Raw genomic sequence first — 61,814 nt, 5'->3', positions numbered from 1 at the left:
AAACAATGTCCCTGATTAACATTGAAGGCTTAATTACCACAACACAGCGTATGAATATTCAAGTCTTTTATCTTCAATTTCTCATTTGGTGTTGTGATCTGTATGTGGTATGATGCTCTGTGGGTGGGTGGTTACATACACTATACAATGTACATGAAGAGCAAACATCATGAAATGGATCAATCTATCATTTCAGTTGAAAATATACATACACATGTTTTATTTATCTATGTGATATCTATATATATATGTATATATATGTGATGAATGTATGTTGTTACGTGTTAATGATTGACAATGTCCACGTATGTAGCGTAATTAATATACATAGGATGAATGTAGGTTTTAAAAAGAAACTTGACATAGGACAAATTTGAATTAAAGGAAAATATTTGGCACAAACCAATCCATGCTGAATCCCAACATGTGGGGGAATGGTTGCCGACGACAAAATGTTTGAAAAAAGGAACGTTTAACAAAAACGTAACGTGACACTCACGTCTGTTGTGAATCGCTTAAACGCACCTACATGAAATGCACGAGCATCATTAAATTGTGTATCACCCTGAGCTGAAGCCTATGACTGTAGGCTTTAAAAAGCCACATCAATGGTACTCCACATGCATTGCTTTAATCCACTATAGACGACAAGAGAATGAAAAGACTGACAGAAGCTCAACGACACAACGCCATCGGCCGGGCGGACATCGTAGCATGATGTGGCAAGGCACTTCAGTGTGTCCAGACAGACCTCCAACCCATGGACCCGATACAAAAATACTGGGAGTGTTAATGACAGACCCAGGTCAGGTCGACCTGGAGTTACCACCGACGCCCAGGATCGCTACATTCGGTTGAGGCATTTTCGTTCAAACACCACGGCCGCATCATCCACAACAATCCAAATCCCTGGACTGCTCCGAATCTCCGACCAGACGGTGCGCATTTGGCTATGGAAAGCCAGACGTTTTGCCAGAAGACTAGTTCAACGTCACGTCGTTTCCTACATCAACGTGATCATTGGAGCATGACAATGCTCGACCTTACGTTGCACATGTTTGACAGGGCTTCCTCCAGCAAAACAATGTTCAGTTGTTACCTTGGCCTTCTCGATCACCGGATTTGTCCCCCATTGAACATCTATGGGATACTCTTGATCGACGATTGCGCCAGCGTAATCCGCCACCTCAGACACTACAAGAACTGCACACAGCACTTCAGCAAGTGTATCAAAACATTCCTCAAGACAGCATTCGGCATCTACTTTCTTCTATTGGTCACCGCTGCCAAGCTGTTATCGATGCTCATGGTGGTCACACCAGATAATGACATTTTACTCTGACCAAGTGGCTTTAGTAGCCCTCTGTGGTTTTACCAAACACTTTCTGGATAATCATGTTTTGGAAATTTGTAAAGGGATGATTTTACTGTATCTGAGCGATGATGTCATGTTTGAATCAGTTATATGCACTCAGTAAGTAAACTCCAAAACAGCATGTCAAGTTTCTTTTTTTGAAGAGTATATATTCACTTCTAGGAAGATATGCAGCACAGATTCTCATAAAAATATTATTCGTAATAACAAGAAGGTATGGGAAACACATATGGTAAACAGTGCAGTGAATACATTACAGCGAGGACCTTTGTAAATAAACTCTCAAGGAATCCTTATATTAGTAATGGCTGTCCTCCTGTGTGCACAAGCATATTGTACGTGGTATAAGATTGGCATTTTACAAATCTGAAGCGATATATTTGTCCTGAAGAAATACATTTGGATATTCACAGCCGTTGGACACTAAACTTATACTCCCTAGGCATATTGGTAATTAACTCACCCTCATAAAAGTGACAAAAAGTTGGACGTAATGCTTCATTGTGTGTGTAATATGTAGAATATCGGTACAAATGTGTGATGAAAATGACATGTTTTGCTCCATTTCGACGCGCAGTGATATGTTATTGATGTTGTTCAGTGCTATGACGTCAGTGTATTGTAATTTCGTTGCGTGACGTCATGTATTAAGAACGTCCCCACGCTATTCTCATTCACAAACTTTAGAAACAGGAGTTATTTCATTTGACGCTTGAGACAAAACCCTGTGCCTTTCAAGATGTCTCTCGTTTGTCTGATCGTCGACTGCACAACATTACATCCATCAGTACACACGAAACTTCGTGTTGTGCAGTGATTACAAAATAATAACATTCTTAAAGCCTAATATTACAGTCCTCTTCATTTGTTTCTCCATATGATGATTCAGAATTCGGCATTTCTTGAATTCCCGTATGTACTATACTCATGGGACGAATCTGAAAGTCAGAGTGATTAGCTCATATTAAGAAAGACATACGAGGAAATTTCTTGTGTAGAAACTCTTGCATACTTGCGCTACAAACATCTTAGTGAAACTGAGTTCTCGTAGAGTGGACGTTACTGTCACAGGGGTAAGACAGGGATGGAATACTCCGTACTCTACAGGATGTATATTTGTTCATACTCACTGAATATCGGGCACGTCTGTCATAGTTAAGACCCGATACACTGAGGTCACCATCACTGCTGCTGCCTGAAATGAAGACGGATAACCAGACGTCTCATAACATTCATCACTGAATGATAATTATGCATTATCAAAATATTGAAGGAAACGAAAACTTGTGCAGAGAACAGGACGTGACTGTGACATTGTACAGCACTTTATGAGGTTTACGTCTTGGTGAAACCAACGAGAAGAGGTTTGGTGGTTACAGCTCAAAGATCATATTCGAGGCAAATGTGGGATTCGAACCCACGACCCAAAGATGACAATTACTTGCACAGCTAATCCCGCTAACTCAGCGCAGTCACTTGACAATACAATACGATACAATCCAATACAATACAATACAACGTCTTACAAGTGATGGTTATGTGTTCAATTGAGTAATAAACCACTCTCACCTTTCAGTCTCACCAAATCTCGTTGAATCTCCCTCTGTGTGTCTTTGATCTCCCTTATCTCCTTCAGCAGCGTGTCTGTCGTAACAGAGAATGACATCATGTCAACAATATTAGGTTGCAACTAAATCATATGACTTATCAAGACATGCACACATAGACGTGCATATGTATTATGTAATGGACATACCGTGTCTTGCTTAAAGCTTACATTAAACTCGTTGAATGTCCGAAGGAAGATTGTCTAAGAAATGACATAAAAAGGCAATGATGACATGTATAAAAATACCAGGCACATTTTGCTAATATTGGCACATAAACATTGGAACTGTGTCTTTACAGGTGCAAGGGTATACAAATGTATCATTCATTCATTCGTTCGTTCGTTTATTCATTCACCATGAACACGCCATTTCCTTGCAACACCAGTATACACATCCAACACCTCTTGCCAACTAAGTAGGAATAATCATAATTTGTCTCTCTTCGAGATGCAGCCACACAGTATTTCCAAATGTGACAAGCCAGACTTTCACACTCTTTGTTTGGCAAACATAATAATAAAATAATTATGATACATGTATATGAAGATAACACTATTCGACATAACTCTGAGGTCCACTTTCAAACAAAGAAAACAATGGACTAGGCGTAATTTGGCAGACCTTTGTGAACCAAAAATATTATTTGTCAGTGAAATATTAAACATAATGCAAATATTCATTATGGTTTTGATGGTTCACGTTCTGCAAAAACAACATGTTCAATTATTCTTTCATATTCTTGTCATTGTCAAATATCTTCGCTTTTTACTTTTTAACCTTTGACAACTTTCCACCTTCTCCTCATTTGATCTCACCTTGTTGTGTTTGAATATTCATCAAAATACTCATCAGATCCTTCTGATCATAACTGGAAGGTAGCTGCTGGGGCTCAGCACGAACTAGTTCCTCTATGTAAACATAATTAACCAGCATAGTTTATCGTGACTAATGCATACTTGTACATGACATACCTACTCTTTATCTTACCAATTCATCATACAGTTTGTGTCCACTTTGATGTTGGGGACATATCATATTCGTAGTTAAAACAATACCATTTGTACCATTAGAATTCGTGTTTCGTGAATGTCAACGTCTGTATTGTGGATAGTGAGTGAGTATGGTTTTACGTCGCTTTTCTCAGTAATCCTGCAATATCACGGCGGCGGACACCAGAAATGGGCTTCACACATGGTACTATGTGGGGAATCGAACCAGAGCCTTCGGCGTGACGAGCCAACACTTTAACCACTGTAGCTACGCCACCGGATTATGGATAGACACCACGGAGGTATTAGACGATACTGTGAAGCGTATCATATTAATGTAGAGGAACAGGAAACTACTTTGAAATGTATAAACTCTGCAAAAAAAGAAACGCAAAAGTATAAAATTTGACACATTTGACGGGGTTTGCAGATATTCATACAAAATGAATACCAAACATGATTTCCTAATGTCTGCACGTGTTGGGAGTGATTTGTGCAGGTGGAATACATGATGAACCTAAGTCACTGACAATGCCTTATATCAATTTGTAATTTATTCAGTACATTGAGTATACATCTTCAAACCACTGTTGCGTTTCTTTCAGAGTATATATGAAGACATTAGCATCAACGAAACTCTTAAGTAAATTTCTATTCAGTGCCTTAAACGTTTGTATCGTCAACTTTAAGTAATGGCACCCATTGATAACACATTTTCACACAATACATATTCATCTCATCTGGTTGATAAATGAGAGTAGTTAGAACTGATGATACCTCGGAACTGTTTTGTAAGTTTTCTCTGTAAACATTGTTTGGTTTAAAACGTATTCTATTGACATAGAAAATGAATTGAAATACAAGAGTTAGTTCTCCAACTTATATTACTACACCTTCTTCCAAATATGTACATAAATGAACTGCAATTTGCACTGTACATGAACAGAAAATGACAGAAAGGAAAAACATAAGAAAGGTAAGAAGAGTAATAAATATAGTTTACATAAATTTCTTTGTATTATACATATAGATATGTATATAATCGAAATTATATATATTCCTTTGTTCTGGCAAATCCGTAGTTGCATTTGACATCACATGGAGAATAATAGTACCTGTTAATGATATGAAACACCAGACATTAACAATAGAAATTTAGTATCACGTGGACACAAATATATTTGATAGGAAATACAGAATACATACAAGTGAATGTTACATGGTGACTCCAGTGTTGAAAGTACCATGTGATATTTTAGACACCATTTATCCCCGACAATGAAATGAACCATCTCACCTGGGACTAGACGTTTTCTGCGTCTGGTGATGGTGGCCGATTCTTCAAAATAATCATCGGATCCTGCTTGTATGGGCTTGTTGTTTGGGTTGTCCAGTGTTTCATCATTGCTATCACTGCTATCGTCACGTTTTTTATTGTAGGCACAAACCATTCCTTTATGAAGGTTGTCTAAGGTGCCGTCTGAGAGACTCGAACGAGTCGCATCTGAACTTGATGTCATTTCCATATTGATTCTGACCAAGACTAAATTAAGATTCTGCTTTAGTTTTCCTGTTTTTGTCTTGGTCTTTAGATCGATACTGAGCTGGATGTTTCGACTTTCTAGTGGATTTGATGGCAAGCTTCTTAACTTCACAAGGTTCTTGCTTACTATGGAGATGAATCACCTTTGAGATCATCAAAGGTTTTTGTTACTCTGCTTAACCAGTCGTCCGGGCTAATTCTTTCAACTTCCCCTTCTATTAAGTGATACGCCACTGGACCTTTTTCGTCATAGAACACTATCCCGCTCGTATAACCAACTGCAATCTCCAGAACATACCTGTTGCTTCCAGAAGTACTTCGTTGCAAACGATGAAATTCAAATTTTACAAGATCTGGTGACAAGTTTTTGAGGGCAGTATCAACGTGTAGTATCCTGACATGAGATTGAATCAAACGCAGAAGACTGTTCTTTATTTCATCTTCACTACAGGGCAATACAAATCCCTCAATCTCTGGAACCAAACTTCTGTAGGTCCGTGGGCTCCCCGGTGATGCACTCTGATATTCCGTTTCTTTTTCTGTAATTCCTAAATAAAAGGACCCTCCGTCTTCATCTTTGGTCATACAGCTGAGGTATTCCCGGAAGCGAAGTTTGTCCCAAACATAAAAAGCAAATTTATCTGGGTGACTTTCAATGTTGCTTTTTTCTTGGTCTTTAGGTCGATATGTTTTGAGCTGGATGGTTCGACATTCTTGTGGATTTGGTGGCAGGCCTCTTAATGTTGCTGCTTTTTCGGAGGAACTCTTCCTGTGACACAAGATAGACACGATGTTAAGAGTTGATGGCCTTTCGACTTTTAAGTCCGAGCAAATTTTAGTTTTAAAATCCACAGTAGCAACTCCTTTTGTTTTCTCAACCGATATGAGGATGCAATCTGTGAATTTCTCAAATGTGCCTATTTCACTTAGCCATCTCCGTGTGTATGTGTCAACAAACAAGGTTCCATCACATATGAAATTATTCAAACTTTCTTCCAGGAACTCATCAACGCATCCAAGGAAACGATCAGCACAAGCTGTCCCATTGACATGAAGAATAATGTTGCCCCCTGCTGTATTTCTGAGGGCAGACACCTGGATTTCTATTTCTCTCAGTCTTAACTGCTTTTGCGTTTTATGCTTCCGTTTGCCTTTTAAATCGCATATGTCAATGTGATCAACGAACAAATTTGGCGCCCTTTCCTGTGTCTTTACGTACTGGCTTTCAACCTTCTCGCAGGTACTGCACGTGCATGACATACTTTTCTGAAAGAAAAAATCATTTGTTAAAAATGTGGAAATCTTGTGTATGACCTATTTAGCAGACATGCGAGCGCGCACTTACGCACAAACGCACTTAGGCACACAAACAAACAGTTACGCATTTGCACACATAGAGACACCTTCCTACCAATCTTCACAAACACATACACACATACACTAAACGCCAAAATAAACGTGACCCTCCTACCTTTATGAATTACTTAAAAACTATCAAAGATATGTTGGAAGGTATTCGTTACAAGAAAGCTTAATAACACAGCTTTATGGAAAATAAAGAAAAACAATTCTCAAATGCATTCATATTTAGGTGAAATGCATCGTTTTCAGAATGGTTAAATTGTCCTATTTTCGTCCATGCCGAAATAAACCAATAACAGTGATTTAGATGTCCAAAAGAAAGGTTGAAATAAACTTCTGCTTTGGGACAATGATAAACCATTTTAAGTCACCATTTTCAACTATTAAAATTAAAACAAGAAACAACTGTTGTAGAGTGTGCAAAACTGTAAAATAATCATTCCTATGATTTCAGTTTTTCAAAACATTTTCTGCTGATTTGCATGAGTGAAAACCCGTAAACGTGTCTTTGATATTGTGAAAAAATGTTTAGGAACATCTAAAATTATCTTTATTAACATTTTTGCTTGCAAAGTAACATTGTTCCATTTTCTGTTTACACATAGCAATACCAATCGCCAAAACGCAGCAATATTCAAGCAGTATTTGCATCCATTTCACATGTAGAATGATTCTATAGGGTATGAATATAGCCTAGAAAAGATGATATGATACACAAGTACGAAAATATGCCACGATTAACAGCTGAAGAGAAAGAAAGAGCTATTGGGATGGTGCAGATGGGGTCGACATACAATGCTGTTGCCAACGTCCTCGGATGCCACCGCATCACGGTTATAAGACCTATCCAGGGCTTCAGACAAACTTGGGTCACAGTAGACAGACCAAGAAGTGGACGTCCACTCATCACAACGCCAGTTGAAGGTAGGTACCTCTATCAGTAAGGAAGGAGGGTAACATTACATGCGTTCAGAAACGTACATAAATTATATTTCCTACGTTTGAAGGATGAATTAGTAGGAAATTGTTTTCTCCTAGCGGTGTGTAACGAGAGTTACTTGCCCGTGGGGTGGCGCTGTTAAGGATATATAAGGGTTACTTAATTTGAATTGGTCATTCTCGCTGAAAGTACACCACGGCCGCTTTATGATGGACTCTAACGTATTGCTTACTGTAAAGATATATATATATATATATATATTTTTCTTTAATTCCCAATAGTTATGTATTCATAATGAAACTATGTTCATATGTTGCAGGTGTTGGTTACTGTCAGGAGACATATTAGGTGTGCAGGTTATATGGCTGCATCCCGGCTGGAGAGCCATGATAATACTCACAAGTTTGTATACTGGAGTGAACTGATTTGTACATTGATGTAGTGTAGAATTGTTGGGCTGAGGAGCCGTTATAATACATCTATTCATAATTTGAAATGACGCAGTTACAATATATTTGTATATATGTTAGGCTGAAGAGCCGTTATAATACTTCTATTCATATATTGAAATGAAGCAAATACAATGTTTGTATATACTGTTAGGCTGAAGAGCCGTTATAATACTTCTATTCATGCATCTAAGCGTATGGTGTTTTATATATGTTGCTGGCTGAAGAGCCTTTATAATAACTGACGTCAGATATAATGACCGATATATTCATCTCTATTTGTATATCCCTTTGAGGCTGAAGAGCCATTATAATACAGTTACTTTAAGGATTGGTGTTTAACTGTTGGTTGAAGAGTCATTATACTGCTGTAACAGAGAGGAGTATTTATTAAACACGGACTCTAATTATAAGTAATGGTGATGTTATCACATTGTCCTGTTTATTTACATTATCAAAATATGAATGTTTTCTAAGGTTTATTCCAACACATGTAAGGTACCTTATATCTAAGGTGAACATAGTCTGCTGTAGACCCTCCAGTACAGGTTGCTATTGCATACGTTGAGGGAACACGGTTCCAGAGTTTTTCTTCATGAAGGTTTATCTCTGGTTTTACGTGTCGGGCTTCAGCAACGGACTGCTAAGTTTAACATGTATTGTACCTAGTCTGGGTGAAATATTTGTCAGTGTAAACTGAATTTGAATGTGACATGGAAATAAAATCGGCCGTGCACACCTAGCAGCGTGTCCCAATGTTGATCATGAATTTGTTTTGTTGTTACTGAGTGTAACAGTGTTATGTAGGAGAAATGTATATATTCACACATAACATATGCATAATAATTAAAACATACGTATATACATGAGAAAAAAACATTCACACACGCATATATACACAAACGTGTATACATGACTGTACAAACACACACACACACACACACACGTGCATGTACACATCCACGTGAACACATGAGTACACAAATCTACATCTGAACATATATTCATTCACATTGTTACATAAACACACATGCATACTTCGGGTTACCCAACCACCCCACCTACCTACCTGCCTGCCTGTTTGCCTGCCTGCAGACTGATAATAATAAAAAGTAAGTATCAATAAGAACAGTTAAAAAGTCAGGGGCGGTGAGGTAGCCGAGTGGTTAAAGCGTTCTGTCGTAGTGTATTTTACTTAAAAAAATAATATATATATATATATATATATATATATATATATATATATATATATATATATATATATATATATATATATATATATAGAGAGAGAGAGAGAGAGAGAGAGGGGAGAGAGAGAGGGAGAGAGAGAAAGTAAGAGAGAGAGAGAGGGAGGGAGAGAGAGAGAGAGAGAGAGGGAGGCTTACAGACATACATACAGACAGACAGACAGGCAGACATACTCTGTTTCTACATGTTAATGTGACGTAACAGGGAAGGTTACATTGCGCGACAGTGTTAATACTGACCCGTTAATCCCACCACTATGGAAATATTCTTCTTCATGTATATGTGAATCTCAAGCTACTTGCAGCACATGAAACAATACGATGTACGAAACGATATGAGGTGTCGTTATAAGTAACAGATATCTGTCTACTAGAAAGATCGATATGTAAGTTATACAAAAAACATACGTCAGTATGGATTGAATATGTTGTATACTCGACCAGGCAGCCAACCCGTCGAACAGGATTTAAAACGAAATTCAGCGTTATTACTGAGTGATATTTTCCCTATATATACATTAGAAACGGCGTATAGTTAACAAGCATACTCACTTTTTCATCGTGTGTGTTGAGGGTGTTAATGGCGTCACAAAAGACACTGTTATTACCGTGGTCCTGTGTATCACTCAGGTTTTATCAGGTTTCAACTGTCTCTGACCTGGAAAGCTGCCAGGGTAGGTCAATAAGCTTACCATACCACATGTGTGGTGTTGATAACAAGGAGGAAGTTAAACCACGGTTGTACTTATTTTATACATTTGCGCTACGCCGAATCACCACGAAACTCCTACATGAAGTCCTATGCAGTTTCACCCAACACTACATAGGATATAAATAGTTGTTTATATTGACGTTCAAACGAAAGGAAATATTTAACGTAGCTTTCTATCCACACTGCACCATGACGGCCCTGTTTACGCTAGTGTACTCCATGACAACGGAGTCAATGTAGTGCAATGTCTATTTTTTGTCTCGTTTTAGCACGGCACACAACCACAAAGTATTTATTGATACGACAAAGCTGTGCTCGAGTAGTATACACAATGAAGAAACTGGACCACTGACACTCATCCATCTTTTTCGCCCAGCCCCCACTAAACACTGTCCCGCTCGTATTAAAGGTTGAAGCCTTAGGATCAATAAAATTTTTTTATTCTTAGTGGGTAATACCGTGTCGTTGGGTACGATGAGTAAATTTTCTCGCATGAATCCTATGGCTGGCCCATCATTCAGGTAATACAAAAACGGTTCACCTTCTTTCGTATCCACCAGAATGATGTTGTACGTTTTGAGGGGCCAAACAGAGTTGGTGGCGCGTTGAAGACTATCTCCCTCGAGTTCGCCAGGCTGGTATAACCACTCTTAAGCTGATTTTCCGCTCTTTGTCCCTGCACGGTACAGACGATTCGGAAGTGACGGATTTCATTTTAACGTCAACAGATGGTTTCTTACCGATTAATCGAATCACTTCATTATTTATCGCAGACACCACTCTGGGTAAACGTGTCATCCATTCCGTCAATGTTTATCGGGCGTGACCATCTCCTATGTGAACTGATACCTGAACAAGCATTCTGCTAATGTTCGATTAAATCTCTCAACAAATGCTTGGCTGCATGAACCTGCTAAACCTTGCTTGACATCGACCTTGTACTTCAGTATGAGGTGCATCCGGAGTTGACTTATAATTCTGTAGGCCACTTCAAAGGACTCTGTTTGTATATACGCTACAGCACATTGGCAACTTGAGTCGAATCTTTTGTGGTTAATAGCTGGGCTTCTTTGTATTGACTAGCCACATCGACGATGGTTAAAGCATATTTGTACATTTTATGCTCTACCCTATCGTGGGGGGAGAAACAAGAGGTTGTGAATATCAAACTTCCTCCTCTGTATATATCGTGGAGCTCACAAATATATTTGCCATAGGGCCTGTTACTTCAACCAATCCTTAGCAACATCTTCGGACACCTTAGCCACAGCTGCTAGTTCATGTATCATTCTGTTACCTTTTCAATATCTCTGTGGGCTGTACTAATGTTACATATACTGATATTTTCCCTTTGATCCTACTGTACCCGTATGCATAAGTCGTTACACCATCGTCAGCAATCCATCTTTTTGAATCCATGAGCGTCAACGATGTTTTGTTTAAACTTATCCTGTATATCCTATGCTTGTCACTTCTCAAAGCATTCATTTCGTGTTTGAGCGTTCGACCATGGAATAGGGCCTCTTTGAATTGTTCGTGTTTTATTTGTTTTTTTCACGACATACTTCTTCACTCTACACACCTTTAGCCTTTCTTATCTCACCGCCGTCAGCATTCTTTATGGAATACATTTTAGGTCTTAATCCGATGTACTCCATAATAGGAGTCCCTACACATTTATCTTTCATTTTTCCGAGTGCCTTATTTGCAATGGTGTGTAGGGCGTGGTCTTGAGGGTTATCGCTCACATGGTACAGGTTTAAGTTTTTTGCCATGTCCTTGTACACGTCCTCATTTTGAATTTCCATCAAGAACAAGTCGGTGTCGGTGTACAACACCTCGCATCCACCACCATACTGCTTCTTGAGTTGTAAAAGTCGTACATCAAGTGTTTGGAGAGATCAAGAATACTCATACCAACCTATACTGGGCTGCTGATTCTTATGTTACTCTTGTTCATGTGCAATGCCACCAAGTCCTTGTCGAATATTTTACTTCTGTTGAAGCCCGGGCTCCCTATCAGTTTCCTAAGTCTTTCTTCCTCTTTAGATCTAACTAACTTCTTAAATTGTCAATGGCTTTGCCAAATACCGAGTTGTTCATGAGCTTAAATAGATTCTTGAGTACCACTTGTATTTTTACTTCAGCTTCATTCCTAATTACAGATACAACTGCACTTCTATGGTGAACGATGTACTTTTTCTTATCCCTTAAGTCTGGTACGAGTTTTTCAACGTTGGTTCGCTTATTATTTCCCCAACAAGAATAAATCCTTCCTTAGAGTCTTTAGGTATACTTTACATTAATGATGTCATTATCAACTGACAAAATAAAGAGAGAGAAATGTACTGTACTCATAAAGATGGAGGAATTAAAGTACCACATATGTTTAAAACAATCCAGTCACAAAAAACTGTCTTGGATAAAAAGAAGCTTTATAAAAGACTCAAACCTACAAAATCTTTTTTTCGTAAATCTACGTCCACTACCAGTAAGTTTCTTTGAAATTGGCCCAAGTCGAATAAAAGAATATGCCGACAACATAAATAATCCTTTTTGGAGCGATGTACTTATGGCTTGGGCAGATTACATTGAAACCTTATTGGAACTATCACCATGTGTAGAGGAATTTCTGACATTTCCTCTGTGGTTCAACAACAAACTAATTATTGATAATGAAACACCTTTTTACTCAGATTGGTACAAGAAAGAAGTAAGGTCGGTTAAAGATCTACTGGATAATGATGGAAAATATTTAGATTTTAATGAATTTGTAGCTAAATTTCATTGCAATGCCAATTTCTTATCTTATCAAAGTCTTATCAGTTGTGTGAAACACCTACCTAAAATTATAATTATGCTACCCTTAACTCAGACCACATATTATTAGAATTGCCAATAGTTCCTTACTACATTCATAAACTGTTAGATTCCGATAAGGGTAGCAAGTTGTTTTATATCACTCTTCTCCCGTCAATATTCAAGAAATCAGCCTCAAATTTAAAATGGGAAACCATACTTGAATCTAACATTGATGAATGAGAGTGGAGAACTTACAACATTATTCCATTTAGATGTACACAGAGTACAGAATTAAGATGGTTCCAAATGAAAATTATTAACAATATCTATAGGCACAAAATATTATTTACATAAAATAAAAGACTTTGGAAGAAAAGTGAGTGGCTCATCACTGATGCTGAATAGTATTATACTTCTAATGATAACTATTTTCCACCTTTTGAGCGGAGGATTAGTTTTAATTTGATAAAATAGACTTTGGAAGAAAATTGAAGAGTGATCAACAGCATGAGCTGATGCTGGAATAAGGATTAAACTTACAAGTCACAAATCGATCCCGTTATATCTGGATTAAAGGAAAATTCTCGGAAATGATCCTTTGGATATAATTTTGCTTCTTATTAAACAGTCAAACGAAAGTATGGAATAGTACCAGATCAAAAGAATATTTTTAGAATCTGCTGCCAATACTATTATGTCTCAAATGTATAGCTCTTACAACCTGTTCATATGATAGATTTACAAAATTTTGGTCATCGCTACATACTTTATTTGCCTAGTAATGTACTACCTGCTTTGGATAAAGTCCATATTTAACATTCAACACAAGCAAAGACTGTAGACCAATATTCATGTATGTTTATAGCTGTATAGACTCTGATATTAGCACCTTTACATAAATACATATTCTCCTGAAGGTGTTAAGAATATGCAATTGTAAATTGATTACAACATATGATTACAACATATGACATATGATCTGTACTTTGGGATAAATGTGTAAAAGCTGAATCATGGCCCAGCCGTACAAATTGTTTGCATTAAGATAAAGAATGTGTTTCCACAGCTGTCTAGGGTCGTGTCCTTCCACATCTGCTCGACTGTAACCGTTCGTTTGCTTAAGTGGTTTTTTTCACCATTATGGTTTGATTGACCTCTTAATAGTCTGCTCAAACTTATGATTTTGACTACCCTTTTAACCAGTAATAAATTGACCCTGGGTATGTTTTCCGGAACGGGCTTATTCTGTGCACAATATTACCCGAAAAGATTTATGGCCAAATTATGTTGCTTTTCCACCTTAGAGATTTGGGAGATTAGGGTAGGCGCGATTATACCCTCGAAGTTGAGTCCATTGTCTGTGGGATAGCTTGAAGGCCTATCTGAATTAGCATCTGCGGGAAATAAGGCAGATCTCAATGTCCACCTTAAGCAGTTGATATTGTTATTTTAACGTTAATGATGGCCTTCTTTTTCTTGTAATGTGGAGGCAAGTCTAGGTAAGATCCGCCTTTGAAAGTCATATGGTTCGCTATATACAAATAGATAGTATCGATACTACCCACGACCCACCCGGAACCCCTGTGAGTCCATCGTTCCATTATTTCCTGAATTTTTGGAATGATGTATCTTTCGTCGAATTTATAGCATCCGATTGGATGATGACTTCTTGATTGCCTCTGAAATAAGGTTCGTCATACTCGGTACTGCCATCCGCGTTATTCTGTTTGTTTAGGGACATTTTGATGGTTAACTGGTATTTGATACTTTTAAAATAAACTCCTCGTCGATTTGCTGGCTATTAGTGGTTTAACGATGTCGACGTCAGTGAGGGGGTGGACATAGCTGATGTCCAGCAATGTATTCAATTCAGCTTTTCTCATGTGAGAATAACCAGTCAGTTGGCGACTTTCGCAAGAGCGAGAGCGTTGAGTTCTCATACAGTAGTCATTGCTGCTTGTATTCAAATACAAAGTCAAATGTCTAATTGATTTGCTACAATGTGCAAGATAAAAACTTAAATTTCTATCTTGAATACTCGATTAGGTTCGCTGAGATAATCTTTCTTCCTTTCATAAATAAGTTGGTTTCGTGTCCTGTTTGCCCTGTGGGCTTTACATAAGCCATAATGGCATTTAACTCCAAACACTGCAAACATTACACATGTAGTTAAGGTAACCGTTTCTGATAGACATCACGTGTATTCCGCAATATTCAGCCGCCCCATTCCTACCACAAGTCTCGGCTTTTCCCAAAAGCACGTATTTGCATTTGTGAGTAGCGTGCGCTATATTGCTATGCACATAGATGAACATTAGTCAAATTGATTTTCGAGGTGGCTGGCGAAGAGTGTACCCGCTGTTATGCCGAACACGATGAAGGTCTACTCACCACCTTTCTGAAGGCATGTAATATGACGAGAGAGTTGGCATATTGCCGAGTAATTCAAGACGTCTTCCTGTGACAAGACAATATTCATGCACGGCCTCGTCTACGTTGTTAAATGTTCGTACTGCGTGACCTTCTTGTTTGGTGTGTGTTTGTTTGTGCGTGTGTGTGTTTGTTTGTGCGTGTGTGTGTGTGTGTGTGTGTGTGTGTGTGTGTGTGTGTGTGTGTGTGTGTGTGTGTGTGTGTGTGTGTTGTGTTGTGATTTGGTCATCATTCTACTTGATCATGCACAGCCTATTGTTACGGTTAATAATGTGCCGTGACAAAAGATTTAAAAGTCCCCTTTGAATCACCAAAATAGAACACAGACAAGTCTAAAATATTCAATAATATATTGAAGAAACAATGCGCAAGCTACAATGAATGACAATACAGATATCTCGTACAATGCAATTGAGTCACAGATATTGGGTCACAAATATAAAATATTAACTCACCAGAGTCTTGAGAACAGATATACTGATTGAAGGTTGTTTACAATGACAGCAGTCAAGCACGGTCAGTCTTGAAATGTTGAGAAACTCGAAGTTGGCAGACAGATGTGTATAAATCAAGTCATGTGAAAAGACCGTGTCGCACAATACAACAACCAGCCTTTATATATACTCCTCACACAAAGTTTAGCAACACAAATTTGTAGTCTCATTACATTTTCATTTATTGAAATTACAAATCATGGAATGATGCAATATAAAGGTGAAACATATGTTCACACGATTAACAAAATGAAATGAAATGGTATTAGGCAATAACAGACTTACAAGTCATCAAAAGCATGTACCCGCGAAACAGTCGTGCAAAATGTGCTGCATTGATGGAGCAAAATGTTAACATTAAGGTTCAAGTCAGTTTTGGGCAGTGAAGCAGTGTTCAGTAACGCGTATCACCACCATGAGTACAAATGCAAGTTTCTACACGTCTTTGCATTGACCAAATGAGCCTTTAAAGTTGCTGTTGTGGAATGTTCTGCCATTATCTCTGTAACGCCTGCTCAAGGTCATTCAGAGTCTAGGGGTGAACATGGAGACCGTAAACTAAGACTTCCAATAATGTCCCAAGCATGTTCAATGGGATTAAGATCAAGTGACCTTGCAGGCCAGACCATATGTGTGTTTTGAGGGTGGTTGCGTTCGGGTGATGTTGTCAATGTTATCCGATAAATCACTTTGACAGTCACTAAAGGTTATGTATTCTTTAAATATTTACCTTTCAGTAACATGTCGGCAAAAATCGTTATCGAGATTAGGATATTACGGTGAAAAACACTTGTTGCTTATTTTTAGGTGAGGAGTATAACTCTAACACAGATCTCGAACATTCTAGCAAAGCTAGTCTCCATCATTATCGTCTCAGAACGATATGAAATCATGAGGAACCCACGGCATGAAGTCAACAAGTTGCCAAGTGAGGCAACTCTGAAGCGCTATCAAAAAGGCGTGCCGCTACAAATACTATTGCCATTGAACATGTATGACGCGAGATGCGAGCCAAAACCCACACTCAAAACTTTAAACATTGTGACCCATAATAACTATCACCTAATCAATGATAATACACATTACAAAAAACACTCTCTCATAACACTATGACTAAGCCACTGACCACGGCTGCATGATACACATCGTTTACAATTGTTTTTCCATCTGTGGCTGACATGATTTATAATTATAACATGATATGTGGATTTATCTCTAATTCTTTCATGAGGTGGCGTTTCATTTGGTTTCGTTTTAAATGACCATGGTTTAAATGACCATACAGCTGCGGTAATAACAACGGTTGTTGCAATTGCGTACTGGACCCATTTGTTAACCAAATTGTGTTCTTGTATTCGTTTACTCCTGGCTAAAGCGCTTTTTTTACCAACGGCTAATTTTTTAGGACTTTTTGGTTTCTTCATTACCCTCATCGGTGTATCAACCACTTTCGTTGTCTCCACTGGGGTCTGGGTAGAATCCATCGTTTCGGGGTTCGGTGAGTGGACAACATCCGTCTCCTCCACATTGTATATCATCAGCTGAACACTTTTGTTTAAATTGACAATGCTTAGCAGTAAGTATCGCCGCGTTGAAAGGTGCTTAAAACATAACGTATCTATGATAAAGCTCACAACTTATTGTGCTCAATGCGTAAATGATAAACGGATCTGCATCGAGTGCTTCGCATAAGTACGGTTGATGTTCTGGTAAAATCAGAAGTAGATACGAAGCTATACTAGTGTATTGTTTTTGCCATTTCGGCGCCGAGTCTAGTTCTAGTTTCGTATCTCGCGTACAGTTTATCAAATTCTTCCGCAGACATTTTATAAATTTTATCGCTCGTTAGATTTTCACCCAAGTATTGTTTATCTTTACCACCAAGGACGAGTGCCGCTAGTTTTCTCGGTTATCCACACCGACGAATGGGGACATTGGCACACTCGGTACTCTTTTTACCATTTTTAGGTGGTGCCTCCGTGTTTTCGGATAGCATTTGTTCGAGCAGGTCTTCACACACTGTTATAATACATTAATCGGTTTTTCAATCTAATATAACAAAACATTAAATACCCAAAACATAACGATATCAATGTCAGGTAACAAAGAACGAGAATTTCAAAACACGTCATGGTTATATAAATTTATGGGGTTACACGTTCAATTTGCAAAGCATTTGTTAAGCTTTGCTGAGCATTTGCTAAGCATTTGCCAAGTTTTGCTAAGTATTTGCTAAGCTACTGGCAAACATGGATAAGTTAGACCGGCTCAGAGAACGCGTTTACGAGAAGTAGGTGGTGCACCGCAATGAGCAGGTTTGTGAAATGTAGAGCATATGTAGGCTAGTGCACGTGCATTGCATAACGATGAAATTGATTCCGCACGTAGCTGCACACGCCTTGCTAATAAGACTCTCACGTCGGTGTAGCAAGACGCACTACACTTGATCGAGGACAACCTGGGACCCCTTCGCTAACAATGGCAAGCGCCAGTGGGCGGCACTCATACATGCTAATACGGGTCAATTGTCAGGTCAACTTATCCTTGTTTGCCAGTAGGACAATATAAGCAACGGGTTGGTCTGTTTTTAGTATGAGCTTTGCCTGTTTCGTTTCGGATAGCAATTTTGTAACGCGTTCTCGCTTGGTTTTGTTGGGAATAACTTCGTTTTCTCATATACATTCTTTGAATGTATCCCTATCCTTGCAGCGACCATCGCGTCTGTTCTGTAAAGGTCTTTCAGTACCGTGTTGAATTTTTGCGTGAGTACCCAAACGCTGTCTCCCATATCATGACCCGAGAATGATAAATATAACAAAAGTCTCTCTTTCGGGTGATCTCTTTATTCGCGCTGCAAACGTCTATGATACAAAGCGGGGAGTTTTGATAGAAGTTGTACTGAAACCGTAATTAAAGCCATTGTGTCTAACTTGATGATACCAATCCCATGAATCATGTTAAAGACACAGTTTCCCCCAAATTGGAAAATAAATTTATTTGCAGCTTCAATATACATAACGATGACTGAAATGATACCTTCTGTATTTGTACGTTTTGGAGTAATGCCAAATATAGGTAGCAAATACAAGTGAAGCATATATGGATTGGAACGAGTCTTTACCACAAAACCATGCATGCTGTCAGAGGTCGGACGGGATTCGGTGTCTCAGATGATAGAGAGTCAATGTCCTCCTTCTGTCTCTCTCCCACAATATGCACCACAATAGTGCTACAACACAGGAAGTACATTCTCGGATGAAAACCAGACGGTGAAGGGGGAACTCTTTTACACAGTACCCGTGAAGATCCGGGCTAGAATTGGTCTTCAGCAACCCATGCTTGTCGTAAGTGGCGACTAACGGGATAGGTTGGTCAGGCTCACTGACTTGGTCGACACATGTCATCGTATCCCAATTGCAAAGATCGATGCTCATGCTGTTGACCACTGGATTGTCTAGTCCAGTCTCGATTATTTACAGACCGCCGCCATATAGCTGGAATATTGCTGAGTGCAGCGTTAAACAAGACACAACAGCAACCATCCTTCACACAGATACATTGTCCATGAATCCATTTGGAATATATTTCATCTTCAATTCCTCTTTTGTATGTATCTGTGTGGATGAGGGTGGTTGAATACAATATACAATGTATATGAAGAGGAAACATCATGAAATGGATCAATCTATTATTACAGTTGAAAATAAACGTACGCATGTGGGGTACTCAGGTAACTATGTTTATCATGAATCAAAATATATTTTGTGGAAAGATATATACTGTGTAATACTTGAGGTACGTTAACCTTTGGACACTAAAAGGAAAATATTTAGAGATTCTGTTTTGAAATATTTTCTAAGATATAACTGAAGCGAGCTTGTAAAGTACCTTATTTTCATTGGAACAGATAGGTTCAAATCTAACTTGCAAACTATGTTTGACCGCTTATTTAGAAAGTTTGGGATATTTAATGGTGGATCTACAACACGGTATCCGTACAAAACAAAGAGAGATCACACAACAATTTAAGAACTAATTCTGAAGCAGACAGACAATATTTTACATGAGGTACAATAATAAAAAGCAAGTATCATTGAGAACAGTTAAGAAGTCTTACTTCTTGATAAAATCATCTTCCATGTCCCAACAAGATCCACTGAATATCAACACATGAATTAATCATACAAAATATGGAACACAAAGTACTTCATTCACATAATGTGGCATATTCAATTTAAGCTACATTCCCTTTCGACATGTCACATCCCTACAATAAGTTCCATTAGGCTACACCGCCGTTTCCAAAACATGGGTATACAGAATGTAAAGTCACAAGAATAAAAAAATGCGAAATTTCAGTTCAATATCGTGTATGGCCGCCCCGCGCATTCACCACTGTCTCCCTCATCGACTTCCCTGATGCTTGTGAACACGTGGTTGGGGATTCTTCGCCATTGCTCTTGCAAGGCAGCGCCAAGTTCCTGCAAATTCAGAGGTTGGTTCCTAAGACCACGAAGCCTTCTCCCAAGTGCATCCCAAACGTGCTCTATTGGATTAAGGTCAGGGGACCTCGATGGCCAGTCCATGACGTTGATTCCAGCGTTTTGAAGGAAATTTCTGTGTCAATATCGCGGTATGCGGCCGAGCATTATCATGCTGGAACTGTAGACCTGGGCCATGAGCCGCCATGAAAGGAACGAGTTCAGGGTGAGCACCTGGTAGCGGTAAGCAGCAGCTGTGAGGTTTCCACGGATGACCAGAAGTCGGGAACGCTTTTTCCCACAGAAAGCACCCCACACCATGCAGCTTCCGCCCCCGAACCTGTCGACTTCCTGTACACAACATTGGGCATACCGTTCACGACGTCGTCTCCAGACTCAATACCTGCCGTCCGCGAATCTGAGGGTAAACCTGGATTCATCGCTAAAAGCGACTCGATTCCAGTCTCTCTGGGTCCATCGGAGGTGACGTAGGGCCCACAGCAGACGTTGACGTTGATGAAACGGCGTCAATATTGTACAATGATATGGACGTCGAGAATGGAGATTGGCACCCCGCAAGCGATTTCGAATGGTCTGTGAGGACAGTCGACCTCTAAACATCTCAGCCCTGGTTAGTGTAGCCGGCAGAAATCTGTCACGTAGGTGACGTAGGACGATTTGACGGTCTTCTGCTCGTGACGTCACACGTGGACGACCCGACCTCGGGGCGATCAGAAGTGGTGCCAATTTGTTGTGGACGACCTCACAAGTCATACACAGTACGACGGCTGCATCCCATTGCTCTTGTGACGTCAATAACTGATCTTCCCGCTTGCAACATGCCAACCGCACGTTCACGTTGCACATTTGACAATCTTGGCATTTCAAGCACCGTTAGAACTGTGGTTTGGGTACAAGTTACATTAAGAAGATATATACAAATGTGCAGTACGCTTTTTAAGAATATTAAAGCAGGTTTTAGGAGATAAAAACGATACACCTGGACAAGCTAGAAGAAAACTAACTATTCAACATACCCAGATTGTCAACAAAAATATCTAAAAGACTTGTACATTTAGATAAAAGTTGCAATCGCTCATCAGCATACAAAGGACAATGCAATAAAACATAAATAACACTCACCTTCAATAAAATCTTTACAGTTTCGAGTCTAAGCGGCGCTACCGCACATCTAAACAAAGCTATTGCTTTTCTCATAGAGCGAGACATGACAATTAACATAAAATCACTGCAAAAATCCACCTTTAAAGTACAGTACGTGTGTAACTTATTACCTCCCCTACAGTTAAACTACCAACTTGTAAAGGTCCTGTTTCCATTTATAAACGAAATAGCTGAGAACAACGTCTGTAACTTTTGAAACTACAAAAGGAATATTGATTGAATTATTAATCATAACAATAAGATGCACTAGTGTGATTCTGCGATAAGACATTGGGTCTCCCAGGTTGTCAGCTCCAGATTTAGGGGTAGGGTTAATGATCCCCTGGGCCCAGTTGGAGGGTATATGACCATGTAGAAAACAGTTTATGAAGATAATCTATACAGATGTCATTTGTCAAATCATCAACTGGAATATTATCGAAACCTGGTAATTTCCCTCTCTTAGCTTGACTTAGTGTCATCAGTAAATAGTCAAAGTTTTCAACTCCTAAGACCTAGGGGATGAATGAGACTAAACAGTAAAGCCGTGAGAAAATTAACTTGGTATCCCGACTCAAGGTAGTAATTAGCCAAAAGTGTCATCGGTAAATTGTCAAAGTTTTCAACTCCAAAGAACTAAGGGATGAAATGAGACTCAACAGTAAAGTTTTAAGCTACAAACATTAATTTCACACATTTACTGATATCCTAACAGGGAATGTGTGTAATCGAACACCAATAAAATCAGTAATTTCATGAAATCCCTGGAAATTTTAGGGAATACATGAAATCCCTGGGGGTCACAGTGATTTCGCGAAATCACTGAATCTTTCAGGGATTACGTGAAATCCCTGGTTTCACACATTCCCTGTAACATATATATATATTTAGAGAGAGAGAGAGAGAGAGAGAGAGAGAGAGAGAGAGAGGAGAGAGAGAGAGGAGAGAGAGAGAGAGAGAGAGAGAGAGAGAGAGAGAGAGAGGGAGAGAGAGAGAGAGAGAGAGAGAGAGAGAGAGAGAGAGAGAGAGAGAGAGAGAGAGGGGTGATTAGGGTTTACGTTCTCTTACTATCATCATATGAAAATATTAACACATCTAGCGCTGCACAACGAAATCTTTTTGTGGAGCTGGAACAAATGAACTTCTTCAATGCAGCTTCTCTTGTAGGCAATAACAAACAATACTTTCCTTCCTATTTGGATACAAATCTGTATTGGGTTGCAAATCCATCGCAGCATTTCTAACGGAGTTTTTGCTTTTTGTTCTTTAGTAGTTTTCCTGACTTCACATTATTTAAAACTAATTCTGATTGCTTGAATGAAATCACGAACTCACATTTATATAGCAGCTTCAACGATTCCCACAATGATCACTACTTAAATGTTCTCTTCTTATCTATATCTGCATATGTGGTAATAGATTCCCAATGCCGAATTTCTATGCTGAAGCCACAAATCGTCATCTTGTGAAAATACACTGTTCATGCCTTCACACGTTTGTGACATTACGTTATCTGAAACATGGTTTTACTTCCGTGACAAATTTCTGTAGGGTACACATTTCACACAGTATTTTTTCATGTTCCTTCTTAAAATGTCAATAAGTGACATTAAAAAACCTGTTCTTAGATGATTTCTGTTTTCATGTTCAGTTCACTCGTATCAACTTGAAACATGAAGGTACGATACCACGACTCCTACACATGACAACTGCATATGTTACCGGGCCAGATTCTTCAGGAGTATGAACTGAGATTCTAAGAAGCGCATAAATACATTTGTATAAACTCATTGAATATGTGGTTGAATGTAATTCTTAGGAACGGGTATACATATAACCGATTCATTGAAATTGACAAAGTATTTCTAAGCTGTACTTTTCAAGGATGAAACTCATTTGTCTGGTCGTCGGTGAAAGACTGACTTAAAGTTTGTCATTAGGACATCCATTAGTACACACGAAAGTTCGTGTTGTGCAGTGATTACAAACTAATAACAATCTTAAAGTTTGGTATTGATCTCCTCTTCATTTGTTTCTCCATATGATGATTCAGAATTCAGCATTTCTTGAATTCTCATAGATACTGTGCTTATGGGACGAATCTGCAAGTGAGAATGTTTTGCTCACATCAAATAAGACATACAAGGAGATATTTCTTCTGTACAAACTCTCGCATACTTGTAAATTCGATTACACTACAAATATCTCAGTTCTCGTAGAGGAGACGTTACTGTCAGAGGGGTAAGACATTGGGAGAATGTTGCGTACTCTATAGGATATATATTTGTTCATACTCACTGAATATCGGGCACGTCTTTCATAGTTAAGACCCGATACACTGAGGTCACCATCACTGCTGCTGCCTGAAATGAAGACGGATAACTTCACATCACGTTATCAATGAAGAATGTGTGCCATAAAACTATAAAGACAAATTAAAAACATACTGTGTAGGGAACAGGTTGAGATTATGACATATTAAGGACTTTGATGTCAACCCCTTTGGCGAAACCAGCAAGAAGAGGTCTGGTAGTAACAGCTCTAAGATCATATTCGCAGCAAATGTTGGATTCGAACCAACGACCTAAAGATGGCATCTACCAGCACAGCGAATCCTGGTAAATCACACCACCCTGGTTTACAGAAATACAATCACTTGTTATAATAAGTCTGGTTCGGTGAAACGGGCAGTAACGCGGTCTTTAGAGGTTTAAGATCACACTTACCCTTAAGTCTCACCAGATCTCGTTGAATCTCTTTCTGTGTGTCTTTGATCTCCCTTACCTCCTTCAGCAGGGTGTCTGTCAAAACAGAGAATGCCATCATGTCAACAACATTTGGTTTCAAACTGAATCACATGATACATCTATCAGGACAAGTTATCACACATAGACGTGCATATATATTATTGCCTTGCTTAAAGCTTACATAATATCCGTTGAATGTCCGAAAGAAGACTGTCTAAAAAAAAAGAAATAAAATGCCAATGATTACAGGCACATTTTGCTAATATTGGCATACAAACATTGGAACTGTATCTTTACAGGTGCATGGGTGTAGCTGAAAAGTTTCATTTCATTCATTCATTTATCCAATCATTCATTCATTCATCCAATCATTCATTCATTATTCGTTCGTTCCTTCATCCATCATGCTAAGTGTGGTTGATGCTTCTGAACACAACATTTCTTTGCAACACCAGTAAACACATTCAACACCTCTTGCCAACAGAGTAGGAATGATCATAATTTGTCCCTCTTCGAGATGCAGCGTCACAATATATCCGAATTGTCACATGTCACAAGCCAGTCTTTCGCACTCTTTCTTTGGCAAACATATGTGTCATTTTTCGACATAACTTGTCTGAGGTCCACTTTTCAAAGAAAGAAAACAATGAACTAGGCGTAGTTTGACAGACCATCGTGAAACAAAAATAATATTTGTCAGTGAAACGCTCAATAAAATGCAAATATCCTTTATGGCTTTTATAGTTCACGAGCTGCAAAAACAACACTTTCAACCCTTCCTTTATATTCTTGTCACTGTCAAACATTTTTGCTTCTTACTTTTCAACATTTGCCATCTTTCTACCTTCTCCTCATTTGATCTCACCTTGTTGTGTTTGAATATTCATCAAAATACTCATCAGATCCTTCTGGTCATAACTGGAAGGTAACTGCTGGGGCTTAGCAAGAGTCACTTCATCTAGGTAAAAATATTCATGTTGGAGTATTTTTGTAAATAAAATGAACCAGCATAGTTTATCGTGACTAATGCATACTTGTACATGACACACCTACTCTTTATCTACCCAATTTATCATACAGTCCGTTGAGTTCATTTGGATGTTGAAACAATACCATAGATTTGTTCCGTTAGAAATCGTGTTTCGTGAATGTCAGCTTTTGTATTATGGATAGTGAGTGAGTGAGTTTAGTTTTACGCCGCTTTAGCAATATTCCAGCAATTTCACGGCGGGGGACACCAGAAATGGGCTTCACACATGGTACCCACGTGGGGACTCGAACCAGGGTCTTCGGCGTGACGAGCGAACTCTTTAACCACTAGACTACCCCACCGTCCCGTATTATAGATAGACACCATGAAGGTATTAGACGTTACTATGAAGCGTTGCATGCATACACATACCAATATAAAGGACACTGAAGCTACTCTGAAACATTGTGGGCTCATTTAGATTAATGTAAACATACAGGAAGCTGACCTGAAACAATGCGCGCTCATTCATATTAATGTAGAGGAACAAGAAACTACTTTGAAATGTACAAACATTGCTTTCCTCTGAAAAAAATGGAACGCAAAAGTATAAAATTTGGAAACATTTGAATGGGTTCGCTGATATGCATACAACATGAATACCAGACATGATTTTCTCATGTCTGCATGAATCGGCAGTGATTTGTGCAGGTAAGAAAAAGTCAAACACAATGACTTAAGTCAATTTGAAATTTGAACAACATACATGTAGTTCACATAAATCCCTTTGTATTATTTGTATGAATATGTAGGGGCGGTGGGGTAGTCTAGTGGTTAAAGCGTTGGCTCGTCACGCCGAAGACCCGGGTTCGATTCCCAAGCATGGGTTGCTGAAGATCAATTTTGACCCGGATCTTCACGGTGCTGATCAAATGAAGGATCAGACATTAAAAATAGAGATTAAACACCACATGGACACTAAGCCATTTTACAGGAAATACAAAACAGGTACAAGTGAATGTGGCAAGGTGACTCCAGTGCTGAAAGTACCATGAAATATTTCAAGCACCATTTATCCCCAACAATGAAAGGAGCTATCTCACCTGGTATTAGTCGTTTTTTGCGTCTGAGGATAGTGGACGATTCGCTAATATAACCATCGGATCCTGCCTTTGTGGACTTGTTTTTTTGGGTTGTCCAATGTTTCATCATTGCCACCACTGCTGTCTTCACGTTTGTTATTGTAAGCACAAACCATTCCTTTATGAAGGTTGTCTAAGGTACCGTCTGAGAGACTCGAACGATTCGCATCGGAACTTGATGTCATTTTATATTATTGATTCTGACCAAGAAGAAAACGTATGAAGATTCTGCTGTAATGAATCGATAAATGAGTTCATCTACTTTAGTTTTTGTTCACAAGGTTCTTGCTTACTATGGAGATGAATCACCTTTGAGATCATCAAAGGTTTTTGTTACTCTGCTCAACCAGTCGTCAGGGGTAATTCTTTGAACTTCCCCTTCATTTAAGTGATACGCCACTGGACCTTCTTCGTCATAGAACACTATCCCGCCCGTATAACCAACCGCAATCTCCAGAACATACCTTTTGCTTTCAGAAGAAATTCGTTCCAAACGATGAAATTGAAATTTTACAAGATCTGGTGAAAGGGTCTTGAGGGCTGTATCAACGTGTAGTATCCTGACGTGAGATTGAATCAAACGCAGAAGACTGTTCTTTAAATCATCTTCACTACAGGGCAATACAAATCCCTCAATATCTGGAACCAAACTACTGTAGGTTCGTGGGCTCCCCGGTGATGCACGCTGATATTCCGTTTCTTTTTCTGTAATTCCTAAATAAAAGGACCCTCCGTCTTCATCTTTGGTCATACAGCTGAGGTATTCCCGGAAGCGAAGTTTGTCCCAAATATAAATAGCAAATTTATCTGGGTGACTTTCAATGTTGCTTTTTTCTTGGTCTTTAGGTCGATATGTTTTGAGCTGGATGTTTCGACTTTCTTGTGGATTTGGTGGCAGGCCTCTTAATGTTGCTGCTTTTTCGAAGGAACTCTTCCTGTGACACAAGATAGACACGATGTTAAGAGTTGATGGCCTTTCGACTTTTAAGTCCGAACAAATCTTCGTTTTAAAATCCACAGTAGCAACTCCTTTTGTTTTCTCAACCGATATGAGGATACAATCTGTGAATTCCTCAAATGTGCTTATCTCACTTAGCCATCTCCGTGTGTATGTATCAACAAACAAGGTTCCATCACATATGAAATTATTCAAACTTTCTTCCAGGAACTCATCAACGCATCCAAGGAAACGATCGTCACAAGCTGTCCCGTTGACATGAAGAATAATTTTGCCACCTGCTGTATTTCTGAGGGCAGACAAATGGATTTCGATTTCTCTCAGTCTTTTCTGCTTTTGCGTTTTATGTTTCCTTTTGCCTTTTAAATCGCATATGTCAAGGTGATCAACGAACAAATTTGGCACCTTTTCCTGTGTGTCTACGTACTGACGTACAACCTTCTCGCAGGTACTGCACGTGCATGACATACTTTTCTGAAAGAAAAAATCATTTGTTGAAAATGTTGAACTGACGATCACATTGTAGTTTTGGGAATGACCTATTTAGCAGACATACGCGCGCGCACGCACGCACACGAACACACCGATATGCATTTGCACTCACACCTTCCTACCAATGTTCTCGACCGCCTCCGTGGTGTAGAGCGTCATACCAAAAGACGCTAAAATATGGTACTTATTGGTCCCTGCCTGGCGCTCGGCATTAATGGGTACAACAAGGACTGGTCGGCTTGGAGTCAGTATAATGTGTCTGAGTAGGGTATTTATGCTTCACTGCGGCATGGTATCTCAGTGGGCTAGCACTATAAAACCAGCTTAAGTCTGGGCTAGTACAAGCAGCCGCACATACACATACACACGCATGCACGTCGTCATATGAGCGAAATATTCTCAAGCACGACGTAAAACCCAATTTCACCTCACCTCACCAATGTTCTCTAACAGATACACATACGTGTATAAACGTACATACACGTATATAGTCACAAATAGCACATGAATATACAAACATATGTATGCACATGTGAACAAACATTCACACAGGCATATATAACAATAGACTATTTATATAGCGCAGATATCCATGTCCGTGACATGCTCAAGGCGCAGTTCTGAGGTCACTTTTTCCAAGTAAGTCAAAGAAGAGAGATTATTGCGAGTCACTTGTGGAAAGCCAATTTGTAGAGGTACTAGTATGTCTTGAGTTGGTTCCTGACGAGGAGAGAAACAAAGGCGGAGATACTCATGAAGATTGTTCCATTCTACAGCAGCAGAGCAGGAGAAGGTTCGGCGTCCATGTAGAGTTGATCCTACTTTGGGGATTTTGTGGAGGTTTTTACTCTGAGACCGCAGAGATCGAGAAGGCAAATATGGAGTGAGGATACTGGAGAGGTAGACCGGAGCAGAGCCTGAGAGACAACGGAACAAAATGCATAAGACTTTGAAGAAAATTCGTTTTTCAACTGGTAGCCAATGGAGTGATTAAAGAACAGGACTGATGTGTTCGTACTTCCCTGTTCGTGTGACAATGCGCGCAACAGTGTTGTGGACTCACTAGCTGAGATTTAGTGGCACCAGACAGTTGCAGTAGTCTAATTTCGAGACAACAAGAGAGAGTGTAAGAGCAATTTCCAATATGCCTGACGGACGTGAAGGAGGCCTGCACAATATGAGAGATGTTATCATCGAGTGACAGATCAACATCTATGATGACACCAAGGTCTCTGAACTTCTCAGAGAAGCTGATAGACGATCCCTCAAACTGGAAAGAACTGACCTCACACTGATTTCTGTGCTTGGCTTTCCCAACAAGAATACACTCAGTTTTGGCACTGTTGAGTTTTAACTTATTGCTGCGCATCCATTGCTTCACCTCATCAAATCAATGACCTAGATCTTTCCTCATCAAATCAATGACCTAGATCTTTAAGAGCAGTATAAGATTGCATTGGGCCTGTAGGGAAGAATGTGTACACCTGAGCATCAGCATATTGGTGGCGGCCGAGCAGGTGGTTATCGAAGATGGATCCCAGTTCCTTGATGTAAAGGAGGAAAAGAACTGGTCCGAGGACCGATCCTTGGGGTATCCCACATGTGAGTTGGATCGTGCGTGAATACCGATACCTGTCAGTTAAGTAGGACTTAAGTAAGTTCCCACAATCTGAAAGTCACTCCTGAATCTGTGAATAAGTAGCTGATGATCAGTGGTATCGAACGCCGAGCTAAGGCCTAGCAGCGTCAAGAGTCCAACCTTGTTATCATCGACGCCCAGTCTTAAGTCATTCAAGATCCCGATCAAGGCAGTCTCTGTGCTATGGTTGGGGCTATAAGCAGATTGTAAGTAGCCTAAGACATGCAAGAGATTGCGCTTGCACAGGTGTTCGGATAGCCGTTCAGTCACAGCCCTTTCGATCAACTTACCAATATATCTGCCTGTTAATTTCAAGGCGAGGCCGTCGCCACGCTCTTTCTGCTGTACGGCGAGGGATTAGCTTCTTCAGAGGGGCGTGTTTATCCAACAGCTTCTGGAGGACAGTATCGTACAGATGTGACAGAGCATTTGATTCAGGCAAGTCCGAACTGAAGGTTAGGTGATCGATAGCTTTGATATTTCTGCAATTGATATGATTTTTAGGACTGGGAGGGTTGTTAACATCCAGATGGAATGTCACTAGGAAGTTATCCAAGATCTGCAGATCACTAACCCTAACATCGGTCAGACGCACATTCTTACTCAGTCAAGGTTATGGGCACGCTGGTGTGTGGGTTCACTGACTAGCGGAACCAAATGCAACCTTTCCAAGAGCTTCTTCATATTTGATGCATGTGTGTTAGAGGGAGTGGAATTGAAATCGATGCTAAAATCACCAAGTCCCACTAATGTTGTACATTTAGAGTCCGAATGATGAAAACTCATCTAGGAATTCACGGAAAGAGAGCTGGTTCTTTTTGGATGGTGTGGTCTACGGTATAAGGCCACGATGTTTGTTGAAGTTTTTCCTGTTGTCAACAAGAAGTCAAGAGTTTCAAATGAGGAAACAGCATTTTGACATTGAAATGAGATCCATGGATTATAGCCACACCCCCCACCACGTGATAGGCGGGGCTTATGTTTACATGTGTAGCCGGGATGAGTCATGGCCGCTATTTTCGACTCGTCACCACACGGATGGAGCCATGTTTCAGTAGAGACCATTATGTCAATGCTCCTGTCAGTATACAAATCCACGATGTCATCACACTTGTTGCATGCAGAACGAATGTTTATCAGGCATACTTTAAGATTTGGGGATAGTTTTGTTGGTAGAATAACATACCAGGTTGTCAGGGTTAACTTGTCCAAGGTTGGTTGGTGAACAATGTCAACTTCGATTGGTCTTAGTTTTGTTCTGCCCCCTCTTCTACCTCGTCTGAAAAGGCGACGGCAACGGCGCTTGTGGTTGATAACTGCATCAGGTGGGATGATTAGATTACAGTCAGTCATGATGAGTCCTTTGTTTGATGTGAAGTAACTCATCTTTGGTGCAGGTAATCCTATTATCACCTGCCATGCCACAGTTTGTCCGGTGAATTGAGAAGCAATAGCACAGGACCAAAAGCCGGATAGTAAACCATTGAAATAAACGTAAATACAGTAGGAAATATAGTATGACCAGAAATTATTGAGAATTTTAGGAATATGTTTAATTGGATTTCTAGTATAAACAACCTTGACCAGCTATCAAGTGCTTGGTTTCATTCAAGAGAGACAACTCCGTTAATCCTTTTTCATTAGTTTGTGAAGAGTTATCCCCCTTTGTTTACTTGCTAGCAGACGACATTTTCAGTGATCCTCAGTATGGATGATTTAGAGAAGAGGAAGTTGATTTTAGAGTATTATAACAAGGACATCAGATCAGGTAAAGTGATTTCAAGTAGAACAGGCATCCCTTTGTCCACTGTTTATCGTGTTTTGAAATATATTGCAAATGGATATGGCATTGAGCACCAGGGAGGCGCAGGTAGGCCCAGAAAATTGACTGTCGGTGACAGGAGGCGGCTTCCTATTCTTGTTTCTAAAAACAAACGAAGGAGTTAAGAAAACTTAAGGCTGGATATGATTGATAGAGGAACTTTGGCTGTCTGTAAGGAGACAATTAGAACTGAGCTGCATGCAATGGGTTGGCAGAAAAGTCGAGGAATTCCATCACCGATCATGAAACCTGAACAAAAGGAGCGAAGGTTGAACTGGTGCTTACAGCATAGAAATTTTAACTGGGACAAAGTGTGGTTCTGTGTGGTTGTTTCCTAAGACACTGAAATTCTGGACCAAACAAACTGAAAAACCTTTGTATCAGCGCCCAAAGTACAGTCCGAAATTTAACGTGTGGGATGGCATATCTGTGTTAGGGGCAACGCCCCTCTGTGTATTTGATGGGAATATGAACTGTGAGCGGTACACAGATATTCTCGAGGGACATTTACTTCCATCTGATCACGTGTTCTATGGAAAGTTTTGGATTTTCCAGCAGGACAACGACCCAAAACATCGTTCAAAGCATTCACAGGCCTGGTTTCGGACCCAAAATATGACATTATTAGATTGGCCAAGCTATAGCCCTGACCTAAATCCAATAGAAAATGTTTGGGGACTTATGAAGGAAAGTGTCAATAAGAAAATTCTGACAAATATTGCTGAAATGAAAGAAGAGGTGATCCGATATTGGGACAGCATGGACCACGACTTTCTAACTTCTTTGATCAGTAGTATGCCCCGCCGCATTGAAGCCTGCATTGCTGCCCATGGCCACTTGACAAAATACTAACTGTTCACCTGTCTTTGAATCTGCAGTTACGTTCTGCTAATATTCACATTTAATACGTGAGTAATGAGTGAAAAAAAAAAAATTACAATCTTAAATTCTCAATAATTTCTGGTTGTACTGTACATGCCATGACCGGATTTACGTATGTTTTCAGATATTTCCTAACTTCGAGCATATATTTCATATGAATCTATACCTTTGAAACATATGCTCATCGTACATTTTCGTATGCACAATTACGTCGTTCATGTATGCCCTGACCGGATTGTGAGGTATTTCCAAACATGAATTGCAAAACAGATACCCCAGTAAATACATGAACATACAGTATTTCCGATGCATTCCTTTGAATTTCAATGGGTGCTGAAATTTTGGATTTCGTTTTAAGTTTGCTCAGGCTGGAAACATGTAAATTTACTTAGGTGGGGAAACACATGTAAATTTTCAAATTTGCAAATGTTTACACACCTTAGATATTTATGTATCATACCGGACTTCAGGGGTATGTATATGAACGGTTCATACACCTTCATGTTACCTGTGCTCAAGCAAGATGATCATTTGTTTCCATCATGTGAATTACTTGGTTCATGGAATTTCATTTTCACACATTTTAGTACTTGTGAAATCAACGTTCACGTGACCTCATTATTCTTATCATCAAAAGAGCCTGACTAAGAATGCAGTATTACTCAAGCTAAAATGGCTTATTAAGCTGCCCTCGCTCTTGCTACCAGTATCAGTTACGCTTTGTCTGCGGTGTAGGCAAATCTTGTGAGTGGTGAACAAAAGGGCGATGAGCGGCCCCTTTGACCTTGCAAGTGTCCCTAGCTGTCCCAACAGAATAGCACTTTATCTCTTTTGGAGCACGGCCAAATACGCTACACGAACCAACTCGTAATTTCTTAAGTCTTTTCAGCTCTCGCATCAGTACTGTAATATAGTTTTTGGCAGTACATAATTGGAATATTATTGCACTGCATGTGACCTTTCTTAATAGTCTCACGGTGCCTGAACCATGTTATTTCTCCTTCCGCTCAGCCTTTGCTGTAATAACGCCACACATGAACTTAAAGTTGTCCACATTTGTTTCATTAACACAAACGTATACAATAACAAACAATGCTATATCAAATTATATATTCTGTGAGACATGAAATAAAAAATAGGTTTTATCGTGTTGCAATTATGACCGGATAGCACAGGCGGGTGCGTTCTCTGAGTATACCATAGGCATGCTGAACCTTGATTGTCCTTATTAAATTGACGATTCATAAACCCAGATTCCGAAAGCAAATGTCACACAAGAAGGTAAGGTGAAATTGGGTTTAACGTCGTGCTTGAGAATATTTCGTTCATATGACGACGTGCATGCGTGTCTATGTGTATGTGCGGCGGCTTGTACTAGACCAGACTGAAGCTGGTTTTATAGTGCAAGCCCACTGAGATACCATGCCGCAGTGAAGCATGAATACCCCACTCAGACACATTATACTGACTCCAAGCCGACCAGTCCTTGTTGTACCCATTAATGCCGAGCGCCAGGCAGGGACCAACAAGTACCATATTTTAACGTCTTTTGGTATGACGCGGTCGGGGATCGAACCCGCGACCTTCCGCTTTCCGGGCGGACGCTGTAACCACTACACCACGGAGGCGGTCGTCACACAAGTAAATGTGATGTTGCATTGCTGTAATTTTCCATGTCGGAGAAGTCCTTCTCACAAGATATATATTCCGTTGTTTGGAGCAGGCCTATGACTATTACGCCCCAGTGTTGCTAAACATCTTGCAGACCTTTAACCTGACATAGACGCAGGCCTCGCATGTTCAAGTTCAGATCTGACAGGTGCCGAAAATATTGATTCCGACAAGAATGCAATATCTCAGTGGGTTATTGTTTTCCTAAGTAAGTGGAGTGCTTTCTATAACATTGGAGATAATAGTATCGCTGTCCTTCTGATATTCCCCCGAACGGAAGCTCTACCCATTTAGGGTACAATGTGTATGTTACAGATTTCTAGGGAATAGTCTTAAGACTTTTCTACTTTGACCAGGATTCTTCGAACTTGCAACAGTCGTTTGAGAAGACCAAGAGAGAAAGAGGTAGTTTGCGATGTATCTGGCGGACGTATATGGAAAAAGTTCGAAGAATGTTGCTGTATAAATACAATAATAGAAATACCGGTTATGTTTGAAAAGTACCCTCAATCTGATAGCCAGTGAGATTATTGCGAAAGATCGCAATATGTATCATCATAAACGGGCCCTGATAAAAGTACACGTTATTCTTTCCCACATTATATTCCCTTTATAGACACGGGACATGGTTGTTACAGGTAGGGCAAACACTTTCTTTTATAGGCATCTGCCGGTTTCACGCTACATACATGAATTCATCTTATTGAGAAAAGTAGCGACGCATGTTCTCATCAATCACACATATAATTGTATAGATACCCAGTGATTAGGGATAGCGCTGCAGCAACTTATTGAAATTTACGACATACACTATCATCTGCAGTAGTACTTCCATACATAGCATCGTATTTATTACTCTCTTATATAAGGTGAAATATCACAGGGTTGTCATGGTAATGATAATTTGGCATACTATTTATTGTCATATTCTTTTATCTACGATTAGAATTTAAGTGAGTTCTGACGTGAGCATGTTAAGAGAAAAGAAGCTGTAAAACGAATATTAATGTGATCGAACCTATAGGCCTTTGTAAAAGCGCGTTTCAAGCCACGTACATGAAAAACCTTCATGATAAATATCTGCTAATCCGTGGCACGATTCCAACCATATGATGAGCATGTGTTTGTGAATCATAATCAAATAATGATGTTACAAGGCGTCCATGCCGCGTCAACAACATATGGAAACATTTAACAGTTTCACCCAATAACAGTAAAGCATACAAATAATACGTTTCGGTACTTTGATTGATTAATAAGTTCACATTATATTCCATAATATTGGGATGCCAAAATGAATAACATTATCATATAATGTATAAGAAGTCAGACAGCAAACATTTAAAACGCATGAGCAACATAAATGATGTCAGGTAGTAAGCTTTCAATAATTACAGAAACTGCTGAGTTATCTAACTTTATGAACTAATTGCAATCACTAGAGTTTTCTATAATCTACCTAAGTGATGGAATCAGAATAGGTGTACAGTATATTCCGACGGGTAACTGAAACTTGAAAAAACGTCCGCATGGGACAATATCTGTATTCCGAATCAAAAAGAGGCCATCCCACGTAGTGGCGTAACGACTCATCGATAGTATCGATGTTGGCATAGTCAACTATGCGATAGGAATGCATCAATACAAAACTCATTTAGGAAATACATCAGGATATTTATATCGCGAGGGTCCGTGATACATCGATGTATCGCCACAAGAGACCATACATCCCGATAGTACTTAAGTACTACTTAAAGTTGTAACGAGTATTACATTAGGAATAGGAAGGGAGTCTCTTTGAAATTCTTCTGAAATTTAAAAACAAATTGAACCTTGTAGGAATTTGTTTGTATCGGTCACATGAACACAGGAGTTGGTGTAGAAGTGATAGAGTGTGAACATTTTAAAACTTTGTGAACTGTACAATACAAGGTTTTAGTTGTTTGACAAATAACACCATTTATTCACAACTATGAATGATGTCTTAGCTTTGTTAAGAAAGAGAACAAAGATAAGACACAATTTAGACAGCAGACTTAAGAGGGTTTTACCAGTGATTCTGAATTCTAATATAAATTACATTGAATTGTTTGTGAAAGAATTGGTGTAAAAACACAACTTCCCAAAGGAAACTCCAGTTTCAAATGTATTTTGAGGCGTGCTGAACATGTTTGATTGTACCTTCTTCAACATGAAATGCTGAAATTTTATTAGACCACCAGCTCTTTAAGTGTGTGTGTGAATGTAACACATGTTTTAATGAAATTATAACTATTTTAAGTCACGATATGGCTGAAATACTGCCACTGTGACCATAAACTTTAACTCACTCACTCACTCATGATATATCATCTCGCCTCATTAAACTGGTATCAGGATATATCGTCTCTCCACTAAGGCTACGAAACACAGCTCTAATACCAAGTGTGTGCATATTTACACATTTACATCATTAATATACTGCCCATCAAATGTTTAGACTCACTAGTGTAAATGTAGCAACTTGCTTCAGTCAACTGTTCTGAACTACATTTTGCAAAGTATTCCTGCTGTTTAAAGGCACTGTTTACACATGAACTGATGTACTGGAAAACAAATTCGTAAAGTTGAAAAGATTATTGTCCTGAGTTCAATAAATGATGAAACTCAGTGAAAATTGGCGAATTCTTAACACAACTTTACACCAAAACGCATCAGTTCACATGTACGATATTTGCACATGCTTTTCAGCAATTTCATGCATGATCCTCGTGCAATTCATCTCCATAAGGTTTGCAGTTGGTTCCCCCCAAATTAGTGGAGAAATTCATCTTCGATGTAACCATATGTATATACATAACATATAGTGAGTGCTTTAAGTGAGTCTAAACTTTTGATGGGTAGTTAACATTGTAATCATCTTTTTTTGAAAGTATACATAATAAAATTTGTGCAGCTATGATCATGAGTATGTATGTCATATATAAGAAGTGTACCTAAGGTCAGTTATTTAAACTATAATTAATTTCCATTAGAAAAAGAATAAACGGTATTACCTACTGATCAGAAAGGCTTATCAGTACCCCATCCCACACCCTCACCCTCTCTCACACATGCACACAAACACTCCCTAACATACATATTGCTCTGACCCATAGACCCAATATTTGAACCTTTTAAACAGACTGTATGTCAAGACAGGCAGGCACGTTGACAGTGGTGCTCAGTGGGTATCACGTCGCCATGTGTTTCTAATGATCTCCGTGCATTATGGCGTGGTCCGACGCGCTAACGAACCCGATGTGACAGTTACATTACAGAACCATTGAAATACATGTTAAAGTAGTGTTAATCTTGTAACACTATATTTACCCATTACCAACCATTCACGCGTGTACTAAATATATGACAAACCTAACCCTGGTCATACGAGATTTCAAAGGTATTAAAATGAATGTCCTACAATCACAGCATTTACATATGTTACACATGCTACAAAACACATGAAAACAATGGCCAGATTTACACACCTGTCAAATTGTCGGATTATCGAGGATGTCGGATTATCGAATTCTGAGTACAGATCACGTTCATGGTAAAAAACAGGACAATACATGCATACATGCATACATTCATCAAATAGTTTCGCATGTGCAAACATTATTCTTCCTGAATTTGTTAATCAACACACATGAAACAATACGAAGTTGATGTCACAAAACAGATCTCTCTAATATAAAGAAAAATGTGTAAGTTATATGGCTTGAATGTGTTGAATATTTGAACAGGCAGCCAACTCTTCGAACATGATTTAGAACGAAATTCAGTGTTCTTAATGATCGACATTTTCCCTATAAATACATTAGAAACGACGTATAGTTAACAAGCATACTCACGTTTGCATCGTGTGTGTTGAGAGTAATGATGGTTAAGTGTTGGTTAACGTAGTCTTGTATATCACTCAGGTTTCATCAGGTTTCAACTGTCCCTCACCTAGAAAGCTGTCAGGGCAGGTCCCTAAGCTTACCCTAGGACATACAATGTATGTGGTGCTGATAACAAGCAGGAAGTTAAACCATGGTTGTACAGAATTTAAAGATTTGTGTTACGACGAAACACGACGGAAATCTTGCAGGAAGTCCAACACAGTTTCACCCAACACTACATATGATATAAATAGTTGTTTATATTGACGTTTAAATGAAGGGAAGTATTTAAGGAAGCTTTCTAGGCACAAGTTTCACTGCACCGTGACGGAAATGTGAGAACGGCGATAACAGTTCATATAAATCCCTTTGTATTATTTGTATCAATATGCATGCAATCGAAAATTTACATATTCCCTTGTTAATCCACAATTCCATTTAATATGACATTGAGAGTAATAGTATCTGATGATCATGTGAGCGCGTGAGTTTAGTTTTACGCCGCACTCAGCAATATTACAGGTGTATGGCGGCGGTCTGTAAATAATCGAGTCTGGACCAGACAATCCAGTGATCAATATCATGAGCATCGTTCTACGCAATTGGGATCCGGGTTCGAATTGGTCTTCAGCAACCCATGCTTGTCGTAAGAGGCGACTGACGGGATCGTGTGGTCAGGCTCGCTGACTTGGTTGACACATTTCAATTGCGTAGATCGATGCTCATGCTGTCGAGCACTGGATTGTCGGGTCCAGACTCGATTACTAACAGACCACCGCTGGAATATTTCTTAGTGCGGCGTTAAACAACAACAATAAATCAATCAATAGTTCAGATCATGCAGCTGTCAGTTAAATCGTTGTTTCAGTTGACAGCATGACAGTGTTATTGACTATATTTCAGGGTGAAGTTTTGAGAATGTCCTGTTCAGCAAGGCCCTCAGCTGTTCCTCTGTTGTTATTCGTACCCCTTGTTCAAACGGGCATAAAAACACCGACAGTTACATTATACTTTGTTTATCAACTTTTTTTTCTACATTTCATGGCAATATACACTAGACGCCAAAAGAAACGTTACCCTCCTACCTTTATGAATTACTGAAAAAGTATCAAAGATATTTTAGAAGGTTTTAGTTTACAAGAAAGCTTAACAACACAGCTTTATGCAAATCACGAAAAACAATTCTCAAATACATTCATATTTGGGTGAAATGCACCTTTTTCAGAAGAGTTAAATTGTCCTATATTCGTCCATGCCGAAATAAACCAATAATAGTGATTTTGGTGTCCAAAAGAAAGGTTGAAATAAAATTCTGCTTTGGGACATTGATAAACCATTTAAAGTCACCATTTTTTAACTATTAAAACAAGAAACAACTGTTGTAGAGTGTGTAGACTAATCTAATCATTGCTGTGATTTCAGTCTTTTAAAACATTTTCTGCTGATTTGCATGAGTGAAAACAATTAAAACGTGTCTTTGATATTGTGAAAAAATGTTTAGGAACATCTAAAATTATCTTTGTTAACATTTTTGCTTGCAAAGTAACATTTTTCCATTTTCTGTTTACACATAGTAATATCAATCGCCAAAATGCAGCAATATTCAAGCAGTATTTACATCTATTTCACATGTAGAATGATTCTATAGGGTATAAAGAGATCCTAGAAGACATGATCTGATACACAAGTACGAGAAATATGCCACGATTAACAGCTGAAGGGAGAGAAAGAGCTATTGGGATGGTGCAGATGGGGTCGACATACAATGCTGTTGCCAACGCCCTCGGATGCCACCGTATCACGGTTATAAGACTTATTCAGGGCTTCAGACAGACTGGGATCACCGTAGACAGACCAAGAAGTGGACGTCCACGCATCACAACTGAAGATAGGTACCTCCGTCACTAAGGAAGGAGGGTAACGTTTCTTTTGGCGTTTAGTGTTTGAAATTACAAGTTGGTATGGGCACATATCTTTCTTCTCGTTTGAGACTGTTTTTCTTTCAGATTATATTTTTCATTTCATCGGTACCATTCTGAAGCAAAGGAATAGTAACTATAACATATACTGCGATACAAGCCGAAATACCACCCTACGACTTTAAAGTAAACCCTCTAATTAATGTGACAGGACATATTATCTTACACAACACTCTCCCGTGGGAGCGAGGACTTGGTGGTGGTGACATAGTTTAAGGGCAGCTTGTGACAGAAATAGAGTCTGTTTGCGCCTTACATTATTTGATTATGAACGCTTTTACATATATTTAAGCAGGCATACTACACCAAAATAGTTTACTTACCGTGATAAAAATGTATTCATTGTATCCAGGTATTTTGTGAGGCGCGAGGACGTATATCCCGTGTGGAGTTGTGTCCCTTACACCAGAGGGCTCACGTTGTTGTAGCTGACGTAAAATCATCTGAGTTCAACAAAAGTGGGAGTAATCCAAATATAGTGAGTGAGTTGAGTTTTACGCCGCACTCAGCAATATTACAGCTATATGGCGGCGGTTTGTAAATAATCGAATCTAGACCAGACAATCCAGTGATCAACATCATGAGCATCGACCTGCGCAATTGGGATACGATGACATGTGTCAATCAAGCCAGAGAGCCGGACAACCCGATCCCGTTTCCCGTTAGTCGCCTAGCGAGTATAGTTTTACGCCGCTTTTAGTAATATTCCAGCAATATCACGGCGGGGACACCAGAAATGGGCTTCATACATTGTACCCACCTGGGGATTCGAACCCGGGTCTTCGGCGTAACGAGCGAACGCTGTAACCACTAGGTTACCCCACCGCCCCCAAATTTTGAAGGCGACTATACCATGCAAATATGAATCATGTCATGTCAAATAATCTTTTAACCGCTCCTGTGGGACTCCAGGTAACGGTGAGGTCCCCAGCAGCAATGGGTAGAAAGAGGCGATTAAATGGAAACTAAATTGAATGCCTTTCATCGCAACCCGTCAGCGTTGCTCATGATATCAATCACGGGATTGTCTAGACTAGACTCGATTGTCATCAAGACGCTGTCGTATTGCTGGAATGTTGATGCGGGCGTAAATTAAACAAAAACAATCTTTTCATGAATATTCAAATGTTATTGTGATCATGGGTATGCACATGAACAATAAATCAATTATCGATTGTCATTAATACAGTTACAATGTGAATACAGTCAGAAATCACGACGTCACCCATGCACCGATGGCAAGTTAGGCGAAGGCGCAGCACAAAGGAACAAGGGCGTGGGTAGCCTAGTGGTAAGTGCGTTCGCTCGTCAGTCCGAAGATTCGTGTTCGATTCCTCAAGTGGGTACAATGTGTGAAGCCCATACCTGGTGTCCCCCCGCCTTGATATTGCTGGAATATCTCTAAAAGCGACGTATAACTAAACTAACTCACTCATTGTTGTGCAGCCAGTCTAGTCCAATTCTGGGTTTGAATCCCACGTTCTCCGCGATTATATTACTTGGTTTGTTTTACCTAAGTTTATGTACTTTATCGCTTTAGTCTTTCCTCTCACACCCAGATTGACAAACCCTAATATAACTGGAATACTGGTTAAAGCGTCAGCTATCTCATCCGGGTCAAAATTGATCTTCAGTAACCCATGCTTGTCGTAAAAGGCGGGAGGTCAGATTTGCTGACTTGGTTGGCACATGTCATCGCATCCCAATTGTGCAGAACGATGCTCATGATGTTGATCACTGGATTGTCTGGTCCAGATTTTTTTACAGACCACCGCCATGTAGCTGAAAATTGCTGAGTGCGGTGTAAAACTAAACTCACTCATTTAGAGAAGCTCTCAGAAGTGTAGAACTCCCAACAATTGCCCTAGGTCAAATTCAAAGATGGATGGTGGTGCATTCGTTGTGAACAACAACACACAGAAATATGTTGTTGATGGAGAAGACAGCAGTGGCATATATAAAGATAATACTCGTCACTGCGATGGTTGACAACATATTGCGCTCAATAATGATCAACCTGTGCAATGCATGACATACCTACGAAGGAAAGGATGACAAATCATCAGAGGTTGTAGCAACGAGAAAAGAGCACAAGTTACACAAGATCAACCAGAAATTTGTTTGAAAAGAAGGAAAACATTCCGCGATTGACTCCCACTTAACACCTTATCAAACTAGTGTTCTGGACTGCAGGATGTGTTTTATATGAAGTTGGCTGCTCCAAGTTCAATGCTTGTAATAACTGTTTTGATATCTATCATTTAATGTTCAGTTTTACTGACTAGGAATTACGAGAAGGAAATAACGATTGGAAGAGATAATCGTTTTGCATGATGGAAAAGGAATTATTCTTTTGATGTAAGAAAATAATGACTAGCAATCTTCTTGTATAAAAATGCTGACAGTTTTGAATTTTAAAGATTATTGACCGATGTGAGTCTTTCACTTCAGTTCTTTGTTATTTGATCCTGATTACAAATTCCAAGTGGCAACTAAATCATGTAATATGGTTGTCATGACTTAAAGGTGTCTTGACTACTAAGTACTAATACATTTCTTTGTGTTTTAACGCCGCACTCAGCAATATTCCAGCTTTATAGAGGCGGTTTGTAAATAATCGAGTTAGGACCAGATAGCCCAGTGATCAACATCATGTGTCAACAAGACAGCGAGCCTGGCCACCCGATCCCGTTAGCCGCCTCTTACGAGGTTGCATCAATCTACGCAACCAGGTCAGCGAGTCTTCAGTAACCCATGTTTGTCGTAAGAGGTGGCTAATCGGATCGGGTGGTTAGGTTCGCTGACTTGGTTGACACATGTCATCGTATCCCAGTTGCGTAGATCGATGCTCATGCTGTTGATCACTGGATCGTCTGTTCCAGACTCGATTATTTACAGACAGCAGCCATATAGCCTTAATATTGGTGAGTGCGGCGTTAAACAAGAAACAACAACAAATAGTGTACATGTATTTGTCTGGGGAATAAATGGCCAATCATATATAAACGAACAGTATCAGGCCTTTAATTACACCTGACGTAGAAAATGCTACGCACACACGAGAGAACAACCTCAATAAATACAAAAAATAACACACGTTCTTGCTGGCAAACAGTGAATTAAATATCAGGGGTCTTGTCTACCTTGAAATAACGAACCGATGCTCCTCCATCAGCCCATGTCAGCGCATTGCCGTATTCCCAGTGAGAACCAACAACAGGTGGAGGGGGGTCACCTGCTTCTGTACCTCACCATACCTTCTTTCCTGCCCTAATTCCATTCAGAAACTCTCCCCACACACACCCAGACAATAGCAGGCTAATGTGTGGTCTCGGCTGTAAGCATTATGCAATTCGTAATAAAGAGTCGTGTGCTGCTGTTCCTCTGACTCCAACGGTATGTACAGCAAAGTTCGACGGTCCACACATTGTGGTAGAGAAATCAGGATTATAAAGTACAGCCTTCTGTCTTGTTGAGGATATATCGCACTGTTGGTTTTAACGGTTTAGACTTTCGGTAGGAACGGAATTTACGTTTTGATATTTAAATGACGTCAGAGTGACATTGCGATGACGTCATACAGATGTGAAGCAGATGAGGATGACTGCCAACGTAGAGGTAAGATACACCAGTGTGTAGATGAACAGATGATTGATTCCGCATGTTGCTGCTTTGGTTCCGGAGGAAAATATTTTCGGGAGAATAATTGGTGAACAGAACTGTAGACAAAACAAATATTTACTTCTCAGGAAAGACGCAAACAGACCAATAGTGCACACAACGGATGATATGAAACACATGAAGTCATTATGACCGACAGCTACAGTCTTTTCCTATAGTGTAGAGTACGGGCAGTGTATTGCCTTACTGGGTGGGCTTAGAGGAGAGGTAAAGAATCTGTGGATGTTGAAGATGATCGCCGACTCATTAAGAGCCCTATGACTGTCGGAGGTTTTATATTCTAGGGATGGTATTGGTTAGGTTCTGGGTTCTGCTCCACAAAGCGACGATAAATCTAAGGGGATGGTAACTCCCATACTTTACCATAGACTTACGACTGTATATCGCTTTGTGAACGGAGCCCTATTTACGTCCCTGTAGTGGGTAAACCTTATTGTGAAGTCGTCACTTTTACATGGTTCAGGATTGTGGCCGACCCGTGGGCCAGTTCACTGTTGCCGTAAATGTTCAAACACTTTTTCTACTGGTGGACGCTTGTGATAGACCTACATTTACAGCAACAGTTGTAAAATGGTATAACAGTGTGGGGGGTTCTGTTCAGAATTGCCTTACATTTTGGCCATCTTTTACTATTTGGACTGCCAGAGACCGGAATCAATAGCCACCATCATGCAATGTAAAAGCACTGGTTCATTTCTCTAAGCACTGTTCAGTGTTGTATTTACTTGCACCAGGATCCGCCAAAAACGGATCACAATTTCAGTTCGATTATAACTGTTGGTCTGTCAACACCTTACTGACGTTTATTATTAGTGACAGCGTTAGTAGTGACATTGCTAATCCAGAAACTTCGCTTTATATGTACAATGAAATACATGCGACAAAAACCCTTCTGTTTATCATAAGAAAACACCGCTAAACGTAGAGTCGCTGTACGACTTTGACTTTACCACGAACATGCATTTATGAATTCACAACAAATAGCGATCATACCAGGTGTTCGCGTAAATGTTAGCATTTTCTGTCCCAGATATGGCACCGTTGAAACATACATGCACAGACAGGTCAATTATTCATCTAAAAACATGGGAACACATGGCAGTAGTGAAAGAGAGAATTGCATCAGGTAGCCTTTTTGTCAGAGATGCCCAGGATTACAAATGTCCTCAACGTGGGTACCATAATATGTTTTGAAGCTTTACTGAACACTTTACATTTTTCACTTTGATCAAGCAACACGAAAGTTTAGCACATCCGTCTTGTCATACATTCTCGCGGAGCACAAAACACATTACTTTGTTACGATGATTCATTTGAAACAGGCATAGGTAAAGAGGAGGTTACTGTATGTTCAAGCAGGCAACTGTTTAATGTGATGCATCATAGTCTGTAGCTATCCCAGTTCTCAGTTTCAGAGAACGACAATTTCTCGTTGAAGCACAAAACGATTCAAATTGTTTTACCTTCAATTTCACCATTACCTGAAGGCAGCTTCGGTGAAGCGAAATATATTGTCAAGTAAATAAATAATAGAAAATATGTATCAGTTCACAAAAGCTGGAAAAACACATTTATCGTTTTAACTGACTCTACCAAGGAGCAACAGGGCCCTCCCTTCCTTCTAAAAGATCATGATATCTCTTGCTAAGTGTTTAAGGAGTTTACATATCAAAGACTCTAATGGTGCCAGATGAATGGTATACATTGATAATGTCATAGCCGGTGAGGTTTGCTGGTTAGATGTTTTCACATTGATGAACGCCTGGTTTAAGAAACTTCAAAATGGACCAACATCTTCTTAGAAATCATTCATCAGATAAATACCATCCTCCACGATACGAACGTGCTCGGCTTGAACCTTTGGTATGGAAACGTTTTGATGAGGCAGGACATCTTCCCCAGGGCATTTGTGCCAAGAAGGAAAAAACTATTTTATCTTTTATCTTTCCCGTTTTGAACCCCTGCCCACATAGCACGGATTATACCACGCCAAAGCACCCATTGCACGTGTAAAACGGAGTACATGTCTCTCGAACCAATCGCCATCAAGCAGAGATGGGCATGGTTACAATGTTTTTGTTGAAGACTCTGCACTTGACGGTACACACCAAGAAATGCCAGATGACGTGCACTGTTCGGATGTAATTCTTTGTGAAAAGATGATACTTCCGACACCAAGGAAACCATGCCCTGGGTCACTCTGACCTTGTTCGCGCACCTGCCATGAAGATCCCTCGGTCCCGACCCCCGGGCGTGAGAACATAAGGTTCTGTTTCACCAACTCTTGAATAATTCTGCATCGTGGTGCCTGGCCTCAGGTGTTTGATTAATAAATATTGTTGCGGATGTGTGCTGATTGTTGGGTAACATTTGGATCTCATAAAGGAGCAAATCCTGCCAAAAATTAATAAAACAGGTGTATGTGTCATGTTATTTATGATTCATCGACTAATTGAAAGATCGGGGGATTCGTCGAACTAATTGAAGGCTCTGGGGAGAAATTACAGACATACTGATTAACTTCATAAAGACAAGATGTCCTGACATTCTATGTTAATTAAAGACAGGCCTGATATCCGTCATGAATACGCCCACTTTTGAATGTTTTGTTTGGATTTTTGTTTATTTTGAAACCCAGGGATTATGTTGGGACAAGTTCGGAACACGTTGCCGACGTGTTTGTAATCTTTGTCTGTGCTTTATTTTGTTGTATACAGTTCCATGTTAGACTCAGTGGCACTTGACAAGATATGTATTATTAGCTTGGTGGGCTCTGTTTTTGGACAGCAGGTATTTATGAAATAACACGACACCGTAAGGTATTTCCTGTGAGTCACTATACTTGTATTTTGCCCTTGCAATGTCATACTAGAAGGTTTCACGCCCATCCATTAGTGACACCTATGTCAGCGCTTTGTGTGTGTGAGTACGCGTGCATGTACGTGTGTGTCCTTGTGTGTATGCTGCTGATTCACTCAGTATTCTATGTTGATTTTTACATAGTTATCACGAGTATGCGATATGTTCCATGTGTTTTCTACGGCAATCCACAAATACATCAAGTGAGTGAGTGAATGAGTATGGTTTTACCCCTCTTTTAGCAATATCCAGCAATATCACGCTGGAGGACACCAGAAATTGGTTTCACACATTGTACCCATGTAGGGAATCGAACCCGGGTCTTGGGCATGACAAGGCCCGAGCGATTACTGTAGTAACCGTGAAGATCCGGGTTAGAATTGGTCTTCAGTAACCCATGCTTGTCGTAAGAGGCGACTAACGAGATCGGGTGGTCAGGCTCACTGACGTGGTTGACACATGTCATCGTATTCCAGTTGCACAGATCGATGCTCACGGTTTTGATCACTGGATTGTCTTGTGCGGCGTTAAACAGCCAACAAACAACAAAAGCTGAACTCAAGTAATCTAGTGATTGATATTATGAACATCTATCAACGCAATCAACCATGTCATCGAGCCTGATACTCAACTAATTATACTCTCATGGCAATCATATGTTGCTGGGGCCTATTTTGTAACCCAGAATTCTCAAGTATGAATCCAATACTACATTGCTAAGCAGTGCCTTAGGCTAGGTGCTGCTTGGTGCAGCGTGTAACCCAGTCGCCTCATCCTAATTCCGCTAAATTTCCACTATGACCTAGGTTCGATTAATACCTTGAGGCAGAAGCACTTAACCGATATCATTATTTTTCACACACAACGTGTTAACAATTCACATTCATATCGCCTCCCGTGCCTGCGTCAGTTAACATGAAATAGGCTGTTAGCTTCAATGATCGCATATAATGAATTACCATAATCGTCTTTTTTGTAACCAAGCGATTCTTTATTGTCATAAAAAGACTTCAGGGAAGGTACCACGTGTTCCTTAGCGTCCACCCAATTAGATCGTTTCTTGTGAAACCATTTACAATCAAAGAAATGGTATTGAACGTTTACCATTACAAAGGCATAATACTTATATCCATCTGTCCTTTCATAGGAACACCTCATCCGCTTTTTATTGACATATATCCGACTCGCGTCAAGTGCGATCCAACTAGCCACCGGGCAGACAAGAGTTATGTCCCTTGGCACGCAGTCTAAGAACCACACGCAAGAACAAACAGTGTATAGTGTAGGTAAATACGAAACCGCGGTGTTATTGTATTCTCCAAGGCTTATTTCGGGACCCCACCGGGATTATCGGAACGGTTGATATGTTATCAGGTATTCCTGGAATACCCCAGACGCTTTTTTTCTCGGATCAGTCTCTTCATCTCGCGAGAAGACGCTCCAGGCGCGAGATTATACACGTAGTCTACATTACCAAGGTGACGGACCTGTCGGGAGTCTCGAACGGTGATTGAAACAGTTTCAGAACAACATTCATATTCAATGTCTAGTGTTTTGGATAATAATTTCGTACATGTGGATGACGTTATGTCCCCTTTCTTGAAAATAGGACGGTGGGGTTTACCTTGCGGTGAAAGCATTTGCTCATCCGTAATCGTAATATGCGTGGAATATTGCTAAAGAGGTGAAACGAAATTAGAGGAATTTACGAAGACACAGACGAAAAGTGAATTTTAATTTGCAACTGAACTTTATCGTGAAAAGCCTTCTAATAATTCGAATAATTCGAGCTGACTTTAAAAATATTTGAAAAATATAGTATTTTTTAGATATTTTCCTTATTGTGATCAACTGCATGGGCATCAGTCATATGATGACATGTGTCAACCAAGTCAGCAAGTCTGACCACCAGATCCCGTTAGTTTAATTTCCTCTTATGACAAGCATGGGTTGCCTGAAGACCAATTCTAACCCGGCAAGAAAAGAGTACAACCTATGTCATTATATTTTATTGCCATATTTTAGATTCAGTATTTGAGGATCAATGACCGTTACACGGTTGTCTGTGAGATATACCACTTATCCTACAATGAGTGGTAGTAAGGTAGTTAGATACGTCATAGAATATATAATGGTATATCCCAACGATACAAGTACAGCAATCTGAGTAATGACTTTCCACAGCCATAAGAAATATCTTAATCTGCTAAAAGCAGAGTCGATTGTAGGATTGCGACAATATCGTGGGTATGTGTTTGGGAATCGCTATCAAATAGTAATTATGTCAGGTGGTCGCTACAAGCGGAGCGTATGGAAATGGGAGATAGTTAGCTTAAAACAGAACAAAAGCTATAATATATCAGTCTATGCACACCTATGCACATGGCACTTTTGACATTCACCTGCCTCTCGGGTCAACACTAATGGAGGGCAGGTTATCGCAGTGGACATAATAAAGTCTGGAGTAGTCAGACGAGCCTTCTGACATTCACCATGTGTTCTCGTTCACTAGCGCGAGACTCTTGCGAGACTTGGTTTGCTTGATGGCCCTCGGGTGGGGTGGGACTTGTACCGGATGATGGTTGCATGGCGCCCGTTCTGTTTTTATGAAGCACCACCCACCAAGTCATAAAGCATAGATAAGATGCTACGCCCGTTCATCATCGTCAGAGGGATTTAATTGCTATATTGACCGATAGCATTAATACGAAACCATATTCGCAGTCGTAGGGGTTGTGTGGGGAATACTCTGTTACTCCATGACCTCTACCATTCCAGCTGACAATGTCACCACTTACTATGAAATGAAGTTACAATTTTATTTATCAGAAGTCAACTATTTTATTAGAACAAATATGTATGTTTTAGTGAATAACTGGGTTATTGTATATGCACATATACATGTTCATGCATATGGCTGTCATTTGCAGGTTTTGAAAAGTTTGGATAAGTAAAATACCTGATAAGTAAACAATTTTGGAGAGTTCCTTGAAATTTTAATCTAACTCTAACGCAGTATGTCTGTAATGTTTTTTCCCCGGAATATTTCATTTTTGAATAAATTTAGTTTTAAAAGATCATTTGCGGCGGAGGGCTTACACAAACACGTTGTTTCAAATAAATAGTAAACACATTCACTCCTCAAACACCTCAAATAACAAAGAAATATTTTGTGCACATGTGTTATTTAGTATAACTCTAACTGCATTTAAAGTCACTTTGATCTGATTATACTGTGTTAGAATTATTGTTTTCACAACATCTTACATGTACATACATACCAAACCTCTCGTTTTTTCCATATATCTGAATTTACAGATTCATGGAAGTAAAAAATAAAATATCTTTAAAACAAAATAGAAATCGCTCTATGTGTTATCGCAAATGGTATATAAAGTCAACTGGCTTCAATAATAACACACTGACTCACGTCACAGATGTCCAAATCGGGCACGTCGACGTTGAAGTGGACACATATTAAATTTACACTTTTCATGTACCAATGTAAGACAAGCATGGACACAAACATTCTTAGTCACAATAGCTGCGATCTCGCTAAACGGTTAACCAGTGAAACGGTATACACCCGTTTAAGTAATTGACTTCCAACGTCAACGTGTTAACGTGATACTCCGTAACAAGATACCGTTAATGCACAGATGTCACCCAATGAATCGACCAGGATTTAATAAACATACAGCAATCAAACACAGTTTATGAGACAGTGGTGTACCGCACCAGGTTCTTCGTAAGCAATTCCTTATGCTTCTCATGCACGCCCCGTCGGGATAGTTCTAGAACTAATTACAGTAAGGTGCTAAAAAGTGTCCGTCCTTATCATGTATTCGCGAGGTCAAGGTCGTAGAGCAGTTAATTAGGGAGTTCTATAGTCATGTGTCGAAGATAAGACAAGACCAATCACGCTATAGCTAACCTTTCTCACACCTTGTATTAGAGTGGCTTCATTTGAAATGCACCAGTGTCCTTTTCAGACGCTGATGCAATGTTTACGTCGTTGCATGTTGTCAGTTTCAAAGACAGTGCATAGAAACGGAGCTTTAACAACCCTGTGCGTAATTTCGTTTGTTGGAAGGCATAATACGTTTAGCTTAGTAACCAATTACTAGAAGCTAAAGAGTCGAACTAGAAACCCAACTATATTCAGTGTGTTTGTGTTTTTGTGTTAGCGTGTGTTTTTGTTTGTTTTGTGTGTGTGTGTGTGTGTGTGTTTGTTTTTGTGTGTGTGTGTGGGGAGGATATAGACCATGACATGTTACATGGTCAAACTTGCTATACATTAGTATAACATAATTACAATGTTCCATCGGTGTATGAGAAATTATATACCCTAGCATCAGCATCTTCATGCACTGGCAATTATACGCTTAACCGAGTCCAAAAATGTTTTGCTGTCAAATGTTGTTCCTTTACAATGCAATTCAAATATGCTATCTGAATGTATAGGCCAAACGCCAATAGCGTTAACATGCTCACATTAAACACCAATTGTGAAAATGCAGTAACATTTACTATGCGAAATGCCATAATGTCGGATGGAAAACGAATAAAGAGGAGTTTGTATTCAGGTGTGTACGGTATTTACAGTGATCCGGATTAAACAGAGTTCTGTTTTGACAGATTCCCCTGTACATATGATGCATACATGTACACTTGACATAAAATGAACACGATATACATGGACATTTGTAATAGATTTACACGTACATCCAGCTTTAGGAGGTCGTAAAATATATTTTCACAATTTGAATCGTTGCAAAATGTCTATAATACGATATCAGCGCAGACTGGGATAGCAGTAAAGTTTGTTAGTCTTGGAATCAGCTCAACTAGAAATCAGCAGGTATCGACCGGAAATATCAGCATATTGATATAACACAAGAAGGGTGTTCTTCAAGAGCTATATGACGGACTTCAGACAGCTGTCAACAGTTGATTCTCAGCAGTACCTCAAAGCATGTTGAAGGTACACACAGGAAAGATAGCAATAAGATGTGTGGAATGTTGGGGACGTTTAAATGTAATTCATCTTCGTATATTTCGCTACAATTACACAAGATTGATAAGTGAAGTACGGGTTCTTTAGTGTGTAGAAACTCTGTACGATAGCCATCTGTTCCAAGTTGCCCAATTTATTCCAGATCAGGTTTCATTATCAACTTTGCCGGATCTGTGAGTGCCAAGAACGGAAACCGTCCAGATTTCATTATACCTTCCCTTTAATATCAAGATTGATGATATTTTAATCGTGTTTCACTTAGCAGTTGGCGCAGCCATTACGCAAATTGGTATCGCGTGTGTGCATTCGCTTAGCACGGTTTCCCGTTTAATGACATTTATTAGGTGAAGGAACAGTTTTAAGAGAGGTGTTTTAATAGGGATGTGTGTTCCAGATATTTTAGGTGCCTGGCGGACAAAAAGTTCAGCTGGCTTGATGGTGGGTCGTAAGTTTCAGTTTAAGGTTAATTAGACTACAGCTTGACACAATACATCATCACGGTTCGATGGAAAATCATTTTAGTACGCTGATTATCTTTGACACGGTAGGAAAACTAAAGCTAGGTACAGTTTAATCAATCAATTAATTTTTGAATATTTTTTGTCACATATGTTGTTGCGAATCATGGAAAATAATTATAATTAGTGTCAAAACCGGATGTTTGTTTTATTAAAGATGTATACGTGTGGCCTTTAGATATCTGTACAATGAACAGTTATTTTTTAAAATTTGTTTTTATTGTTCAATTGATTGACATGTATATAGAACAATATATTCTGCAAGATTGTATACAGCAACATTTTCTCTCACGGTAGAAATGTGAAGGCCTTTCCTCATCAGGCCGAGGGGCGGTGGGGTAGCCTAGTGGTTAAAGCGTTCGTTCGTCACGCCGAAGATCCGGGTTCGATTCCCCACATGGGTACAATGTGTGAAGCTCATTTAAGCCAGTGATATTGCTGGAATATTGCTAAAACAGTGTGAACCCAAACTCTTTCTTTTCTCACTCATCAGGCCTTGGTTTGATTCCCAACAAAGTACAAAGCATGAAACTTTTTGCATCTTCCGCCGCGAAATGTCAGCCATTTTGTTGAAAGCGGCATTAAGAACACTCACTGGGCGTTCTCGCTCTTTATCTGTTTGAATCTTTATTTAGAAAGTTTGTTCTCAAGTACCTTTATAATGCTACTGTGTTTTTTGTCGTATGCTGATCTCCAGTGAGATTATGTTAAAAGCATTCACCAACATACATTTGTGATATTTATATAATAAACAAACCTGGCTATTCGACAGATATGTATTTATGCTGAATAGTTCATCATATCCGTGGAGACTTTCTTAGGGTAAATATACACACAGAATTACGGCGAGTGCAATAAACAGATAAACAACTGTTACTGCTTGGAAATGCACAATAACCCAAATCACTATTTGATGTTCAAGGCCATATAATATGCACAAGCTCCGAACAGCAAGATGGGATATTTAATACATCCGTTATCTTCCAGAAAAGCTTCCATTCAGAATACAAGATAACAAAACAAGAGCACAAGACTCTCAAAGTGATTTCTTTCAAATAAAAGAGCCTGGGTTAAGATATTTTATATTTTGTTGGTCAACAAATGCTGATAAAATTTCAGTTCTGTACTCAAGCAGACGGGTGAAGATCCGGGTTATCCCCGGTGCTCCCGTGGGATAACGACTAACGGGATCGGGTGGTCAGACGCGTTTGGTTATTGCAGTTTATTGTATCCGAATTGCGGAGACCGATGGACACCATGTCAAACACTGGATTGTCCGTTACAGACTTCATTATGTAGATAACGCTGGCATACACCTGGATTAATGGTAGGTTAACGTTAGAAAATTGGTCTTCATTAACCCATGCTTGTCGTCAGGGGCGACTAACGGGATCGGGTGGTCAGGCTCGCTAACTTGGTTGACACGCGTCATCGTATCCCATTTGCATAGATCGATGCTCACGGTTTTGATCACTGGACGTTCTGGCCCAGACTCGATTATTTACAGACCGCCGCCATGTAACCGAGTGTGGCGTAAACCTAAAATAACTCACTGAGGTTTACGTTTGGTTGTTGAAATGAAATTATGGTGGGCAAGTTTTACTATTGCATTATATTTAATATGTCCTGATAAACTGATATCTTCAACGGTATGTATGAACTCTGTGTTAGCCAACAGTTGGCCTATTATTTCCGCAATATCACGACGATCTGTGAAAACTAAAGGGACCAACTGGGCACAATCATCGCGATCCGGGCAAGATGGCGACCAGCCAAGACACGGGTCTGATCATGTGATATGATTTCATTCGCATCTTAAGAGAGTGAGTTTTTGTTGAGCGTTACTGAACAAACACTATTTCAGCTACACAACGACATGCTACCTTCTAGAAGACAGGGACGTCGGGATAGCCTAGTGGTTAAAGCGTTCGCTCATCACACCGAAGACCCGGGTTCGAGTCCCCACATGGGTACAATGTATGAAACCCATTTCTGGTGTCCCCCGAAGTGATATTGCTGGAATATTGCTAAAAGCGGCGTAAAACCATACTCACTCAATCTAGAAGGAAGTCCGAAGGGCTAAGGTCACAGACGTTTACCACTGGTGAAACCCAAGAGGATGGCCATGGTATAAGGCGAGTTCGAACCCACATAAGTTTCCGACATGACAAGGGGCCTTAGAGCCAAAGTGTCACGTGTGTCACCTAGTCGCATCTCACGACAGTTATGGAATATTGGAATTCTGGTCGGCCATGCCTCATAAAGAAGGCGGTTTAGTAACCTCGATCGGCGAAGACAAGAGCACAATGTATATGAAACCCATTTTAGTCCCCAAAGCTTATGTGCTGAACTATTGCTAAAAGGGACTTAAAGTCATACTGACTGAATTTACCTAATCAATATGTACCAATAAAACGCCTTAGAAACTGCATTAGAAACCAGCAACACGAAATACACATCCCACATTCCTTGAATAATTAATTGCATCATTTACCACAGAAACGTGATTAATTTATAGTTGAACGACTAACCCGTTTTAATATTGCATTTTTGAAATATTTCCATCATATTATATGAATTACAAATACACAGAAAAAATGCGTGAGAAAAAACCCATTAAAGAGTAATAGCTTCTGTGTTTCAAAATGCTAAACTATTTTTCGCGAGCGATATATACACCGGCATGGAGCGGGACCCCTACTAAGTGTGGTGAAAAAAACCGGTACAAGTTCCGTAAAAATAGACAGTAACAATCGACCTTGGTTGCCGCGCCTAGCGTAACGAGGGACTGAGAAACTAGGATGAATTATCAGCTGGTGAAAGAAGCGCCATGCTTGCACGTTACAAATGATTTCGCTGGGGAATATATTGTAATACACTTACACAAGCAGGAACTAAAAGTCATTGGAAGGAGTCGCGAAAAAAAAAAATATGTTAATTACGATAGTGTCAGCAGAATACTTAGAGGTAGTCATCGAGCCATGTCAAGAGGCTGGAAGTAATCATGTGACCTAAATCCCCTTGGAAAATATTTTAATACACTTACACAAGCAGGAGGTGGAATTGGTGGAATTGGGTTTAACGTCGTGCTTGAGAATATTTCGCTCATATGACGAGCACAAGCAGGAACTAAAACTCATCGGAGGGAGTCGCAAAAAAAAATAGGTATGTTAAGGGACCGTTCATAATTTATGGCTGGGTGGGGTGGGGTGATGATGATTTTCATTGAGAAGCATGTACAATGTGAATGACCTCTCTTAAAATGTATGTACAAGATAAGTGACCCCCCCTGCGTAACATGTCCAAAGTCAATGACACCTCTCCCCTTCCCATAATTACTAAGCATAAATTTAAACATATTATTATGTACAAAATTGCTGAACCCCCCAGTACGTACGTGTCTACTAAATTCATGACACCCCTCCCCTAGCTCCAGAACATAATGGGTGACCCCACTTAACATCATCAAACACCCCCACCCCCAAATAAATAAAAAATTATGAACGGTCCCTAATTACGGTAGTGCGGTAGTGTCAGCAGAATACTTAGAGGTAGTCATCGATCCATGTCTGGAAGCTGGAAGTAATCATGTGACTTATATACGTCAAAGTGGAAGTCCCTTTTGCACACGACACGACATATATGGCCACTCTATTTAGAATCAAGTGATGGTAACTGTAGGATGAAAATACCACCAAACACTGTTACGTTGAAGTTTGAAAGACATATCATTCGACTACTCTTCGGTCAGACACAATAGCAAAATGGGGGCAAAGAAAGTACCAATCTTTTTTTCATGCATCAAATTTTAATTTCGAGACTATTGTAAGTTCGAGACATCAAACTCCGGCACAACGCTGTTTTACTGTATGAACGTTGATTTTGGGTCCATCAACGTTTGGAATCAACAGACCTGCAACATCTGTAATGAGTGATTGAGTAAGTATTGTTTTACGCTGCTTTTAGCACGAGAGGGGACACCAGAAATGGACTTCACACATTGTACCCATGTAGGGAATCTAACGAAGGTCCGGCGTGACGAGCAAACGCTTTCACCTCTTGGCTTCCCCGCTGCCCCATCTGTAATGAAAAGTTCTGGTAAGATGCTTGCTCTGCTTGTACAATAGAAAAAACCATTTAGGCGTTAGACGTTAGCTGTTAACTCTGTGTAATGGAATACTATTAAACAATAGGCTCCTATCTACTTAATACATAATGGTCATGTCTATGACTATTGTCCGTTATAGGACCTTATTAGATTCATGAATATTCCTGCCATGATCCTAATGATCAAATATTTAAAGGTTGAGGTTGCATTTTATGACGTTAATCAGCTGATGAAGACTCTTGTTCACGTACGCAAACTACAGGATGGGCTGATATCATAACAAAACAATAGAAAGAAACACATTTTTATTTCAAGCGAAGTATACTAACGAAACAAAATGCTTTTGTCGTGACGTCATCCAAGTTCACCATTTCATTGAGAGTTCTGTCATTTGGTCTTCCAAAGCTCATACAATGATGGCTTCAGACTGACAACGTTTGTATTTTGCAAATCTGAAAATACAGAATGTGTATAATCTCGTCGAGACATGACACCTTAAAACATGATTTCCATGTGATGTGAAATATTGCCAAAAGACAAGATGAATTTGTTGATGTGTATAATCATTTATGGTGATGTCTTAGCGGTTTTAAGCCCTCCAGAAACAAATGTGTGTGTTTCTATTCACTAATCCAAATATATTGTTCCATGAAAAGTGTTAATCGACAACCTGTCCAAGCGTGTCTTAACACTTGACTTTAGAAATGTCTTGTGATATGATACGGAAACAAAACTTCCCACTACTGACTTGCAGGGGTATTCTAATCATGATGCTTGAAGTAAAAAATCCTCCATAAACCTTAAGACGTGGAGTCCACATAAGGAGTTGAGTCTGAACATATACATGATGCTTTGGATAATTTTCCAAAAAACAACGTAACTATGTATACTTTCTTTCGTATGTCAGTTTACGTGACATTCCACTTTTTTAGGATAGTGAGTGGGTGAGTGAGTTTAGTTGTACGCCACACTCAGCAATATTCCAGCTATATGGCGTCGGTCTGTAAATAATCGAGTCTGAACCAGACAATCCAGTGATCTTTACCATGAGCATCGATTTTTTTAGGATACACTCAGTAGGCATAAGCAATATAGGATGGAAACAATGAAACTTGAGTATATCATTGAGTATGAGTATATCAATTTATTCCTTGACACACCATGTTTACAACTTGTAAATAGCATGCTGTATACGTATGTGCATCCATGACAAATGTATTTTACTGTTATTACACACGCAAGTATAAAAAGGAATTAGAATTAAATCGTTACTCTCAGATATATTCATACTTTCATTCACTCTCAATGGCATCCATAGTTCATAAGACTGACAAGATAAATATTCTTTCGTATGTTTACGTCAGTGTGTGAGTTACTAATATTTTAAACCATTTAGGAATACCAGAAATTGGTTTAACACACTGTACCCAGACATGGAATCGAACCCCGGTCTTCGACGTGACATGCTCGCACTTTAACCACTGGACTACCCATCAACCCTGTAAAACGATTAAATGGTCAGTTGGATTATGCGTTTGTTAAACATATGCCAGTCACTAGATTAAATAGACTATTTCTGAAGGTACATGATAATTTCTAAACATATGTGAAAATTTAATCTGAACAGACACCCATTTAGCTGAATCAGAGACAGCAATTGAAAATTCGAGCCTGCCTGTGGCTTTCGTTATCTCGCGAGATGTCAAATTTTTAAACCCGGTGTTGCCCTTACAAATTACATTTCCTCTTCTCCATATTACCACAAAGCATTCTTGAGGTGCTTCCTCGTAATCGTTCCCGTTTTCTAAACTGACAGAAGTAAAATCGATTTGAGGTTGTTGGTCGAGACTTTATCTGTCCTGAGTCAGACCACGTGGAGAGGGGTTTTCTCGTGTAGCTCGTGCAGCGAGCAGACGAGATAAGACTGTTACAGTTATCACGAGCGAAGTCTGCTTTTGCCTTGCTTCATTTCAACGAGAAGTCGCTCGTGGAATGCACAGATGACTTCTTTATTAACTGTAACGTGGAATTTGAATTTTATATTACATCCACGCCAGATGGCGCTCTCCGGAAATGAGTGAATATATTGACTGAGCGAAGCAGTCAAGTTCTAAAACTGTCTCTCGATTATGCGTTTTGGCTTGAAGACGGACGATTTCATATGACCTATCTTCGGTGTCGTTGGTAATCTGAAAAAGATTAGGACCTGTGATCTCAGAATTGCGGTTTTGATCTTTCAAAGCGATTCTGATGTTGATTCCGATTTCGTTGCCATTTTGTCACCAGAGAATATGTAATTACTGTATATTGTGTGCAAATACAGATATGGTGCCCAAAAGCCTTGGGTACACCCATGTCAGAATCGTCATTGAGAAATCAATAATTGTGCGTGAGTTCCTATGTGTGTAAAGAGGCTGATGTCTCCGTCACGGCAGCTGTGTTTAATCCAGAATACATTGAGGATCAAGCTCACATCTGGCATTTTATCCAAACAGTTTTTGTCAGTATTTGTCATGGCAAACTGTTGTTATGAATATTCTTGCAATTGGCATATGTTCACTAGCAAAAAATGATATCATAATGTCTAAAGCAAAACATTGAACGTACTTGTACTGTATGGTGACTTGATACTCGTGTCGTTAATACTGTTCTTATTGATGCTGTGCTCCGTTGGAATTCTGGGGTATAGATATATTCATAGACTGTAAATTGAAATTGAGTGGTTACATTTTTGTCAGGATTGAAGGTCGAGGTTACTAAGTCGCCACCCCAACTACCACTGCTGCTACCATTACTACATGTACGTTTTGAGCCACTACAACTACGACTAACTCACCCACCGTCCATGCATACACATGCATAGCATTGTTTGTGCCGAGACATAATACTTGTCCCAACTGTGGTGCAACTTTAGTGAACGGGAACTCCCTATCACTGGATTGTCTGATAAGGAGTCAATTGTATGTTGGCATGGGCTGACTGAAGTTTTGCTCGGTGCGACCTAAGGCATTCTGATTTTCATCGTAAAATGCGCTTGTGACGGGCGATGACTAAAAAGCAGGGAATGCTAACAATTTTCTAAACAACAGATGGCATGACTAAGTATCTATGAATCCTTCTAATATTTTCATCACTATTTTGCGTTTTTCGTCCAACGGAAACAAAGTCCGCCAGATCTCCTTTTGTACTCTCTAGTGTTGACGTTTTGAAATATACTCCCACTAACGTCCAACCCCACCCCTCAGACCCAGCCGCTACAGGTAATGTCTACCCGTGAAGATCCGGGTTAAATTTGGTTTTCTACTACCCATGCTTGTCCTAAGAGGCGACTAATGAGATTGGGTGGTCGTAAAAGGCGACTAATGAGATCGGCTGACTAGGTTGACATTGTATCCCAAATGCGTAGATCGATGCTCATGCTGTTGATCACTGTATGTTCTGGCCCAGACTCGATTATTTACAGACTGCCGCCAAATAGTTGGAATATTGCTGAGTGCGGCGTTAAACAACAAACAAAAACGAAACAAGCAATGACGGTATGTGTTGGTAGTCTGTTAACCTCAAACCAAATCCTAAGTTAAAAGGACTGCCATAAACTTCTACATCTGTTCCCAATACTGCACCATCGGTTCCGTCTGCCAGAGTGGCAGTTCAGAATCAACAGCCTTGTACTATGCTTCTCATCTTCCCATGACAATTCAATTGCAATTATTCAAATAGGAACGCAGTAAAGGCTCTTGTGAAGCACATTTACTTAACACCGCCAGAATGAACATGTACGCAGAGCAACATTAACCAGGTGGAATTAAGCTCCTCCTCAAAGTTCCAATTTGTAGTATTTTAACCTTTCGTCAGTCCTCGTTAAGTAATTATTTACAACATTGGGAGACCCAGCAGGTCATTCATTGAGGCATCGCGGCAACCATTCCATCCTATTACATTTGGTTACAATCAAACATGTACCTGGTAATTACCTTCTCGTTACTGCAGAGCTTCTGCTCTGGTTAGCTTTGAGCTGGCTGGATCTGTTGGTGAGAAAAAACACATACCATAATCGCTCGTTAATCTCATTAAAACGTTTAGTGTTGTCAGTTTTGTTGTGAAAACTTTAAGGAGATGCAGTAGATGTAGACTAATGCGTGAGGGTAAACCTAACCTCCGCCCAATGATGTTATAAATTTACATAAACACGCAATATCTACAGGTACATCTCTGTAAAGCGCGCAGTCTCGCTCTCAAAGTAAATGCTTGATCCCATCTCAGTTGAATAACCCATTTATAAAATTTGCACTTCTATTTTGTCTTTAGGCCAAATGCAACGACGGATAATCGAGTCTGGTCTGATGTATTATAATTACTGTTAAACGCATTATTGTTAATATTATTATATACAAAACAACAAGCCATGTCACCAGTACCTCAACGTTTGCCTGCCGTATCAAATACATGCCCATCTCGTAACATTATGGCTTCACTTCACTCTCTCAGAGTGAGGTTGGTTTTACGCCGCGTTTAGCAATATTCCAGCAATATCACGGCGGGGGACACCAGAAATGGGCTTCACACATTGTACCCATGTGGGGAATCGAACCCGGGTCTTCGCCGTTACGAGCGAACGCTGTAACCACTAGGCTACCCCACCGCCACCTCACTCTCTCAGAGCTCAGGAAACATCTTTTACTGCTTTAACAGTCGTGTGATCCGTTTAAATACATCAAAGGCACGTAGTCGAATATATTCATCGAAACGAATAAGGGAACACATGAAAGTACAAGTGTGAAGAAACCTGGAAAAGAATAAAGGAACACTTGTGCTTTCATGTGTTCCCTTATTCGTTTCCATGAGTATATGTTCAAATTTTAAATTATGTCGAATTCAGAAAAGAGATTCTGATTAGTTACTGATTTCAAGCACATGAGCTGGACATCTTTGCTAGGTTAGTAATGAAGGAGAAGGAGTTAGCGATATCACCTCAGAAATGAAACAGTGATGACGAATGGACCCTGGGTACAGTTCATAACAGAATGTATTATGTGCTCTGGATTCAGCCATAGTACCACTGACACATAGTTCATATACATCGATGTCACACCGTACAACACCAAGACTGACTGACTGACTGACTGACTGAGTTTGGTTTTACGCCGCTTTTAGCAATATTCCAGCAATATCACGGCGGGGGACACCAGAAATGGGCTTCACTCATTGTACCCATGTGGGGATTCGAACCCGGGTCTTCGGCGTGACGAGCCAACGCTTTAACCACTAGACTACCCCACCGCCCCGTAGAACACCAAGAAGTAACACACAGCGGTATATACAAGTGATGTACACTTACAAGAAGACCATACCATACAGCCTTAGACACCCACGTTACGTTAGACACGTTACGTTAGGATCAACATTCATGAGATCAAAGAAGCATTCTTACAAAGATAAACAAACACCGGGTCAGGCAACAGAAAACAACTCCCAGTGACCTACTCTCACAGACTCGCATCTGTGTATCCTTTCAGAACACCTCTATGTTTTGTTTACACCTGTGCCTATATTGCAAAGCTTCCTGGAATATGTACGGGCTAACTATTCCATCTGCGCGTCTTGCCAAAACCAATATATGCCTAATTACCTTCACACCGTACTAGATTTCATGTCAACTTGGCACCATACGTCTCTTCATGTCATTGAGGGAAAAACAGATCGTTGGTGGTTGCCAATTGAATAATTCTCAGAGCTAACAGGGTTGGAGGGAAACGCTTTCTACAACCTGATTTGTAGATGCATCGCCAGTGACAAGTTCGTAATGGGTGTTGTCAGGTGGACAAA

At 39.7% G+C, this 61,814-nt stretch overlaps 1 protein-coding gene across 5 annotated transcripts; it reads right to left on the bottom strand.

Moving 5' to 3' along the window:
- Window positions 1-1,276: 1,276 nt before the first annotated feature.
- Window positions 1,277-37,967, bottom strand: LOC124270105. Of its 5 annotated transcripts, XM_046705135.1 has the most exons (7): window positions 37,797-37,967; window positions 26,736-27,889; window positions 5,272-5,643; window positions 3,801-3,893; window positions 2,945-3,019; window positions 2,506-2,570; window positions 1,278-2,313 (listed from the first exon to the last, which is right to left on the bottom strand). In XM_046705135.1, exons 2-7 carry the CDS (start codon window positions 26,776-26,778, stop codon window positions 2,212-2,214), a joined length of 750 nt encoding a protein of 249 aa, XP_046561091.1. In that variant the 5' UTR covers window positions 26,779-27,889; window positions 37,797-37,967; the 3' UTR covers window positions 1,278-2,211. The 5 variants fall into 4 exon arrangements, 2 of the variants coding, with proteins under 2 accessions (XP_046561091.1, XP_046561099.1); XR_006896680.1 differs by lacking the exons at window positions 1,278-2,313; window positions 2,506-2,570; window positions 2,945-3,019; window positions 3,801-3,893; window positions 5,272-5,643 and adding exons at window positions 22,581-23,700; window positions 23,897-23,961; window positions 24,325-24,399; window positions 25,211-25,303 and having other exon boundaries at window positions 26,419-27,889; XR_006896679.1 differs by lacking the exons at window positions 26,736-27,889; window positions 37,797-37,967 and adding an exon at window positions 10,064-10,333 and having other exon boundaries at window positions 1,277-2,313; window positions 5,272-6,783.
- Window positions 37,968-61,814: the final 23,847 nt, after the last annotated feature.

Source organism: Haliotis rubra, unplaced genomic scaffold, assembly GCF_003918875.1.
Source record: "Haliotis rubra isolate DU_JTF1 unplaced genomic scaffold, ASM391887v1 Scf102, whole genome shotgun sequence".
In the NCBI taxonomy this organism is placed as follows: Eukaryota; Metazoa; Mollusca; class Gastropoda; order Lepetellida; family Haliotidae; genus Haliotis; species Haliotis rubra.
The sequence above is the reverse complement of the archived record's forward strand: the minus strand, read 5'-3'. Positions and strand labels throughout refer to the sequence as shown.

What these genes read in the sequence shown, in the direction of transcription:
- LOC124270105 (XM_046705135.1), bottom strand. Translation starts at nt 26,778, where the DNA reads ATGATCTCAAAGGTGATTCATCTCCATAGTAAGCAAGAACCTT. An exon ending in CCATAGTAAGCAAGAACCTT is followed by an intron (nt 5,644 to 26,735) that starts GTGAACAAAAAC and finishes TCATCTCCATAG; the next exon opens with TAAGCAAGAACCTTGTGAAG. An exon ending in AGATTTGGTGAGACTGAAAG is followed by an intron (nt 2,571 to 2,944) that starts GTGAGAGTGGTT and finishes TCTTCATTTCAG; the next exon opens with GCAGCAGCAGTGATGGTGAC.